At 41.2% G+C, this 71794-nt stretch overlaps 2 protein-coding genes across 2 annotated transcripts in view; one reads left to right on the forward strand and one right to left on the reverse strand.

Moving 5' to 3' along the window:
- Positions 1-13678: 13678 nt before the first annotated feature.
- SLC44A5 (solute carrier family 44 member 5) lies at positions 13679-53938 on the forward strand. Its single transcript, XM_054384139.1, has 22 exons — positions 13679-13715; positions 17092-17140; positions 22944-23017; positions 29174-29258; positions 30100-30184; positions 31131-31259; positions 32481-32541; positions 34115-34238; positions 35439-35522; positions 36935-37047; positions 37494-37625; positions 40190-40289; positions 43633-43725; positions 44658-44745; positions 45956-46218; positions 47252-47346; positions 47730-47833; positions 49070-49143; positions 50929-50999; positions 52325-52413; positions 52975-53059; positions 53826-53938. Exons 1-22 carry the CDS (start codon positions 13679-13681, stop codon positions 53936-53938), a joined length of 2148 nt encoding a protein of 715 aa, XP_054240114.1.
- An 11987-nt stretch (positions 53939-65925) lies between these two features.
- Positions 65926-71794, reverse strand: part of LHX8 (LIM homeobox 8) — a 9751-nt gene continuing 3882 nt past the window's right edge. The window contains exons 4-8 of the mRNA XM_054384368.1: positions 70724-70944; positions 70205-70308; positions 67905-68000; positions 66708-66891; positions 65926-66002 (exon numbers count right to left, since the gene is read on the reverse strand). Of these exons, the coding sequence (XP_054240343.1) occupies positions 65926-66002; positions 66708-66891; positions 67905-68000; positions 70205-70308; positions 70724-70944 (682 nt within the window). The remainder of the gene's footprint in view (positions 66003-66707; positions 66892-67904; positions 68001-70204; positions 70309-70723; positions 70945-71794) is intronic.

Genomic DNA, 71794 nt, shown 5'->3' on the forward strand with positions numbered 1-71794 from the left:
AATGCTTGAAACAGTAACCCTGCAGCTGGCACTCACCTTGTGGCTGCCACACAGTGCCTCCATGGAAGACACTGTCTGTGTTGGAGCTGTTCCATTGCTCTTGTTTGATGGATAACCATAAGGTTTTGATCCTTAAGTTTGCTTCATGACTTCTAAGAAGTGCTGGTTATGAAACTACAAGAAGTCGTGTAAGTATCTGAGTACAAAAATGTGTTTGTTTATATTATTTAGTCTTGGCAGCTGTGGTGATCCTAGCTAGAAGACTGCTGCACTTCAAGGAGTTAGCAATTCACATAGCAATTAACCTGCAAAGGCCCTGTGAGGTGCTGCAGGGAGAGCTTCGTCTGCAGCCTGTGATGTGCTGCACATATCCTTGGACTGCATGCAGGATAATCTCAGCTGGCTAATTAATTGTAATGAAGGGTCCTGCAGGCAGCTCCCACTTGGCACCAGTCATGGCCAACTTGACACTGCTGCATGGCCTTGGCTTTATCTTGAAGTGAAGAAGCATGTTCTCATGTGGATATACTTTTGTTTGACACCAGAAGTGATAGTAGAGTTGTTTCCTTAGGAGAAAATCCTGTAAGACCTCTCCTGACCAAAGTGCTGATGAACTTCTCCAGACATGCCAGCATGCCATGCTCTGACTGAGATCTGTGTCCAGCATCTGCAGGATTGTTGTACTGTCCTCTTCTTCCTTCTAGCACCAGTAAATGGTATTTTAATCAATACCACCAACATTGTAATTTTCTTGTTTGTTTATGACGCAGTAGAATGAGAATAAAAATGTGGTTAGGAAGAGAAGGGAGAAGAATTTGGGATTCAGGAGGGAGGATTACTTAAGGATATGTGGATTAGGAAAACAAGGATTGAAAAGGACATCATGGTATAGAAGGAAAAGGATTACAGGGTCTGAAACATTGAAGGTCATAGATTACTGGAATATAAATTATGAATTCTTGCATATGTTCTGCTTGTAGTTTAGCCAGAGGAATTCCATGGAGATTTGCCTATTACGAAGGCATTGCTGTCTTAACAGAACAGCCTCTTCTTCTGAACTAGGAAAGGAGTGTGTTGTCAGATAGAAGGTACAGGTGGCTGTTATCATGCAATAACACATGGAGCATGTCACCCTGGAGTATTAAAATCTTGCATTTCAGTGTCACAGTGAAGAAAATCCATCCAACTATGGTTTTAAGTCTATGTATGTGTGTATATTCATGGACACACACAGAAACAAAGCAAGTAGAATGCAATCGTTGCAAGACGGATGCTTCATTGCAATTTTTCTAGCTTCTCTGGAGATATAGAATATTTAGTGAATGCTGATAATTGATGCACATATTTCACATTTATATGTGGCATAGCACAGATAGGGTGTCTTCCTCTTCACTTTCCTTTTTTAAAGAAGTTAGTGGATGAACAGAAAGGTAAGGGAAAAGTGTAGGCTATAAACACAGCCTGTGAAATCTTCCCTTCACACGCTGACAGTTTAGTTTTACAATACCTTTTGTTCCTATCAACCAGAGGCTCATCAGAATGAGTGGTGTGGTGTGGTGGTTCACTGTAGAAGGCAAATTCAGACTGCAGACCATGAAATTTGTGTTGATATGCAATTCCCTCAAGGTCTTCAGAGGTTAGATTAATGTACTAGGGTAATGCATTCTGTAAGCTCCATTCCAATTTACACATGGTTTTAAAGGCCATGAAAAGAGTGCTGGGACCCACCCTGTCTGCAAGTGTGTTCTATCAGCATGCCATGGCAAAGTAGAGAGTAGAGTTCTTCCTGGCACTGGTAACAGTTGCTGGCCACAGAAATCAGTTTTGCTGCTGTAACCTTCAATGTAGCAAAGTGTGCTTTGCAGCATTTGCTAAGGGCCAAAGACAGAGTAGATTTCAGTGCATCTTTTTGGTATCTGTGTACTAGAAACTGACTTTGTAGGGGTCAGAGAAAAGTGTGAGTACCATGGTTGTTAACATTTATGTGCCACTTTAAATACAGGTTTTATTGGGACGGGAAGCACAATAATTTGTTAGTTATGGTTTATTACTATTATGATTATTTCTTGTCTAAACTTTCCAGCACCAGATACCCCTAACAGAAGAAAAGCATTGCGGTGGTTTCAGCAACAAAATCATAATGCTAAGGGCTCCATTTTCAGGATTTACTTCCCTTCTCATTTCTAGGGTTTCGCACTTTTCAAAGGATGATAAAACTTTGTCCCAGTAGGGTTTTGTAAAAGCAGGAGCTCTACTTTCCAGTTATAATCTACACAATTATTAATATTTACCAAGCATATGATACCAATTCATAGGAATACATTGGAGATTGAACTAGAGACCAGCTTTAGACATCTGAGCCTAATACTAAGTGTTTTGAGTTGAGAAAATAGCAGCAGAAGTTCTAGTCAGTGAGTTCTTACATCCTTTAAGATTTTCTTTCTTATTGTTCTTTAAAATGTTAAGGGGCATCTGAAGTGCATAAAGCTGAATCTGGGATGCAAAAAGCTCTTTTTTTTTCTGTGATTTTTGTACAGAGGTATGGCACGTTTCACTTCTGGGGCTGGAAAGGAATTTTCTGACCATTCAGCAGAGTAAAACGAATCCTTATTTTTATGGCTTTCATCTTTTTTTATGTTTTTGCTGCGATCTTAAACTTTACAGCGTGGCTGAGATTAATCTGTTCTGAAAATCTCCCCAAATCATATTTTACCTCCTACTTTGGTCATGTTTTTATTTATCTGTGAGATGTTTCTTTTACAGAAGTTACTTGTCACTGCAGTGAATATTCACGTGTTAAAAGTTCACGTTAAATATTCACATCTGCTGTGGGCTGTGATTTGATTTTGTTGTTTTTTTTTTTCCCTAGGAGCTGGGATATACTTTTTATGTAGTTTATGTATAAAGTGTGAGTAGTACTCTGGAGTTGCTACAAAACCTCTAAGAGTACCTCTTCTCTCTCAGAAAACAGTGGGGTTCTGAACCAGCACTCATTTGGCACGATGTCCAGCCTTTGGATCCTGAGCATTCTCTTAAGTTGCTACTAGGGCCCATGCTAACATTCCCATAATGGAAACAGCCATTGGGCTGGGCTAACATTGAGTAGCCTTTCTTGTGAACAGTGTGTTTGTGCAGACTGTAGGAAGCATTATAGAAATGATCCTGCAGGTTTTACCTTTTGTAATCACCTCTTCACTAATTCCACATTGGCTGATCCACATCTAGTGATTCTTAGATATGGGTTTTATTCCTATGATCATTTAGTCTAAACTGAGCATTGTATGATTCAGGGCTGTTAAATACGACATTTGTATTTCTGAATTTACATCCAGGACTACATTCTTCAGCTGGTTTGGTTCTAAACTGATATACTAACAGCAATACAAAATGTGTTCCTAATTGCCTCACAAACTGGGAAGTCTGCAAACCAGTTAGAATAAAATGAGCCTTGTGCAGTGAGCACATCATGTGTTTTGCCACTGAAATGGATGGGGGAGTCTGAGCCAGCTCTTTGTGCTTTGGATGGTCACTTGACACCTGCTTCTGTGTGAACAGGTTGTTTCTCGTCATGCACAGTGCTCTGTACAGAGGATTTGAGATGCATATCTGCAGAATATAATTTCAAGTTACTTTACACACAAGTTAAAGAGTCACCCTATACATTTTTTTCTAAATATCTATCTAATGGTAAGTTTTTCAGACTCAGTCCTCTTCCACTCAGAATCCTTCAAATGATTTTCAGATCACTGTTCAAATTGTATTTTTTTTTTCAGTTGTAACTCTGAATAATTAGATGTATGGAGACATTATTTTGTGTGTCAGTGTAACAAAATCTCATTGATTGTTTATGTTGGAAATGCTGACAAGTCCCTTTTTAGGAACGAAAACCTTTAACTCATGTTGGATTACTTCATTATTAACAATTTTATTAACTAAGAATAGAACCTGGCTCAATGGATGCAGACCAGTCTATAGAGACTGAAAATATCAATAGTCGCAGTCCCTGTCTTTTGCCTAAGAACAACACTTTTGGCTTTGTTTAAACTCAGGCTTTTGATAACAGAGGGTTGTTTTCTCTTTTATGAAGACAAAATAGAGAATATAGTGGACATTCGGTTTTTATTAATAAGTGGGGAAAAAAACTTGCAACAAAGGGTCACTTTTGACCATTTCTAAGCAACTCTAAGGGATTTGTTTGCTCAAAGAAATCCTTAAATTAAATCTACCCTTGTTATTGTTCTGTGAATATATTCACTGTTCCAGATATACAGAGCCATTGTTAACGCCGGTGAGACCACGGCGCACATCCTACAGTAAATAGCAGTAGTCTCAGAAAGGAAGACCAAATAAATGAAAATGTGGCTGCCTATTCAAATACTAGATCTAATTAACATAATCTTACAAACTGCACTTGTAACTGCATATCTAATGGTTCAAAAACAGCCATGGAGAGCTGGTTCTTTGTTCATTAGAACAGCCAGTGCACTGCACATGGACTGCTTTCACAAAGGCGTGCATTCATGACAATGCATCTTATGTACAGCGTTATAAATTTTAGCCTCTGTCAAAACAGCAATAGTCATGAGTCACCAAATCTTTATCTGAATAGTTTTCTTTATATCAATTTTTCTTTAAAAAAACCCCCCGAAAGACTACTCTACAAGGTGTGTTCATCTGTGCAGAGAATAGCCAGTGAATTAGCAAGTGTCTCATGAAAAGGCTTTCTAATGTTATCAGTGAGTCATTTATTTTCTTGTCAAATTTATCATTTGCCTAACATTGTAATCAGCTGAAACCAAGACAACCAGTTATTTTTGTATTCTAATATCATACCAGATACTAGCAACCATGTGCAAAAATTGGTCATGCAATCAGATGGTTTAGACTTCCATGCAGAACAGTGTGCATGGTTTAAAATACACCCTTTGTAAAGGGAAAATAAAACATTTTCTAGCTTTTGGAAATGCTTTAAACCATCAACATATTTGTGATATGTTAAATTGTCCAGACTAATGTGGTGTGATTTAGCAGATATTGCTCTGTATGCACTATCTATTGGTATTTCAGACATGTTTGAGTGAAACAACCCTTCAAATCATTGTGGAGGGTGTTCTTTCAAGAGAAAAGTTTTACTGATGTTAAATGTGCTTGAGTTTCTGATGTGTTGTTCTTTGAGAAGAATGAAATAGTCACTCTTCATGTACTGATGCTGCTGTTGGGACCTGGTTTGCCTTGGGGAGCCAGACAGCAAGCCCCATGACTTGGCTGGCAGGGCAGGACAGGGGTCTCATGGCTGGTGCCTGTTCCATGGCACCCAGGCAGATCCAGCAGGGATGGCCTGGGGATAAGGAATGAGCCCAGGCCTTCAGCCAGCTGGTGGGCAGGAGGCAAGGCTGGCATGGCCACTGGCATGGCTTGCTGGGACATCATTCAGGCAGCTGGGTGCCTGGCACAGGCATGGTTGTGGTGCAGCTCGCAGGGAGAGGCCTCTGCAGCACTGCATGAAGCCTCTCTCCAGAGCCAGGGAATGGAGGACAGTCCCCAGCTGTGCCATGCTGAGGCCAGGCAGGGTCATGGTGCTTGCACTGCTCTTGGTTATGTGTGGTCCAAACAGCGGTGCCTAAGGCATAGACCTGAATTAGGGCAGAAAACATCTTGTTTTGTTTCCAGTTTTTTTCAGTCTCTGTTCAAGAAAAAAATGGGTTTATTTTGAGTACAAAATGCAGGGTGGTAGGGGGAACCACAGAAAATGTGTTGCAGCAGGTTGCCAATAAAGATTACTGATGACATCCAAAGACCTGTTAAGGAGTCTGAGTAAAATCTTACTGATTCTCCAACCTGTGCAGGCAGATTTTCTGGATGTGTTTGTGTTTTCTCTTGTAAGCATAACTGACTGCAGTTGACAGGTCAGATTTCCATGGGCTGGAGGACTAAGACTCCAAAAGTCATGCATTAAAGTACTAGAGCAGTTTTTCCAGAGACTTTATGCTACATGTTAAGAAGCTACTTTATAGACGTGTCACCTTTTCTTGCAGAATAAAGGACTGTGGGGGTGAATGTTTGTATATTCTATTAAAAAAAGAAAAAAAAAAAAAAGAAAGGCAGTAGTTTGAGTGAATCAGGATGTCTGTCTTGCAATTTCTAGAAGTTACTGCAATTTCTTAATGTTACTTGAAGAAGCAGAACTTCATTGATATACTTCTGTCAGCAGATTACTCAAATGAATAGCTCCATGTAATTTCCGTGGCTTGGAACTTAAATACTTACTCTTCCCTTCCAATGGCTCCAGCACTCCATTTACATCTAAAAGAAATTTTGACTTTGCAAAATAAGTTTTAACTTGAAGGTACTGTGTAAACTATAATAGTTGTTTTCTACTAGGCACTGGTTAGTATAAAAAATTTAATAGACTATAAGAGCCAATTTAAAATTGCTATTTGATCTTAGTTCTTAAGGGAACATCTGTGAAAATCTATGAATTTTCTCAATTTGGAAGTAATTAATTGCATAGGACAGAGCTTCCAACTCACAGGAAAATTACAGTCATTATCAAAGGTCCACTAGAATGCTAAACGTTTAGTGGAATACATTGCTAGTCCTAAAAATGTATTGTAGAGGAGTATTAATAGTCCAATTTCTCCTCAACAATAAATTACATCTTGTTCTGGAGCTGAAGGTTATCTTGTTTAATTTATGCCTTCCTTTGGATTTCAGTATGAGGCTCATTTAGTCTGTAATAATAGTGGTGGGATTTTATTTGTTGTCGCCCAAACCCCTAGAAGATTATTTTCAAATTCCTATGCTCACCTACACAAATACATTTCCTCCTAGAAGTGAGGTCCTAGCTGTAAAAGTGAACTCACTGCTTGCCAGACGTGCACAGCAGGTATGTTGCCAGAGGGCTGCTGAGATGGAAGAGTAGCACATATCCTATGCCAGCATCAGGGCAGTACACACCAGAAACAGAGCGGGCAAGACATGAGGAGGCAAAAAAAGGAATTAAAACTGAAGTAGCTGTCTTTAAAATTTGGATGGCTGAAATGTTTTCAAGACACAAGTTGCATTTAAAATGTTGCATTTTATAAAAAAGAATAAAAGATATAACCTTATTTTACTGTCATGACTGAAAAAAATTAAACATTTTTCCATAATTCCATAAGTAAATAACCTAAGACACTTGAAAACTATGTGTGTTTTGTGTTGGTCATTTTAAAGCATGCTACATTAGAGTTTTTCATGTCTTAATTTTCACAGAGAACGTTAATTCACCAGATAAATTCAGCTAACCAAACCCAGGCAGCCACTGGCCATTCTGAAGTTTAAATCAGTAGCCATTAGAAAAAGGCTTGGTATACAGACGAGGACAGATTTCAAAGCTATGCATTGCTGTTAAAGCTCTTATTACAGCAGTTTCAGGATGGCTTTTGTGAATTAGACACTGGTTTATTCTAAAGGTTGTGGGTCTGACTGTCCCCTTGTTTGCAGAGTTATTGAATGCATGTGTACAAATAAAATAGTGGCAAATAACGATGTACACAAAGCCCAGAATAATCCAGTTTTTGTTTCCTCCACCTGAGAATTTTGTATCTGAAAAATGTGTGTAATTATTCTTCCTTTCCCAGTAGAAACAGTGCAATGGCTTAATAATTAATGGTAAATGCTGATAGATAATACCCTCCTTCTGAGGTCGTGAAAGTGTTATTTTAATGTTGTTATTTTAGAGGTTTATAGAAAAGATCTCAGCTGGCATGGTCTCTGCATGCACAATTTTACAGCATAAGATAAATTATAAAAGGTTGCAATGCTATGTAATGATATTTAGGACTAGAGACTCATCTAGGAGAAAAAAAGTCGTTGGCTAGTATCTGTCTTAGATCAACTGGAATAAAGCAGTATAGGCTTTACTGATACTGGTTTCTTCTGATCCTGGATGGGAAGCATGTGCTTATTTCAGAACATCACTTTTGTCCAGTTAAAGCATTATCAAAGACTATATTTTAGATGCTGTTTTTTTCCAAAAACATGATAGAATGTTTTAGGACCAAGCACCCTTCCTAGCTGGATTAATAAGTAAAAATGTTGGGAAAAGTAAGGATTTAACAAAACTGTTCCTCCAAACATAGCTGTATGATAGCATCTTGCTTTGTTCTAGAGTTTACCCTAGTCTTCTGGGCCAAACATAGAATCAGTCAGGGTTGGAAGGGACCACAAGGATCATCCAGTTCCAACCCCCCTGCCATGGGCAGGGACACCTCACACTACAGCAGGCTGGCCACAGCCTCATCCAGCCTGGCTGCAAACACCTCCAGGGGTGGGGCCTCAACCACTTCCCTGGACAACCCATTGCAGGCTCTCACCACTCTCATGGGGAACAACTTCTTCCTCACCTCCAGTCTGAATCTCCCCACTTCCAGCTTGATTCCATTCCCCCAAGTCCTGTCACTCCCTGATAGCCTAAAGAGTCCCTCCCCAACTTTCTTGGAGCCCCCTTCAGATCCTGGAAGGCCACAAGAAGGTCACCTCAGAGCCTTCTCTTCTCCAGACTGAACAGCCTCAACTCTCTGTCTGTCCTCATAGCAGAGCAGCTCCAGCCCTCTGCTCATCCTGGTGGCCCTTCTCTGGACACCTTGCAGCATCTCCAGATCCCTCTTGGAATAGAGGCTCCAGACCTGGATGCAGTACTCCAGGTGGGGTCTCAGCAAAGCTGAGCAGAGGGGGAGAATCACCTCCCTGGCCCTGCTGGCCACACTTCTCCTGATGCAGCCCAGGCTCTGGTTGGCTTTCTGGGCTGCAAGTGCACACTGACAGCTCCTGCTGAGCTTCTCATCCCCCAGCACTCCCAAGTCCCTCTCCTCAGGGCTGCTTTCCAGCCAGTCCCTGCCCAGCCTGCATTTGTGCTTGGGATTGCCTCCACCCAGCTGCAGGACCCTGCCCTTGGTCTTGTTGAACCTCCTGAGGTTGGCTTGTGCCCAGCTCTCCAGCCTGTCCAGGTCCCTCTGGATGGATCCCTTCCCTCCAGCCTGTCTGCTGCACCACACAGCTTGGTGTCATCAGCAAACTTGCTGAGGGTGCACTCAATGCCTCTGTCCATGGCACTGACAAAGATGTTGAACAAGCCTGGTCCCAGGACTGAGCCCTGAGGGACTCCACTTGTCGCTGGCCTCCACTGGGACATGGAACCGTTGACAGCCACTCTTTGGGTGCAGCCATCAAGCCAGTTCTTTATCCATCTTGTGGTCCACCCATCAAACCCATGTGTCACCAGTTTGGAGACCAGGATGTGGTGTGGGACAGTGTGGAAGGCTTTGCTCAGGTCCAGGTCAATGACATCAGTTGCTCTCCCCTCATCTATTAATGTTGTGACCTGTTCACTGAAGGCCACCAGGTTTGTCAGGCAGGATTTGCCCTTGGTGAAGCCATGCTGACTGTACCCAATCACCTCTTCACTATTCTTCTGTCTCAGTAGTTCCTCCAGGAGAATCTGCTCCATGATCTTACCAGGCACAGAGGTGAGACTGCCTGGCCTGTAGTTCCCTGGTTCTTCCTTCTTACCCTTTTTGAAAATGGGAGTAATGTTTCTCCTTTTGCAGTCTGTGGGGACTTCCCCAGACTGCCAGGACTTTTGGAATATGAGAGGGGTTTAGCAACCTCCTCTGCCAGTTCTCTCAGTACCTGTGGGTGTATCCTGTCGGGTCCCATGGACTTGAACACTGTCAGGTTCTTCAGGTGATCATAAACCTGATCTTCACTTATGATGGGCAGTTCTTCTGGTTCTTGCCATTAGCTCCCATGACTCCAGGAGTGTGGCTGGAGGCCTTTGCTGTGAAGACTGAGGTAAAAAAGTCATTGAGAACCTCAGCCTTTTCCATGTCACTTGTGACCATTTCACCTGTAATCTCTTTGCATGCTTTGCCTCATTTCAGAAGTGTCTTTGCTTGGAAATTCCACAGAACTTGTGGCTGCAACAGTCCCAGAGCAAGAGTAAGAACTGGAAGCTGTGAGACAAAGGAACAGACGTTATTTAATCTCTAAAGAATAATTTGGGGGAACAGCCAATACACACACTGAAACAGGAGCAGTGTAGTTATTCACTGTGTCTTGTGGCTGTGCCATGGAGGACATCATGCTTCTCCAGATATGTGACTAATTAGGAACAGGAAATGAAAAAAGCAACCTAAACCCCAGAGTCAGGAAAGTTTGGCTTATTTGGGATTTAAAAATGAAATGCAGGGTATGTTGTCTTTCTGGCTGAAACAGAACAAACAGAAAGGCTCTTACTGTCACAAAAATAATTCAAAGGCAGCTGCCATTTAATATGATTTATTACACAAGAGAGGAATAATAAGTGTGCTTTTATTGTAACTAAAATATAACTGTGTGTTGGTGTATGATCTCATAACAAAATTATATCTGAGTCTTTCAAAGAGGATAAAAGCCCTGTAAACTGGGTACAAGACTTACTGGCAGAGCTGTTTTTATACTGTTGTCAATCTCTTGACTTAATGGACTGCTTCTGCATGCTTGTGTCCTACAGTGATGTCTTATATTAGTAGGATCATGAGGCTGTTTCTGTATAAAGAACATTGCATGTGACTTACAATGCAGCTTAAGACTGACTAAAAAAGAATCATGTTTAAGTGAAATTCAGTTGACTGCTAATAAACAGCTCTACATTTCAAACATCCATATGGATTCTTTGCAAAAATAAACTGTGAAACTTACAAAGATTAGACTTTCATAAGTGTTCAAGAAGCTTCTGCTTCTGAAAGGGATTGTGCAAGAACTTTTGTTATTTTTGTGTTTTCCCACCCCTACCTAGAATGGCAGGGACTGGAGCACATGCCCTGTGAGGATAGGCTGAGAGACCTGGGGCTTTTTAGTCTGGAGAAGAGAAGACAGAGGGGATTTAATCAATATTTATAAATATCTGAGGGCTGGGTGTCAAGAGGGAGGGGACAGGCTCTGCTCAGTTGCACCCTGTGAAAGGACAAGGGGTAGTGGATATAAACTGCAGCACAGGAGGTTCCACCTCAACATGAGGAGGAACTTCTTCCCTATGAGGGTCACAGAGCACTGGAACAGGCTCCCCGGAGAGGTTGTGGAGTCTCCTTCTCTGGAGACTTTCAAGACCCATCTGGATGTGTTCCTGTGCTAGATTCTATGGTCGTGCTGTGACAGGGGGGTTGGACTTGATGATTTTCAGAGGTCCCTTCCAACCCCTAACATCCTGTGATTCATATGGTTTTTGTTAAAAACATCTATCGGGATGAACCTCCTTCAATTCTAATACACCCTGACCATTCATTATCAGCCTGCTTTGTTGGCTTAGAATCACAGAAGTGTTTAGGTGGGAAAAAAAGTCTAAGATCATTGAGTCCAACCATCTTGTGTGCTTGTATCTTTGAGCAGGGAATGAGAAGCTTGTATATACTTGTCCTGAAGGAGGCATTGCTGTTGCTGAGGCATATTATAGGAAGGCTTTGAATGTCTTGATCATACCTATTCATTCTAGTAGAGGGAAGCAACACACACATGTGCAGCTCCAACAACTTTCTAAAAAAAAATAAAACCACACACCTTTTCTAGCCACAGATACATGTAATTGCTGACCAGACACCAAGGAAGAGACCTGAATAAGCTAATAGTTATTAAAGTAGAAATGCCATTTGATTAGAGTCGGGTAGTGTGTTGCTGGCCAAATGCCATGCTAGCTGGGGTACATCTGTGTTCAGCAGTGTCTGTTCAGGGCCTTCTGTTACTGTGCTATATTGAGATTTACTGAGGCAGCCTTTGACAGAGCTGCAGACTCAAGTAGGAGCACAGTAGGATTACAGTCACTTGGCTTCTCTGCTTTTCCTTAGCATTTGCATAAGGACAGCAGGAAGTCTTGGGAGGCAGTTAAGTGTGAGAGTTCAGTCAATGGTTAATATTCTGCAATAAATCAGTCTACATCCTCATTTTATTATCTACTGGTTATACTGAGTAACTCTTTGGGTAAACATTGAACATTGCTGTGAAGTTCTGTAATAACAAAATGGGAAAATGGACTGTGACTTCAGAGCACAGCCATCATTTCACAGTATCACACAGTCTCACAGTATATCAGAGGTTGGAAGGGACCTCAAGAGTTCATCAGGTCCAACCCCCCCACCAGAGCAGGATCACATAGGATAGTCTGCACAGGAATGCATCCAAGTGGGTTTTGAAAGTCTCCAGAGAAGGAGACTCCACAACTCCCCTGGGCAGCCTGTTCCAGTGCTCTGTCACCCTCACTGGAAAGAAGTTTCTTCTCTTGTTGAGGTGAAATCTTCTATGTTCTAGTTTGAACCCAATGTTCCTTATCTTATCACTGTGAACCACCCACAAGAGCCTGGCCCCCTCCCCTTGACACCCACCCCTCAGCTATTGATAGCCATTGATCAGATCCCCTCTCAGTCTTCTCTTCTCCAGACTAAACAGCCCCAGGGATCTCAGTCTGTCTTCATATGGGAGATGCTCAAGTCCCCTAATCATTCTCCAGCAGGTCTCTGTCTCTCTTGAACTGGGGAGCCCAAAACTGGACACAGTATTCCAGGTGTGGTCTCAGCAGGGCTGAGTAGAGAGGGAGAAGAACTTCCCTCGACCTGCTGGACACACCTTTGTTGATACATCCCAGATTGTTCTTTGTCATTGTACTGCACTATGACAGGCCATTTTAAAATGTGATTTTTGTTGTTCCTGCATGGAGTTCAACCCTTGTAAGATTATCATAGGAATGCATATTCAAGTGTATGTGTTTCTCATTACAAAATTATTCAATTGTTGTTTTAGTGATTCCACGGAGAATGGATGTTTCATACTGCTCAGAATCACCATATGGGGATTGTTTCTTTGTGGCTAAAAGGAGAGATTGCTAGCTTGCTTCTTTTTTAAATGGCTTCAGGCTTTTGGGTCAATATAATGCCTTGTACTTCCTTACACCATAGAGTATCTACGTTAACAACACTAAGATTTTCTAGTGCGAACTCTTCTATTCCGCACTTCTGTGCAGTGCAGAAATACAAAGTGATTAAGAAAACAATTTAGTAAATGATGACCACTATAGATAAATGTTCCACTTGACAGGAATGAAAATGTCTTAGCAGACAGTGCGCATTTTGGACTTGAATGTGTCAGGATAAATCTTGGGGTTTGTGCTTGCATGACTTGCACATTGGGGAGCTAGTGATGAGTGTGGTTTGGCCAGCTGCGATATGTAAAGGCTTTCCTCTCACAGTAGCACAGACTGGAAAAGCACAATAATTACTGGCAGTGTGATACCTTATTCTCAGTTAGCAAATCATTGGCCATTTTTTTGGTTGCATTGACTTCCATGAGATCTAGTGACATTCATGTGCAGACGTTTCCATTTCTGCTTACCACCCACTAATGCAAGCTGATAAGAAGTGTTCGTGCTATCAGCCTCGGTTGCTGTAGGTGGCCAGGCACTGCTTGATAACTTCCCATGCACAGAAGCTGCCTGCTTTGTGAATTTCCATTTTCATTGGTGAAATCACTGACACTCAGCTGTATTTAAGAAAACCTATTTAAATAGTATTTTTGCATATCTGTGCTTGCTGGGGAAAGGTGCTAACAACACAGAGGCCCACAGTTAATACCTCACACAGGCAGCTTGCTGAAGTGATGCAGGTACAGTGACATGGACAGAGATGAAGAAAACTACTATGGAAAACATGGTAATTCACCTGCTTGTTTGCTTGGGAAAATTCTTAATAGCCTAATCAATATCTCATTTACTTGAACTGTGTTATTTCAGTGACTTTAATGGGCTTGGATCCAGCCCCAAATGTTTTTTTCTTCAGTTATTAGCAGTATCTTCTTTTTTTTCCAGCTTGACTTTTATGAGTTTATGTAAATTGAAGATCAAATGTAAACTTTGTATATGTATAAAATAAAATTTTATTTTATTTTAGATAAGTAATTTAGATTTGCTTTTAAAAATTATTACAGTGATAAAGTGCAACACTCAAATTTATGTGCTGTCTTGATTCAGAATTGGTAAATGAGATATCTTGTGAAATACTTCTTGTAATGATAATTCAACATTACAAAGTTGAAGTTTTCTGTTCTAAAGCAGCCTATGCAATAGATCCATCTCGTCTGCAAAGAGTGAATAGCTCAGTTTTTAGTCTTAGCATAAAAATGATAGTCTGTACCCTACACCATTGCTTTCTTCCTTCTGCATATCAAACTCCTAAAGCTTCCTTTCTAAATGTGTTTGGGCTATTTGAGGAAGTGGTTTACTTTTAGCAGGGGCTATGTAGATAGTAATAACATAAATAATTTGCATTTCACTTCCAAAACTTTGCGTTTCACTTCCAAAGAGTCTTAGTTTTTAAACAACAGTGGTAATTCAATAGAGAATTTGATAACTAATTTAAAAAAGTGAGACTGAGACAAACAGGATTTTTTTTTTGGTGGTGGTTGTTGTTCCATGAAACTATGATCACACTTGGTAGGGAATATTCCAGTGATGCTAAAGGCTACTTCTGTCAGTGATTTTTAACTTAGAATAGAGTTACCTTTTCCTAGATAAACTGCCATACTCTGTAATGGATTTATGTCTAGAGCAGAGTGAAGGTCTGAGCAGTCTGGCACCGCACAGCGCCACAGGAAGCAGCCTGAGGGCTGCCAGTGAGGAGCAGCACTTGGAAGAGGTTTGCAGGACTGCAATAATTTCACAGCTGTTAATGACTGTTACTATCTCACAGCATCCCTTCTCTGGCCTGATGGAGATGAAAGCCTCCATTTCAGTCAGCTTGTTTTCTGAAGTACTTTGGGTTTATTTCCTTGCCCTATTAGTTAGTGGATATTAGTCTTCATTGTAACAGAATTGTGGAGTTCACCTACTACACTTGAATGTGTTCACCTACTGCACTTTCATCATTTGGTGTGCATTTCCTTGGTTCTATTTCAGAAGTACACAGGTACAACATGAGTAACAAAACTTGAGCTATTTACTATGATTGACACACTGATAGCAATGATCACCTTATGGAAGGGACACTTCTGGAAGCCCATTACCTTCAGGAAGCTCAGGAGATTACCCATCCCAACAGGCTTTCTTAGTACAACATAGATGGACTGCAGAAACATCTGCAAGCAAATCAGAAGTCTGTGGCTCCCCTGCTGAAAATCTGCAATGTTTCTGAGAATCTTGCCATACCAAGGAGATCAGAAATCTCTCCTTTCTGTCTGGAAAGTAAACAGTGCCTAATGTGTAGGAAAAGACACTGGAACAGGTTGCCCAGGAAAGTTGTGGATGTCCCTTCCCTGGAGGTGTTCACAGCCAGGTTGGATGGGGCCTTGAGCAACCTGTTCTAGTGGGAGGTGTCCCTGCCCATAGCAGGGGGGTTTGGAACTGAATGATCTTTCAGTTCCCCTCCAACACAAATCATTCCATGAATCTCTGATTCTGTTTGTGGTGAATATTCTGTGCAGTTCTGTCCCTTCCTTTTCCAGTGATTGTTTTAGAAGCTTGGTGAGGTGGACCTGAAAACCTTGAATGAAGGGCAAATAAAGTTTTGTTATCTGCTGTGTTTATTTTACTGGGCTGTATGAATTTTGATAAAGCTTTTCTGATATAAACCAGGAACAACGTCTGTCATTTAATCAAGAAGTAAATTCTGCTTTTGAGAAGTTGCTGAATTGTTCTCTAATTGAAGGAAATAGGTCTTTTTTTCTGTGGGCAGGGCAAAGCCTAGGCTGGTGACACCCTTTAATGCAAGGGATATTCAGAAGACGAGAAAACACTCTAAACCAGTAATTTGTATTGGAACATTGACATGTGAATGAAGAAGTAATTTTTCCTTGCACAAAGTTTGGTTCAGTAAATCTCCATAATTACTGAGCTTAAAAAAAAAAACAAAACATAAAACTGAACAGCTAAGTGCAAAAGGAAAAATCAAAATCCCCATTTGCTGAATGAAGGACTACTTCCTGCTTTTCATACAGTGGCTTGAAACTTGAAAACTGAAATTCTACTGTAAATTTTTGTTACTTGTTTCCAAGTGAAATCACATTGTAATTCCTCTTACTCGACTCCAGGTTCGGAGCACAGCTTGGTGGGTTAGGTATTTGGAGGTTTCTTAATATAGTTTGCCTATGTGTAAAGTGAATCAATCAGAACTGTGCTAACCAGGGTAGCCATGTGGAAAAAATGTGTCGTGTTTTGACTCCTTCCATCTGCGCACTCTGGCCAGATGTTACTGCCTGTTTCTATGAGGGCCATGCCTTGACCTTCAAGGTGTTCTGAGATTCGTGTAAAGCTACAACCATATTCAAGGGTGTACGGATTACCAACTGCAACTTTAAAACCTGCTCTGTTTCTGACACTACAGTGAGTGGTGGGTGCATCCACTTGGGAGTTAGAGAAGGTTCTTCTGCCTGCTTTGTGGTGCTGTACCTCATCTCTGGCTTTGGAGAGCTAGTGCAACCCTGTGCAGGGTAGTGTTAGGACAAGGTCAGCACTGAATTTCTGCAGTCTCCAGCCATGTGTTGTCATCTGAAAAGCCTAATGCAAGAAGGGCAAACTTACAGCTCAATGCCTATAAAGTCCTTTAACCAAAGCAGTGGGAAGTACAAATTACTCTGCAAGGCTGTAAGTACAGTGTTAAGTACAGGCATGACTAAAGTGTCCTTGTAGAGACAAATCAGAAGGACTTAGCTCCAGAGAAGTGGGTCCACTGCTGCCAAACACACTTAGCACATGGGTGTCAGACACAATCCTTGTATCTCAGCAGCAGCTTTCTGCTGTGAACACTGTGCATAGGGGTAGTGGTAAGATGGACACTGCAGGTAATTTATCATGTAGTAAACACGAGGCACTCCCGAGTTTTTAAGCTAGAAGAAAACAGCTTTAATCTCTTCTACGAGAGCTAGGTAGTTGTATTGGTGAAATACTGATATTGCCTGCATAGAGTGATTCTAGCAGAACTGATTAAACAGGAATATATGGAAGATGTTCTTCAAAGACCACTGCTAGCACTCCCCTGTCTTTAGATTTTATTTTAAACAAGGACATATTTTTATACTGTTTTATTTTGAATGCAGGTGAACCAAGGAAATTTGACCCAAAGTTCAGAGGACCTATTCATAACAGGTAAATACCTTAACTTATTCTATTTAATTCGTTTGATTTTGCAGTGAACAGAAGATACAAAATTTTTTTAACAAATCTTGTGAATTTGATGCTGCAGTTCTTTGAAATCCAGAATCCAGTCCTTACCACTCAAGATGTATGATTACTGGGGAATATTTAGTTTTCTACTCTTAAGTGCTTTCAGTTTGAATGCCAGTTCTGTATGCCTCTTAGCCTAGTACCTGCTGTTGTACCTGGTACAAGGAGGACCATAGGGGGTGATGTTACATTCTGAGGTGCCATGGCCATGGGATGAAGTCTCTCTTGTTCCCATATAGCACAGGCCTGAAACCCTGGTGCCCTCTGTGCTTCAGTCTGTGGCTGGTTTCCTGCTCCCGTGGCCACCTCATCAAGGGACTGATTAGCTCTCTTCAGATCATGCCTGTGTGTGCACCATGCCATCTGTGGTGTGGCTGGATGTGCCTGCTGCTGGAGAGGCACTCCTGAAAGCCTCACTTGAGTGAACTGCTGTTGCCTGTTTGGAAAGTGTCTCTGGAGTGAGAGAGAAACCTGTGGTGCTGTGGGCTGTGGCTGTACCCTAAAAGAAGCCAATTTAATGGCCTGGAGAGTCTGCTGCTGTGCCTTTCCCTGGTGTGCATGAGGCCATCGTATGCTGGCAGAACTTCTCTTGATTTTACTGTTACTGTGTCATAGGATTGGTAGAAAGTGGTTTTGTACTGTGGATTGCTGTTCCATCTCTGTAGGTGCTGTGGCAGCTTCTGGAGCTCCAGGCATACACATGTGCTATTCTAGTTGTACAACCACAGGAGCTCCATAACCACACACACAGTGCATTCTGTAATGCTTGAGGGGTGTGGTGGTGTTGGGAACATGAGAAAAAAAAATCAGTTCCCTAAGCATTAAGGGCATGACTTCATTGTACAGAGCACTGATATCTGGAAAAGGTCACATCCTGTCAGCATGGCTGCTGAAGCTGATGTGGTATTGGAGGTGCTGTAGAGTAGAAATAACACTTTGAAATTGTTGAGCACCAAGCTATCCCTCAAACCACTAAGAACCTGGAAAAAAAAAACAACCCAGAAAAAGAGAAAGCCAGATCTTGATAGCAGTGTATTAATGCCTACTAGTGTGTGTAGTACACACACAGTGCTGGTACCAACATTCTCTAGGAGGTTGTGTGTGGAGTTTGGTGTACTTCATGCAAACATGTTTTTGTTAAAAGGTATTAAAATGCAGTTGCTGTGTTGATTGATTGACTCTGAGCCAACCAATTCTTGAAACCCCAAAATGATGTTATCATGATGATGTCTCTTATTGGTATCACTACATACTACATCCTTGCAGGTTTTTTTTCTGTTCTCATTTTACACCATTCAGGACTGTCTGCCTCTCTTCTCCATAGAAACATTAGTGCACAGTACAAATGTACAGAGTAGAAGTGGGTTGTATGTAACCTAAAAGTAGTTCTGAAACACATTTCTTTGTTACAAACCCTCCTGCCAGAACAACCTACCTCGACTGCACTGTCAGTCAGTGCTGCAGATGAAAGCATGTCTGTTACCACTTAGAAAGTTCAGAGGCTTACAAGCAGAGTGGAATTGCTCAGAAAGCATCTAACAAACCAGGGGCCATTTGTCAGTGTTTTTCCAGATGTAAGTGTAACATAGAGAGTAAGTTCGAAGTAACCATAATGAGAAAAAGAAATTAAAGAATCCTAAGTTATCAGTTTTGTCTTTCTCAGCATAACATTTATGACTGCAGCCTTGTGGTACTCTCACTTGAACACACATACTGTTCTCATCTATGCAGGATGTATTTCTTCTTTTCCTTTCTGAAAGCTAGTAATTTTAGAAAGAAATGGAAATATTTCTTTAGGGAGCTAATCCTAATATTAGAAGTATCTTTACTGCCAGTGAGACTGTGTGCACTCTCTATAGAAATTCATTGAAGTGATACTTTGGGATGTTATTGTTTATCTATGTACATTACTACCAGAAAATACTTGTGAGGTTTTCTATATTGTATTCACCATGTGAATAAGCTTACCAGGTTAAAGTATGTATAAAGGGTTGTATAGTGATGTATAAAGAGTTTTGGTAGACAGCAGAAGATCTTGCTTCTTGATTAAGCCTCAGTGAGGAAAGGGTTCTTCAGAGCTGTTCATGGCATGGTATGGCATAGTATAACATCACCCTGACACAACATGACTTAGGGAAGGCTCAGAACACAAGCTGTTAGTCAGGCAGGGAGGAGGAACTCAGAAGGACAGTAGTGGTCATGTTAATGTGTCAGCAAAATTGAAAGTAGTAACCTGAAAGTCAGACGGTGAAGGTCTTGAGCCTTGCTTTGCCCTGTGGTTGCACAGAGCCCTGCTGAAGCCTCTTTGTGGGTGCTGATGTAGTGCTGTGTAGCTAACACACATTGTAGCTTCTTGCTAGGGCAGCATCTTGAGCAAAATTGCATTTGTAGCAGATTGGGCATGAAGCTGCCAAACAGAGAGGTCCAGTCATTCATTAACAATTAAGTGCATGAACTGTCAGTGACTAAATAGCTTTTATGCACTAATACTCTGTGCAGATGATTTTATCTTTGCATTCATTTGCCAGGATGCCATTACCCATGCAAAAAGTATTGTTTGCATGCACCGCCATGTGGAACACAGCAGGAGAAGCCAAGAAGCCACTGTGTTCCAGAGAGGTGGTGAAAAGCAAATCAGGCTTCATAAATTCAGCTAAATGGAAGCAGCAAGCAGTAAAATGTGATGTGGGAGCCAGAACTGTGCACTTAACCAAATGAAGGTCTTTTGTTACGTCGCCTGAAAGTGATGAATCTGTTTTATCAGCAGTTTATCTCTATGGAAACTGCTGTGTTCAAATACTCCAGACTGTTTTGGTTTGGGTTATGGAACTTGGTTATCTTAAAAGTACCAAAACACATCAAAATTTCCAATACTGGCTATTAGCAAAAACATTTTGAATGTTTGTATCATCTATGCTGTAAGAAATATAAAATGACTTTTCTCCTTAACCTTGAATGGTCAGACAAGATTATTATACATAGGTATGATAGCCCTATCTGTAAGAAAGCCTACAGAGCCCTGTGATAAGCAATGTTCTCACCTCCTATTCTTATCTTTTTTTTTTTGTCATTAATCCTTCCTTAAGGTTCCATTTAACAATTCAGAGTCCTGAGTTGATTCTGCTCTGCCTCATTATCCTGAAACAAACTGAAAAAGCAGATTTGCCTTAGCAGAACTCCTTCTTAGTCTGAAAAAATGTCATTTCAAACCTATTTTCAATCAAAGCATGGCTGGATAATTTCTGATTTGGTTTCAGGAATAAGCATGGGCTCCCAAGAAGCAGTTTGCAGCATTCTAGTCCCTGCAACTTTGGAAATGTCCAGAATCTTCATAGTATAACCTTGTACCTTTGCAGAGTTATTTCAGTGTATTAATTTAAGATGTTTTACATTTTCCCCTCTCCTGTGGAGCCTGGTATTTATGAGGTAATAAGGTCTCTCTCAAAATGAGCTTACTCGAGCTGTTAAATGGAGCCAGGGTTTCACCTGGAGTACCTTGTAAGACAAGCATTTATTTTGTATGAACAACAATTAGTGTGCATCAACTCTTTCCAAATTCTCTGAAGTGACACAAAAGAGGATTTATGTACTTCTTACCTATTTTTTACATATTTATACTTTTACAGCAATATTTGGCAAGAGTGAGTTTTACTAGGTACTGTAGAGAAGGAAGATTGTGTATTACAAGGAACAGAAACCCCTGCATTCTGGTAAAGTATTTGTGGGTACTTGTCCATGGTGGCTCTGCAAAACTTTACAAGGAAGCTTTGGCACAAATGAGTGTAACCTTTAATTGCATTTAGGGTATCATAATATGAGACCTGTGAGAATTGGACTGCAAGAGGTTTTTGAGACTCTAGGAGTTGTAATTAAAGTATTTATGGTGCTGCATTTCTCCTGAGACATTTTGAATTAAATATTCTGCCTCTTAAAAATGACTCTGATGTGGCGAGAGCCAAGCTTGAGCAGTTTCAGAACTTCTGAATGGAGGCTGAGAAAATGAGCAGCATTGTTGCTTTTCCTTTGAGCAGTTGTCCTTCCTTAGATTACTGTCATATTGACTTCATGTTCTGTACCACCCTAGTCTCACTGAAAATTGACTTCAGTGAGATATTAAAACTGTGTCTCTCTAAAGAAGGATTTTTCATTCCTTTTCCACACTGGGAAACACACTGCAAGTTCTTCATCTGTTTCTGTTTAAGAGATCTGTCATCTTTATGTTCTTTATGGTAAAGAGCAGTGGTTCTCTGTAAGAGGAAACACAGACTGGCAAAGGGAAAGAATGGCAGATGCTCAAAGTGACTGTGTGCCAGCTGGAGTTGGGTTCTAAGATTGCTTTAATTGGGGACATTCAGTTTACATCCACTTGGCTTCTTGCATGGACTTGAAAGCACAGGTTAATGTAGCTCATTTGATGTGAAGGGGTCCTTTCACTGGGAGCATGCCTTTGGCTGTCCCATGATGATGATTGCTCACTCATATGTCACAGAAAAGTGGGACAGGATCAGGTCAGAATAGCAGCAGCTTGTTAATACAGTTGTTGGGACAGCCCAGAGCAATGCTGCCAGGCTGTGTAGGCATGAACCCTGCCCAGTTGCAGTTCATGCACCTTTAGGTTGTACAACCCCATTCTTCAACAAAATGGTGTCAGATAAGTAGGGCACGGTAAATAACAGCAGGGATTGAAATTCCTCAAATCAGGAGGTGCTAGGCAGCACACCCTTTTATCAGTAATTCACTCCTTTGTTAATTAGATTCTCAGGTTAGACCATTAGCTGCAACAGTTTCTTTACTTGTGAGGCCTCCAAAGGCCAGTGAGGGGGTAACTGTTTCACTTCCATGCATCTTTAGAAATGAGGGCTTGGGGAGCTGGCTTGTGAGAGAACTACTCACCCCAGCTAGAGCCGTTGGAGCGGATGGCCTCCACAAGTGTGTACTGACCTTCTCCTGCTCGTGTGGGAATGTCATACTTCATGTTAATTACACTCCTGGAACTGCTCTCATCAAGGTCAGACACTGGAGAAAAATTAGTCCAGTGTTCCACATCAGTCCTCTGCCTGCATGAACTTAATATGCAGTAGAAGACTAATTTAATTGAACATTCAGTTAATCTGCTGGCTCAGTTTTCTGGCTGGGGAGTGCCATTTGATTGCTTGTCTGTGAAAGGTATGGCTCACCACAGCATGTTGGGGTTTTTATCCTCTCTGTAGAGTATATTTTGGTTGCATTAAATGAGGTCAAGCAGCTGAGGGAGAATGTTGTGCAGAGGTCGAGGGAGCTGCATGAAGGCTTTTTCATTTCACACTGTTATTTCTCCATTCATTAGCTATTTATAACGCAGGTTAAGTTGTGCTGAATCTGTCTTTCATCACATTGTTTGCAATATTTGATACCAGCTTTAGGGACATGCTGAGGCAGATGTCCTATAGTAGCTTACACCATAAGTGATCTCATGGATTCATTCTTGTAAGGAATGTCTTGTTCTATGAATATTTAAACGTGGTTTTGTTGCTGTCAGCAATGCAAAAGGCATGCACGTTTGTTTGGTGGTCTTGCTGCAAAAGCCAGGACCTTAACACCTCTAACATGATTTTGTGAGCAAGATTTTTCCTAAGTGCAGATGCAGACCTCTTACTCAGATGTTAGAATACCCTATTGCTGCTCGGTGTTTTCAATGGGTCGTATTAGACACCTTATTTTTTAAAGTGTTTCTTTTTGTTCCTAGGCACTGTACAGATGTTGTTTGCTGTGTGATCTTCATAGTCGTCATCCTGGGCTACATCGCATTGGGAATCGTGGGTGAGTAGAGGCAGGAGTGGGGGTGCTTTGTGGTACACAATAGTGCAACTCTTTTTAACAGGGATGTCCTTTTTGCTTACATCTATGTAAAGCCTTCTAGTCAATAGTCAATGCCTTGCCTGGAAGCAAATGAGTTAATGGCTGTGTAATTAGGGAGAAGTTCAAAACCACGAATTTTATGATGACAAACTCAAAACTGTGTCCAAGTGAAAATGACACACTATGTTTTTGTTTGTTTGTTTTTTTAAATAATTTTGCTATCCTAGATTTACTATGGAGGAAAAATTCACTTTGATTTGTCTGACAGCAAAAGTTAGAGATAGGAACTTTGGTTTGAAGAGGCTTTTTGTTCTGCAAAATATTACTGAAAGAACCCATATGAGCAGTAAGGAGATTTAAGAGAAATTACTCCATTTATTGTGGGATTGTTCACACATCAGGATCTTCATCAGTAAGAGCCACTTTATTTTATTTGTGTGAGAGAATTGTTTGAATGCCTGTGTGTGGAAGAACAAATGATGCTGTAAAAGTGTCTGTCTGAGCTTTTTCAGTTTGTTTGTAAAAGATTGGTTTTGCCCTGCCTTACACAGGAGAAAAGCTGTTAGTTTTCTTTGTAATTCTCTGATGCTGTGCTCTGTTCTGGAAAGAGAAAAGGTTGTGCAACCTCCACCCTCAAGGTTATTCAAAAGCTGTCTGGACATGGTCCTGGTCAGCCTGTTCTAGGTGACCCTGCCTGGGCAGGGATTTTTGAACAAGGTGACCTCCAGAGGTCACTTCCAACCCCACCATTATTTCATTCTGTATAAACTTGCTGTCTGTAGCATGAACAGATGACTTTTAAGCAAGACTTGATCTGACCTCGGTGATTCCAGTCACTGTCTGAGAGAACACTCCATCTTCCCACTAAATGGTGGAGTAAATGGTATGGTAGCATAATGCCCTCCAAGCCACAAAGCTGGACTCATATAAGAGGAACATTTGTGGTTTTCTTGAGTATACAAATGCTCTGGTGACTGGTGACCTGTGCAGACAAGCAGTGTTCTGAAGTGCTGCTACCTGGACAAAGTGAAAGCTATTCACAGTTTCTAGCTGTGCAGTGATCTTGTGCTGCCAGATCTTGGCTGTCTTTCCAGCACTATGTAAATGTCCTTAATTTTTGGCTAGAACTTTATGTTGACTTTGTATGTGCAGTTTCCAAAGAACCCCATATGTTAGAAGCTGCAGAAGTAAATGGCAGCAGAAGAAGACTGGCCAATTCCTCACTTCTTCATGCCTGTAATCTCAGACATGTAGTTGCTGTGATGTGAGACAGTGAACTGGTCATGTTCCCTGCTCTGTACATGCAGCGGTTTCCTATTGGGCACAAATGGTCTGAACCCTTTTTCAAACCTTATGAAATATTGGTTAGAACTAGAGCCTGTTCCTGGAACCAGATACCAAACTTGTAGCTGGTGACTTTTTCTGCCCTTGAATTTTCAATCTGGAAACGTTAGTTCGGCTCCAAATCCGGATCCTTGTGGACCCTGCTTTTCATCATTCCTTGCACTGTGCTTCAGCTATTCTTTTTACTCTAATTTATTTGTAAGTGCAAGATGAGATCAGCTTTGGTACAGTTCCAGGGGCCAGCCCTGTACAAAATATGTGAGAGTCAAAGAAGTTCACGCTAAGAGAAAATAAATTATAAATCAGTTTATAGCTGAGAATTCTGCATTATTGTAGAAAAAGTAAAGTGGATTTCTGCTGTTTCTTCAATATGTGTGAATACAGTTTTAGATCTCTGTTTAATTTGGCTGGAGAAGTAATCAGTAAACACAGGTTCATCACAGAACTTCTATGATTGAAAATCTGAGTCAAATTTTGTCCCCAGTATTGTATGAATAGCTCACATAGGCTTCAGCTATATGAGTGTGTGTGTGTGTGTGTGTAACAATAGGGTAGAAATGTGAGTAAAAGGTAATCAGTTCTTGAAAGATGAAGCCAAATGCTTTTTGATACTAGCCTTTCTTTGTTCTGCTTCAGTAATAGCTTCTGTTGACTGACTGTACTGAAAAGAAATAGTTAATCTCTGATTTACTTTCTTATCATTCTTTTAACTTTATAGATGATAATAGTGATAATTTAACATTGTGTGTAGCTTTCCTTCCTATTCAGACTGACTTAACTCTGCATGCTGATTTCAGATACACTGGGCTCCTCTGGGTGATACTTCACCAATGTTTAGCCTCTTTGTTTAAGATAATTTTAATTTATAGAAGTGCATGTGAAAAACAGCAGATAAGTTATCTTGGCAAAGAGTCTCACATTCCAAGGACAGGTTAATTCCAAGTAGTAACTCTTGCTGTATTGTACCAAGGGAGGCATACACAATACCAGTGTCACCATCATGGAGTTATAAAATTTTGTGTCATGTGTTTGATTTCCTGTTTCAATACGTCAGTAAATTGCTCGTGTTAAAAAGCCATAGGAACAATTTGTCAGATCAGTTTTTCTAGACATTAATACTTAAAAAATACACCTTTAAGGGAAGCTAAATGATGATATGAAAGACTTCCCTTTCAGTAATACACAGTAAAGGGAAGGAGGCAGATAGTACAAACAGATTTGCAGTTCTTTTTTAAGCATCACAGGACGACATTGTTCTCATCACATTTTCTCCTTGACAGGGAGCATTCCAGCCTTTACAACCACTGGTACAGCCCATAGACCACAGAAAAAAAAAAGAGTGCATATGATAGACATTTAGTGGCAGATGTTAGCTATTTTTGATACTGTCCATGTGTGTTGGATCCACATCAGTAAAAGGACTGACAGACGTAACTGCAGGCCTCCTGAAAATGCTGTACTGGTGTCATAGGATGTCACATTGCTGCTCTGAGGACTGAGTCACCTGTGTGATGATATGGTTCAGCTGTCCTTTACTTTTCTTTTTTAGTCCAATTATTTGTGCCACCATTCAGACTGTAGCCTTGTGAGCATCAGGGTATGCTGGACTAAATATTTTGTGTGACTAGATTTCTTTTAATGTAGTGCTTGATAAAATGAGTTGCCAGTAGTGCAGCACAACATGCAAAACTTGGTGCTGCCCTGTCAGGCTAGTTCTTGCCAACAACCTTCTTCACTCAGTTGAATTAGGTACTTACTCTTCACTAGCCAGTCCAGAAAAACTCTGTATTTACCACACGGATTCTTTCACTGTCATTGCTCTTACATTTGCAAAGAAGGTGACAGGGGATTAAGTTTATTTGGTTAGTCCTGGTACAGGCAACAAAAGAAGCTGCATATTTCATATTTTCTGTTGATAATTTCTTTTATTTTTTTTTTCATTTGCTGCAGGGTTAATTAAATGTGTATGTTGTAAATCAAACCCAATTATTTCTTGTTTCAGTTTGGAATTTAGCTGAGAGACTTCTTCCTCCATCCACCTAGCAGCTGATCCCATTGATGGAATTTCAGTCTGCTCAATCTATTTTTTTTTTAAAGCAGATTTCTTTTTTTTTTTCAAATACTGTTTTGTTAAAAATGTGAGTGAAGCCTTAGGTACACAGGACAGCTGCTGCCAAGCAGGAGTGGTTTTAGACAATTCAACTGTGGCAAAGCAGGTGCAGTCTGAACAGACATTCTGATTGGAAGGGAGCAGTGTTCCATTGCCTGTACTCTGCTGCTTTCTACTAATTGAGAAACTCACTGCAAAAGATGAGTGATTCAATTTGATGCCAAGGATTGATACAAACCCAGCAAAACCAAGGGAGCTTTTTGAAATATTTCAGCACACTCTGCATTAGAACTGAAAAGAATGTGAGGACAACACACTGCTCTGCCCATTTGATGAGCTGAATTTTATTCTTGCTGGCTGTTTTTAGTCCACCTAAACAGGCTGAAGGATGTCAGCTTCCATCACACGGGCCTTTCTTGAGGAAAGATCCATAATAGCTCTGAGATAGCAAAAAAACCCCCCACAAAAACCCAAAAACAAACCCAAAAACAACCCAACCCAGATTATGTTTATCTCCTTTCACCCAAATTTGTCTGAGGAATGAAAAATAATTCCAGGCTTCATGTGCTACTTAGCAAAGGGATGTTGTTGGCAGTGGCGACTACTTCCAAATTATCAGTAGGAAGAAGATAAGTTCTTGTCAGTACTTTGAATCTGGCATGGTGGGGCTTATCTCTATGGCTTCCTGTTTTGCTGTGTTAAAGGAAAATACAGTCAAATGTAAAAAATGAAAATGCACTCCAATAATGTGCCAAAGTAAATCAAAAAACCCTCATTTGGGGACTGAGCAGACTGAAGTGTTAAAACCATCTAATATCATACAAGACCTGAAAGGTCTTTCAGGGCTGTAAAGGAGCTCAGTCATTTGGGACCAGGCTTTTACCTGTATGAAAAGCAAAGTCATACTGAAATAGAAAGAAAAACTCTCTCTTGCCGGAGTGAAGATAGCAGAAAGTGTAGGTGGCATAAGCTACAGACTCATCAAGATCACCAGAGAGCTGTCTGCTTCCTGATGTCATGTACACATAGGAGTTAACACTGACTGTAGCCATTCCTAAGAAAGCTGGTGCCTCCTAAATGTCCCAGTTAAGTAATGCTACTGGAGTAAGTCAGTGAGGGCTGACAAATGAAAAGCTGAGGTTTAACACTGTTGAAGCACTTTAGCTTTCTCTGAGCATCAGAATACTGCAGTTACTCAGAGATGCAGTTACTTCGAACATTCTGAATGTACTGATACCAAGCAGCATGTTGATTTACAAACACTAGAGGAAAACTAACATAAATTAAAAAGAACTAGCAGATTCATTTTGGTAATCTAAGACCATTCCAGGTGAAAGGTAGCATTACAGAGTCTCTGCACCTGTTTGCAAGTCATGGAAGATCTGTTGTGCTTCTGTCCCAAACATTTCAGTAATTTTGCTACTCTGAGATCTTGCCTGGGCTCTGTTGCTACTGCATGTATCCTTAGTGTTCAGTGTTGTTATTCTTGCCAGAGTGACCTTGAGGAAAATGACAGTTTCACAGATCACTAAATACAATGTCACAAAGTTGAGAGAAAGTGGGATAATTATAGAGAAGGAAGTTCTAAGTGGGTTACATAGATCAAAGCCTAAAGTGTATGCTAAGTGGGCTCCTGCCAGGCAATGAGTTCATAGTGCAAGAGGGGGGAAGGTTTGGACTAGAATCTTTGTAATACTTGTGATTTGTTCCACATAATAAAAGCACAAGGAAATGTATGGGAGATCATTGGTCTTTTCTGCAGTTCTCAGGCAATCTAATTTTAAGGGGCCAGCTCAGGGTAGTGATACAGAATTATATTGTAGCCTTATATCTTCCTTCCAGGTGATACTTAAATGTGAATGAAAGCTTGATTCTTTAGGGTCAGCTAAGCAGTTAGTAGTGACAAGAGTTCAAAAGCTGTTCACTGACTAGTTGTGAAGGAAGCATTGTCAAGTCTGCACACTGTGGCTTAGACAGTGGTACTAGTGGTGATAGCTGATTTGTACTTGATTCTCAAAGGGAAATAATGGTGCAGGTGAAAAATGACATGCAGAAGAAATCCTTCTTCCAAGTGGAGAAAAGAAGTCCAAAAGTTAAATATAAATCTCTTTTCCCATTCATTAGTGTGGCTCATGCTAGCATCTAATACATGAGATGCCAGATGCAGACCTAATAACTGAAAAATGGGACAACTGCCAAGTGAGGGGTCAGGAAATGTTTTCATTTACAAAGTGGGTTTGTTTCTATTCTTACTGCAAATGGAATCCATTAGATCAGTCACACCCTGTGTATTTCTGTCACACACTACCCATTAATTTCAGTGCATTGTGCTCGGATTTCTCTGCGTAGTTAGCTTCTCTTCTTGCCCCTTTTAATCACTGTTATTTTTAAGTCCATTACATCATGATTTGGATGCAATCCAGATACATGTGCCCTGAAGGTAAAAAAATGAACTGGTTTGCTTTCTTACTGATCCATCCATATCTTAGTTCCATTTAGTTTAGCTTATATTTCCTTTTTCTATTAGGACATGCACAAATCAGTGGTGATCAACACAGATTGCAGTAGTACATGAGAAGTGATAACATTTTCACAGTACTTGATTTCAACTATGAACTGTGTGCACTAGACTGAAATGTTAAAAGTTCTGTGTTTGTTTGCAGCTTGGGTGCACGGTGACCCCAGAAAAGTGATTTATCCAACTGACAGCTATGGGCAGTTCTGTGGTCAGAAAGATACCCCCAATGAGTGAGTACTAAATCCATTCACACACCTGTGAATAAGATGTGAGGTTTCAAGTCCCTGTCTGCTTGGGGTTCTTGTGGGAGGTTGAGGAGATATCAACCTTGAAAGCAAAGCCATGTTCAGCATTTGGTGGGAGCTGTTTGCTGGGGGTGCAATGGAGGGGTGTGGGAACGGGAGTGTCAAGTCCCTAGGCAGAGGAGAAGCTGCATTGTTTGCTCAAGCATGCTTCATGGTTACTGCTGCCATCCAGCTCCCGAGGTCCCAAGCTCCAGAAGCTGTCAAGTGTGGGATTCTGGAGCGCAAACCTCTCTCATTGTCCCTTACTGATATCAAAGGAGGTTTATCAGCCTTACTAGCAAGTGCTGTTACCATGCAGTTTTCCGGCCAGCTGCTCTCAGGTTCCAAACGTGAAGAGCATTTGGTTGATTCTGGTGCCACCTTCTGGTCCACAGAACGCGAGCAGCTGTCACCGTGTGGCATTGGCTGATGATCACTGCGTGCAGCACGGCACACAGTGTGTCCAGAACCACAGTGTGTTTGCAGCAGGGGTTGTAGATATCAATTCTCAGAGGCAGGGCTGTTTCAGCTTAAAACCGTGCAGTGGAAAATACTTTTCAAAATTTAACATTCTTTAGAACAAATATATCTGGTTGCAGAGATTTTTTGGTATGGGACATTCAGGGTCTGCTTGAAATTTGGGTTTTTTTTTTTTTTCTGTTTTATGTTTGTGGTATGACCATTCATAACAATAGAATTTTGAATACCAATGTATGCTATAAATTTTTGAATGGTAGGATATATAAGCACCTATATTTATAACATTGTCTAATATCTACTTTCATAGGAACAAGACCATTTTATTTTACTTTAACATTCTGAAATGTGCCAGCCCCATTGTGTTAATAAACCTACAGTGCCCTACAACACAGGTGAGTGAAATACAGAGATATTTTACCTGCCTCTTAGTCATGGTGTTTAAGAACTAGATATACATTTGTTTGGATTTAAATACTGCTTCTCATATCCTTGAAAATATAGTATGATTGTTTGTTGGATGAGGTGTAGCACATAGTCTCTATAGCTTTTGATGGTCAGAGGAAATAAACAGAAAGGCCCAAGATGGTGTAATTTGGAAATGAGCTGACAAAAAGGAGCCTGTTTAGTTGAATACTGATCCTGCTTTGGCAGGACTGTCGGACTCAATGATCTCTGGAGGTCCCTTCCAACTCCTAACATTCTGTGATTCTGTTACTGCAGCTGTCCAGCAGTAATCAGTGCATGCAGAAAATAATTTTGGTTGACATCCAGGCTTTTCCAAACTAGCCACATTCAAGATAATATACACATCCCCAGTAACAGGAGTAGCTGGGTGTGGTTAGAATCTATGCCACTTTCAAAAATGAACATCCTGAAGGCCTGTTCTTGTCTTATGGCACAATTTGTACTCCCTTAGCTGTGAAGCTGTGAAATAAACCCACTCACTGAACTTCTCTGGGTTAAAATTATCCTCCTTATCTTTTTTTTTTTTTTTTCCATGAGACTGAAGGCTCTGCTTATCTACTGGAAGGTGTAGAACCTAAGAAGAAACAGAGGGTCGCTTGATGTTCCAGATATGAGGAGAGACTTTGAAAGTGTATTCTAGCAAAGAATTAAAAAATATTCATCTAGGGAATCAGAAGGAAAACCTATGTCCCTTTCTAAAGACTGCAGTAAACAGTACTGAAGATAATTCCAGAGGATAGTACACCTCTCTAGGTGGCCTTTTTCTTGGTTTTTAATTGCATTGATTTTCCTTAACCTTCTCTAACCCCAGTATATTTTTACTCTTTTTTTTGTTTTGTTTTGGTTTGTTTTTGTTTTTTTTTTTTCTTGCAGCTTTGTGTCTCAAAGTGCCCAGACAGGTTTGCAACCTACATTGATGTTCAAGCTTCCTACAGATACAAACCAGATCAGTGGAATTACTTCAAGCAGTTCTGCAAACCTGGTTTTAATAATCCTCGCAAGGTGTGTTTGTATCAGTAGCTGATGGAATACAATTTTTTTCTTCAAGCCATAGATAATATGCATAATTTTACTGAGCTACATCAAAGCTTTGAATTATTCTGATTTTACCATGTAAGGAGTTGTCCCACATGTATGCTTTGGCAGTGGTTTAATCAGGGGCAGAGGTCTTGTATGCCCATCGACTCCCCTACTCTTTAAATGATTACTCTTTTCTTAGAAGAATTTTTGCAGCTGGCCATGTAGTTGTAGTGCTGTGGCAAGCAGCATCCTTTAGTGCTTAGGTACTCCACAGCAGTAGAGCTGAAATGATCAGGGACTTGGAACACCTCTGCTATGAAGACAGGCTGAGGGAGCTGGACTTTTTCAGCTTGGAGAAGAGAGGCTCTGGGGAGACCTAATAATGACCTTCCAGTACCTGAAGGGGGCCTACAAGAGAGATGGAGAGAGACTGTTTACAAAGGCCTATAGTGATAGGACAAGGGGCAATGGCTTCAAATGAGAGAAGAGTAGATTTAGATTAGATGTTAGGAACAATTTCTTTACTGTGATGGTGGTGGAACGCTGGAACAGGTTGCCCAGGGAGGTGGTTGAGGATGGAGATGTTCAAGGTGAGGCTCAATAGGACTTGGGGCGACATGATCTAGTTGAGGATGTCTGCTCTTACTGCAGAGGGGCTTGGTCTAGATGACCTTTGGAGGTCCCTTCCAAACCAGATCATTCTGATTCTGTGATCTCAAATCTCAGTTCTTAAGGTTCCTAAGTCATCTATAGCTACTTAGTAATTTAGCTGGGAAAATTAAACTGTCCTTCACGTAACTGATTTTGCACCCAAATGTACTGTGCTATTTCTCCCATCTTTACAAGTCCTTGCAATTCAGCTATATTAATTGTGTTAAATTCTTACTTTTCTATAAGAGAAAAAGTGAAGAGGAGGAGGCAAGGAACAGTTGCCCAGTCACTTCTGGCTTAGAACTGAACCAAAGTGAACAGGTCTTTTCTTTTTTTGTCACTAGAAAAGGAAAGAAGAATAGTCTTTTCCCAAATCACAATGACAGTTTGGATTCTCACTTACATCATGAATGTATCTTGCAGCTCCACCAGTCAAGTTTGGGGAGGAGGCTACAAAGCCCAGTTTGGGGCCTTTTCTCAGACTGGGTAAGAAACGAAACCCACGTAATTATTCTTGCCTGTATTCAGCATTCCTGTTTTTCCCCTTTTTAGTCTGTTGCTCAAGTCCTACGTGATGAAGATTGTCCTTCGATGATCATTCCAAGCAGGCCTTGTGAGTGGTTCTACTTCTTACACACCTCTTAGCAGATTATAAACATTCCCAGTAAATCACAACTCCAGTTTGAAAAGTGTTTTGCAGCCAGGCCACTGGGAGCTGTACTGACAATGATGTCCATTCAATTTTAAACATCTTGAAAGCATAAAGATTTATTACTATTTTTTCTAACTGCCATCCATAAACATTCAGTGTGTGATCAGGTCAAGCTGAGCTCTTTCTTGTGCTTGAATCACTGATAACAAAAGTTTGCAGGTCAAATTGTGCCTTCCAAAACATGTGAGCGAGCAGTCCCATTGACAGCAAGAAAATGCCACAGATGTGAGAAGGATCATATGGCCAGCTGTTGGAAGTTCAGATGCAGCTTGCTTTTCATTTGCAGTGCTAGCTGTGCAGGGCATACAGAAGAATTAAGGGGCCAGAAAGTGTTTTTTGTCACTATGATCACCAGATATTTCTGAGTGGATAAACACAGGTCTCAGTGCTCATCTCAGCTGCAGAAATGTAGTACCAGGGGTATCTGTCACTGACCCAGAAGCTCATGCAAATAAGAAACTGCTGTTTATTTTCCCATGATCTAAAACAGACATCATCTAAACCAGGGACAGGTTATTAAAACAGAAAATATGGATTTAATTTTTGGCAAATACTAAAAATCTGTATGAAAACTTATATGCTGACTGAAATGACAGGAAGTAATTTGCAAAGAAGCTATTCTCTTCTTATAGACTACAAGGGGCAAAGGTTACAGAGGGAGGAAAAGAGACATGTAACTGGATTGTTTCCTCAGAGTAATTGGTAGGGTAGATATTCTAGACTGAATATTGAACACTGGCATCAGTGTTTATTGGAACCTGAAGGAAGATAGAGAATTGTTACACAAAGCTGAAGTACAGCTGTGTAGGAGGACTGACCTGCTCTGCCCTTTGAAATGAAAGTCAGGACTTCCTGGAGCAAAGAGCAGGGCAACATAAATGAGTATGTAAACATCTCTACATTTTTGCTCTTTCCTAATCTACTCCTCCTTCTGTCTAACCAGTAGTTTCAGTCTTTTTTTCCATTACTTCCACTCCAAGAATACCTAGCTGTAGTGGCTTCTACTGGAGCTCATCTGGCAAGTGAGGAACTGACACTTGCTGTCGTTATGTATGGGTTTGGATGCTAATACCATTTGTGACCAGTCAGGTTGAGCTGGTCTGATGATTACCATGAAATTACAGTTTTTGTAAGCTGCCTAGTTACTGACAAAGAGTAGGTTTCACATATACTACAGACTGCTACAGATACAGCTGCTGTCCTTTGGTAGCATCAAGAACCTACAGCTGAGAACTATGATCCCATCATGCCTGAGCTTGAGCAAAAAGCCCTGGAGGAAAAAAAGCCCCAAACATTATCTTGAATATAATGGCTCTTCCAAGATTTGTTTAAGTCAACATACCATCAGATAACCAGTTGAAAAACAATTGAATGTGAATCTGAAATGATTTAAGTGTGTTTCAAAAGACAAGCTGTAACAGTGGAGCCTGACATGCAATGTAATGTGTGTGCTTTGTTTTGATATTTTGAATAGTTCTTAAGAGATGCTTCCCAGACTTCTCCACGAAGAATGGTGTCCTAACTGTGGCAAATCAGACCACTTTCAAAGATGGAAGAGGGAAAACAAGGAATGTAACTGATCTCAGGGAAGCTGCGAAGTAGGTTTTACACTTCTTAAGTGCTCAGTTGTTGGATTCTGAGATCATGCAATGATGTAGGGATTGAAAATATAATCAGAATCTGTTATAGCAAATGGCTGAGGGTACTCAGGAAAGACTTGACAATAAAGAGTCTGTGCCTGGGCATTTTGCAGAGTTCAAGTAAGGAAATCCAGTGCTGTGGTATGCAGAAAGAAGCAAGGAGCCAAAAGTTTTAGCTTGATTGTTTCAGAGTGACTATCAGTTTTTAAATAATTCTTGGTTTTTTTCTAGCTAAAAACTAACGGAGGTTTAAAATTAAATCCTCAGGCTGCAGGACTTGGGCCAGCCAGTAACAGCCTTGGCTGCTCCTTCCTGTGATGGCCTTTCCACTGACATAGACCCTCCTAGTACTTGGGGCATCTCAGCTCAGCAGAGTGCCTCTGTTTTCAGTGCATATCTAAAGGACAAGAAAAAGCAATGCACTGGGATCTGTTGTATGTCAACACCTCCCTTGTGGATGGGAAGTAAGCATCTCCAGTCCTGGGCATCAGCCAGGATGAGAGAAAACTGCTGCAATGGCCTTACTTTTCCAGCTGCTGTAAAGTACTCAGCCTGTCTGAGGGTTACTTTTTCTTGCCTCTGTATCCAAGGCTACCACATTTTAGTACTGTAACAATACTGATAACACCTGCACCTTATTAAGTTCCCTTCTTTTACCATCTACAATTACATTATCTCTTCTTTGATAATAAAATGCTCCCTTTCTTCTTAGATGAATATTCAAATGGGCAAGAACTTTGCTGGATAGGAAAACAATTCCATAAAGTCAACCTTTTGCTTTACTGAGCTCTTCCCTGCTTCTCTGCTATTAGCATTTCTGAGGTCACAATTGTTTGGCTCTGGGGACATTGCAGATATAATAATATGCAATTTTTCTTTTTTTGTGTGACATAAAAAGCAATTATATCTGGTGACAGTCCTCATAAAGCTTTTTAAATAAAACTTTATCAGGAGCTGTACACACATATTTACATAGATTATTTTTCTTCTGCATAACCAATTGATGTTGCTTGGTTACAGAACTGGAGCTGGAGCATAGTAATATATTCTTATCACTAGCAAATACATTTTAAATTCTTTCACTGAGCCTGTTCAAATGAATTTTGCTTTTCTACCTAAAGTAATTTTTTTTTTATTTGTTTGTTTGTCTTTTCTCAGTGGCATCAATAATGTCCTGGATGCAAGATCAGTTGGAATGAAAATTTTTGAAGACTATGCCATTTCTTGGTATTGGATTTTAATGTAAGATTTTAATGTTGTGTTTTTGTTTTAATTTTTCAAACTCCCTTTGGAGCTTGCAGGGAATTAAAAATAGGTCTTGTATGTTTGTTACTAATCCTACTTTTAAACTTAAGGGGCAGCTGTAATTTTCTTACAATGCTTGATGATAATCTTGTTAGGGTTCTGCACAACACATGTACATAGAGTGGCAGCTGATCTGCAGTAGCTTTTTCATATCCTACCAGGCAGAAGAGCAGGAGGTACTCTCTTCTGTTGCAGAATCCATCTCTATGGCAATTCCAAGGCTGAAAAATCTTAATTAAGAGACTTTCAAACCACTTGCAGTTGCTAAGTGTTACGTGTGTGTGTGTGTGTGTGTGTATCTATACATATACACACCACATGATTTTTAAATTCACAGATCCCAGAATGCCAGGTTGGAAGGGACCCCAAGGATCATTTGGTCCAACATTTCTAGATGATAGTGCAGTTGAAATGAAATGGCCCAGAACCCTGAGTCTTAAAACAGCCCAATTTAATGGAATCTACCACTTCTCTTGGGAGATGATTCCAATGTCTGACTTGTTCTCATGGGGAAACATTTTCCTCTGAAGTCCAATTGGAAGTCTGATATACTACCTAGTAAAAGTTCTGAGAAATTAAATGTTCTGTGAAACATCTGAGCTAGATGTTTGTTGCATGGGATTATTAATTCTCATTTTTTAGTTCACTTTGCTTTACAAGGCCTCAGTCAGTATAAAGGCCTTTTGCAGTATGTTTGTTTTTCCCTTCTGACTTGCTTTCTGGCAGTGAAGTGAAAAGAAGTATTTCCTTGCCACAGACTTGATAAAGAGAAGACACTATAGATATCTTTCCTAGGGGCCCCATTAGCAGTTTCTTTCTATGCATCACAGTGTCCTGGTCATTTCCTCTTTTGATGGGTAGAAAGATTTACTGGTTTTCCTCCTATTTATTTATTTCTTTACTTTTCCCCTAGGAAAGCTCCTGTAATGTTACTTTACTAACACAGTGTCTTTACAAGTAGGGATTTTTAATGAAGGGCATAAACCAGCAGTCTCCCCGCATTCAGGTATTCCTCCAATTTAACTTTCTGTGTAACAGACAAGACCATGTCCTGAAAAAGGCAGGGAGTTAGTTGTTCAGCTGGTATAACTAGTCCTATTCAGCCAGCTCGAAATCCTAATGTGCACAAAGATTTCTGTTTCTGGCCTGTGAGATCAGCATACATAAACTATTTGTGTCTAATAGCAGATAATAGCTGTGAGGATGTATTTCATAAAGAAGATTTTGAAATATGTTTTTACTGATTATTCTCTTATATGTGATGAAGTGGCCCTCATTGCAACAGGCATGCAAGAAGGAGAAGATTCCCACACTTGTTTTCCCTGTGTTTCTATTTCTTATCTTTCTAGTGGGCTGTTCATTGCAATGATTGTGAGTCTGCTCTTCCTTGTCTTACTGAGGTTCACAGCTGGGGTTCTCTTCTGGATTTTCATCTTTGGTGTAATTGGAATTATAGGCTATGGTATGTATAATCTTCTAGCCTCTGAGGCTTTTTTTCCCTTATTCCCTAAGTGTGAGCAAGGAAAATTAGTAATTATATCAATTAAGTGGTACAGTTGGGAGAATTAGTGCATAAGTTTAGCCACAGCTAAGTGGGAAAGGTGTAAATGGCAGTGAAATTCAGTAAGAATCCGACTGTGCTGATACTTAGCACCAGATGTAGGCACCTGAATGATCTCCCCACGGCATGCTTAGTCTGTATTCACCTGGACTGGTATTTCTGTTCTATGTATAGGATGTTGTAATTGACTGGTCTCACAGTAGTGCATTTTGGGATTTTCCTTACCTGACATGATGAGAATAGAGCACTTGGCTTGTGAAAGATTTTCGTATTTTATCTTTTTTTAAACAACAACTTGGTTTTGCACTCTTCTGAAACACTCATTTTATATTGATTATTTTTAAAAGGTATCTGGCATTGTTACTGGGAATATGATCATCTGAAAGGGAAACCTGGATCTGACCTCACTGTTTATGACATTGGATTCCAGACAGACTTCAGAGTGTACCTGCAACTGAGGCAAACATGGTTAGCATTTAGTAAGTGCCCTTTAAACTTGGTATCTGATTCAGGAAGATCAATAACTGTCTCAATACAGTTTCTGCCTTGCTAAATCTCCTCCTTTACATATGTCATTCAGAGTAGTAAGCAGAATTCTCTTTATTTGTGTTTTGCAAAAATCTACTTTTTTTTTTTGCAAGGAGACCAGTGTATTTGGAAGGGGAGAGAATGCAATCACACTAGTGATGGGAATGAAAAATGCTTCTGTTTTTAGCATTCCTCTTTCTGCATGTTCAGTCTTCATAATGCAGAAGTAGAAGACAGTAACTAAGTTTGTCCTGATGAAGTTGCCTAAGGAGGAACATTTCTTTCTCCCAATCTGTTTATTCTTCCTGTGAGCACCCTAGAAATTAGATGAAGAACTATACACATCTTTGTAGAACCTTTTACATTCAGATCACAAATTTCTTGAAGGCTGATCTCCAAGTGTGGAATGAACCACTGAAAATTGCATCACCTTTTGGTTTCAAAAAGACTTCATTGTCTTCTCTGTAAGGGCAGTGCATTTAAAATAAAATCCTGCTGGAACTAGGCAGCCTGCAGCATACACATCCCACCCCAGGGAAGGAGGGGGCAAATACCTCTCCAATATTATTTGCACTGCTGTTGCTGCTTTATTAGAAGGCACACAGACATGAACTGATCATGAATGGGTCATAACCTAAAGCACTGTCTTTCACTATTGGTAGCTAAATTAACAGAGCAGCAGTTTACTGCTTAAATTTCCTTTTTCTGTTTTGTGTCTTTGTTTAACTCTACGTTGAATCCTTGAGTTCATGAGGTATCTTTTACATATTGTTGAGGCAGAGATTTTTAGTATGCTGTCCCTAGAGAATATTAGGACTTAATTCTGGTTTTCCTTGTAACTCTCCAAGCTCTTCCCTTTCCTGGTTTTCAACAGCCTATGTATAATTTATCTAGAGAACAGTGTCACTTTCAGATGAGTAAGCTGAGGTACTCAGGATTAAATTACTTCTCTGAAGTCACCCAGCAAAGCAGTTAAATATCCTGGGATCAAACACAGGTCCTCCTGGTCCTGATCTAGAACTTGCCACATACTGACATTGCTTTCTGTGTTCACACTGTTTGGAATAAGCTACATTAATGGAGCTGAACTGGAATGAAACCAGATTTAAAGGAACCTGATTCATGCCAAACTATATCCAAAACAGGTGCTGAAATGCATGTAACAAAAATTTTGTTCTGAGCAAAGTCTGTGGCTCTCAGCACCACAGCACTCCCTTGCCATCTGCAGCTCTCTTGGCTGGGGTACTGCTGATGCTTGGGATCACAACTTAACAGCAGCTGTGAATACCTGGGTCTGGATTCTGAGACTGTGTCTAAGCTGTGGCACCTGATGGCAATTTCCATGTCCCTTTGCAAACCTCCAGACAAGCCAAGGCTTAGGGATACTATCCCTTCTGTCTTTCTCACCCTCCATAAAACTTGGTTTCAGCTGGAGGAGACAGGTCCTGCTGTGTGCAACCATCAACAACTGCTGGGCTGGTTTAAATGTTGTCTAACCATGTGAAGCAGCCAGAATTGATGGCTATGTCTCATAGTCAGAAGAATTGTCCTTCAGGCGTTAAAGACTCTCTTCTCTAAATGAAGTCCAGAGATATTTTTTTTTTTTACTTTCTACTGCAGAAGTAGGTTTTAAACTGACATAAATAGAAAACAGACAGAAGCAGACTCTTTAAACCAAATCTGGCTTATGATTCAAGCACTGCTCTTAACTCAGAGAGGAAATGTTCTGGGACATGGTGCTCTCTGACCTCAGAGCAAGTTGGTATGATTCCAACAGCACAACTGGAAAGTGAAAATAACTTATCCAAAACTCTCCTATCTTAACCTCTTCTGATTTTTTTCCTCAGTCAGGTGGGTAACTCATGTCAGGTTAATACTCAGACAAACCTATTGATTTAAGTACCTGTAAATAGTAGAATAATATGTATCACAAAAATGCACTCTTCATGAGAAAGTTAACTCTTCATTTCTTTATTTATTGTATGTAAATATCACAAATTAGCAGCATTAAAGTATAAACATGCAGCATTCTTGTTTATGATAAAGTTAACTCTTCATCTCTTTATTTATTGTATCTAAATACCACAAATTAGCAGCATTAGAATGTAAACATGCAAAATTCTTGTTTATGAGAAGCAGAATTTAAGTATGAATTGTATTTAAAGGCCAAATACGACTTAACTTTACATTTAAATAAATTGTTATCGTTGTCTGAGAATGTTACATTCCATTTTTCTTCTAAAATTACAAATGCTAATGGCAGGGTCCTACACATTCTGACTAACTCTGTAACTCCCTGCATGTAGAATTTCCCTACATTGGAACTTACAAAACTGTGAAGTGGTGTTGAAGATTGACAGGTGCAGTGGGAGAAAGCGAGAACTGCTCTAGCAGAGACTTTGGTGGAGTTCATGAATAATAGTGTAAAATACAAAATAAAAAAAAAAGACATTTTACAGAGGCAGCATATTGGTTCAATTCTTGATAAAGCTAATTTTTGCTTGTTTGTTTACAGTGATAACACTTTGTGTGGTTGAGGTCATAATCATACTGATGCTGATCTTCCTAAGGAATCGGATCCGAATTGCAATTGCACTGTTGAAGGAAGGTAGTAGGTAAGTTTGTCTAACTTTAGTACATTTTGAATGCTATTAGATGATCTCTAGACTACATTCTTGAGCTTCATCTTGCACTACCAGGCACAAAAAAGTTGGGGGTTAAAGTACAGCACTGGATTTGTTGAACTGAACTGGTGGTATAAGGAATGCCCGTTCTCTGTTAATGAGGTTGTGTTTATGAGAGCTTTCTCTTTCGCAGTAGGACATTTCTTATCTCTCAGCTCCGTGCCTTAAGAGCATGTCCACTGTTAGTGGGACTGTGTGTCCTCAGAGCAAGAAGGTGTATCAGCAGAAATGCCAAGCATGGTACATGTTAATAAGAGCCTGGGGCTTGTAGCTGCCAACTTTGCTCTGTCAGTGGATTGTCTCCAGAGTGACATACCAGTGCTGGAGGATTTGTGGTGTTTTGACTGTGGCTTTTATTTAGGAAAGACTGGGTTCTTCTGGCTGCAGTCAAACTTTTGCATGGACTTGCATAAATCTGTAGAGAGCAAGGACACTTCTATGACCAGACATTGTTACGTGGTACAGTCCAAGGAACTGAGTAAAGCAGAGCAGAAGATGAGATTTGAAGGTCTAGGAGACCTCTTCCTTCCCCTGAAATCTGCACAGACTTTGTTCATACTTGTTGCTGTTTTACAGTGCCAACACTTAGTTCTTTTTTCTTATATTTTCTTTTTTTTTTTCTTTTTTACTGTAGTTGGAATATAGCAAAAGAAAAATGGACTTAAAACATCAGGCCCTTGAAGTTCATTGCAAATAGGCTAAGGTCTAATAGGCCCTGGAAGAAGAGCTCTCTTGTTAAAGCAAGCAGAATTAGCTCTGAGTTTATCTGTGTGCACTCCCTTGTAGTTTTCTGCCATCTCTATTGACATGGTAGTTCTCAGGAATCAGGAGTTGGGATTTTTGTAATGGGATAAAGAAATACTGCAAGTTCTGCATTCAGCCAGGTACCTGTGCAGTTAGAGCATCGCAATTAATTCTGGCAGCACTAAATTATACTCTTTGATTCCTGTTCATTAAAATCCAGGAGCACTTTTAACACTCTGCAGTGCTTTGGTCTACAACCCTGACAGTCAGAAAGTTCACAAGCTTCTTGCTGAGACACAAAAACATTTCTGTAGTTTTTCAGCTGTGTGGAAAGGTCGCTTGAGGGTGCTGTTGTCACTCATCCACGATGCATGAGGTGAAACCCTGTGTGCAATTACTGCAAAACCTAAAAGATCATGCCCAGTGTTCAGGAAGATGAAAAATAAACTGCTCATGACTGGAAATGAAATTACATTTTTGAGTATCTTCCAACTACTCTTTCAAAAAAAAGCAGCTCTGTGGAAAAGGACCTGGAAATGCTGGTGGACAACAGGATGACCATGAGCCTGCAATGTGGCCTTGTGGCCAAGAAGGCCAATGGCATGGTGGGGTGTATCAAGAAGAGTGTGGCCAGTAGGTCAAGGGAGGTTCTCCTCTGCCCTAGTGAGGCCACATCTGGAGTATCGTGTCCAGTTCTGGGTTCCCTGGTTCGAGAAGGACAGGAACTTGAGGGTACAGCAAAGAGCTACAAAGATGCTGAGGGGACTGAAACATCTTTCTTATGAGGAAAGACAGAGAGATTTGGGGGCTTTTTAGTCTGGAAAAGAGAAGACTGATGGAGGATCTCATAAATTCTTACAAATACTTCAAGGGTGGGTGTCAGGAGGACAGGACCAGTCTTTTTTCAGTGGTGCCCAGTGAGAGGACAAGGGGTAATGAACACAAACTTGAACATAAGAAGTTCCATCTAAACATGAGGAGGAACTTCTTTAATTTAAGGTTGACAGAGCCTTAGAGCAGGCTGCCCAGAGAGGTGGTGGAGTCTCCATCTCTGGAGACATTCAAAACCTGCCTGGATGTGTTCCTGTGTGACCTTCTCTAGGTGAACCTGTCTTGGCAGGGGAGTTAGATTTGATGATCTCCAGAGGTCCTTTCCAACCCCTGCCATTCTGTGATTCTGTGAAAAATACTACAATCATAATGGGCTTGAAATCTGTAGTTAGAAACAATTAGCAGTTGTTGGTTTGTTGGAGAAACTGTCCATGGCCTTAGTGGTGACTAAGAGGCCTACCATTAACCACTAATGTAGTGATTATACTCAGGCAGAAATTGAGGTACTGCTCTTAACCTCCTGATTGCACATGGCAGTTCCCTTGCATCCCCCCCCCCAGCATTCACTGGTTGGGTAGCAGGAACTGAGTAAATTTTTGTCCCCTTTTCTGTTCTGGAAGCTGCCTTCTATAAAACAAATAGCATTAGAAGTACCATGACTCAAGGAGAAATACTACAGGAAATAATAAGAGGTGAAAAGGCTTGTGATAAGCTTTACAGGGTCACTGGAAAGAGAATTTAGAGTAATGGGAAGAGGCAGCTGACAGGAGTGTGAAGACAATCAACCTTCAGGCTTCAGTGAACAAAACACATGCTCTTTGAAATCACATCCAGAGGGATACCCAGGTGCAGGTGTCCACCTCTGAGACAGCTGCAGCCAGTTTAATCCAGAGGGTCTGCATCAGCTCACACATGCAGAGGAGCCATCCCTCAAAAGCAGGAACTGGCATGCTCAAGTTACTGCTCACTAGTTGCACTCTAGCCACAAGAAGTGTCAATAGAATGTCAGCCTCTCAGGCATCAGCCTTGATGTTAAAAGGAGCTCTCCAAGCTGTCAGCAGTGAAAAGCCATTCTTCTGCCTGCCAACAGCCAGAAGCAAACACCACTCATTTATGGCACATGCAAGGGAAGTCACATAGTCCAGGAAATATAAGCTTGTCCTGGCATTACAAAGACATATTGAATGTCCCTGCCCCACAATAGTTAGTACTTAAGGCAGGAAAGTGACTGGAAAGAGAGTCCTCAAATACAAAGCAGCAACAAATGCATTTCTGGTGCTTAAGAGCTGAAGGAAGAGCATAGAAGCTGAGCAGAGAGGGACAAGGAAATAAAGGGTGATGTCTGCAGCAGTCAACAAGGAGGTGTGATTGAAATGGGTTTGTGACCTGGAAAGAGCTGGATCTGTGAAGCAGTAATGGAGAGGGAGAAAGTAGATGACATTTCTACTATAGAAAGTAGAAGACATTGAAAAGGAGAAAGCAAATTGATAAAGTTGACTGTAGTGCTGCTAATGAAAGTGGAGTGGTAGAAATGGGAGAGTGAAGATGTGAAGACATTTGAAGAAAGAACCAGCAGTATTCCGAGGTCCTAGCACTATCAATAGATAGCTCAGAGTAAAGAGGGTGGTGGTAGGAGAGGACTAATAAAAAGCTTGTCTCTTACACTGTAGCTTACTGATGCATTTCATTTCTTTCCTAGGGCTATTGGCTATATAATGTCTACATTGTTCTACCCCATCGTCACCTTCATCCTCATTGCAATTTGTATTTCCTACTGGGCTGTGACAGCTGTGTATCCTTCTGTCTGTGTACCTTCCTAGAGCAACAATCTTCTGGTCTACAAGACAAGATCACTCTTTTCTATTTCACCTCAACCAAACCAGCTTTAAAAGGGCTGTTTGGTCACTTAGCATTTTGCTGCACTGATGCACTCTTCCTCACTGCACATTTGCATGTGGTGTACAAAGCAGACATTGAATTTTAATTTCATTAAAAAGAATGGGACTAAAATTCAAGAAGGGGGGTCATGCAAGGCCTTGTGTGATAAGTTTGACTTTTAAGGGGTGAAAAAGGGCCCCTGACAAAGGCTGAATTTGACGTTTAATGTGCTGCTTGCTCTTACGGGCCTGATGTTAGTAGTATCTTAGCCAGAGTGGGGTGGGCTCCAGCTGTGTTTGGCTGAGAAAGGTGTAGGAAAGGAGTGTGAGCACATACAGAGTACTGATCCTCTCCAAATTACAAGAGTAACCACTGTCTGGTTCTGGAACAGCAAGGAATTGACAAGGTATCAAAAAGGGGAAGATTGCCTTTCGAACACAAACTGTTATTTCACATGTAAAGAGGGTCAATTGCTGTTCAGGACAGTGTTAATTTGTTCTTAGCCTCTGCATCTACTTCCATCAGAATATGAACTGTCAAAGAAGTTCTGTGTAATCTGCCTTGTCAGAGGTAGATGTACAGGAGACACTGAGTCACCTTGCAAAGTTGTTTCCCTTGCCTTGGTCGGGGGTTACTAAGCTCTGGGATGGAGTTTGCCTTAGTTCTCTAAGTAATGAGAATATTCCTTTTTTTGTCCATCAACCCTCCATATACATCTCTGCATAGCAAGAGCAGTTCCTTCCACTATCTGCACAAGTTCTTTAGAGCTAGTGGTTACCCAGTGTGAAGTTCTAAATTGCTCCAAGCCTACAGTTCTGTGATTCCTCCTTAAAATACTTTGTTCAGTTTTCTGGCTACATCAGGAGAACCTGTGTATAAAGTAATGGCTAACCAAACACTGTGCAAGTATGCAAACCTGACTTGTGACCCAGAGGTAAGTGTACCAAATATTCACCTATAATGAGAGCTATGCTAATTGCATTTCTTAGTAACTGTTAACTGCAATGCTGGTAGAAAGTGTGCATCTTTTATATAATGATTCCTCATATTAAATCTGAAGAAGTGCTTAGTATTCAGATAATGCTTCTTTGTTCAAAGAAATTTACATACATAACATAAACTGTTTGGGTTTTTTCCTTCTGCTAAATTGTCCTCTGAGGCAAGCAGATAGTAACCATTCTAATTTACAGGGTGAGAAAAGGAGACACAGAAATACATGTCTGTTTGGAAAGATGTTCTCAAATTTATAAGAAATCTGTTTTGTGGTCCTGAAAATTTTGAAGTCTGTGCCTTCAAGCTATATTTTGAAGCAGAGGCTTAGCTTCTTTTGGCACAGTGATGACCTTTGTGAAGCTCCAAAAAAATAATATTTTTCTTATTTATTTATTTAGTCTTCAGTCAAATGTTTTGACTTGACTGTGGGTTTTGTTGTAGTTTTTTTTTTGGGGGGGGGTGATTGTTTGATTGTTTGTTTTTTAATTAACTAGGAATATGTATCAAATGCTATATTAGGGTTATTCTCAAGTCTTTAAACATCAATGTATTGCTGTGATTATGTACATCCCAAACAATTCCCCACTCTGCTGGATATCTGAACACTAAAATAGACAGGGATTAGAAATTGACTGAGTTTATTTCATGTCCAAACTGAGCAAATACATGAAATGAGCAATAGAAACACAGAAGAGTAATTCAATGTAAAGACTACTCCTGTTTTGGTACTCTGAGTTAGGCAAGGGAAGTTGTGACCACATCTACAACATATATAAAATAGCATAGGTTTCAGTTCAGCTGTGGTAATTTACCAGTTTTTTTTTTTTCAATTGTGAGTGGTTTTTTTTAATGAAGCTGAAGCATTTATATATCTTAAAAGCAGATTTCTGAAACTCAGATTCCATTTATGCAGGTTTCAGGTATATGGTGAACAGCTCTGTTTGCTAATCCCATAAATTAAGCACTTGTGTAAAACGTTCATATGAATCCTTAAATGTGTAAACAGGTTCCATAGTATTGGAGTGTAGTGTTGAGTGAAGTAATGAACCATCCAGCAGCATGCTGTTGTTTGTATCAAGCTGCTAAGCTTCAGAGACTAGATACAGAACTCATTGCTTATCATTGTGGTGTTTATTTCTCTTTCTGTGCAGACTTTTAACACAACAAATGTGACTAAATTGTGTCCAGGTGCTCAGTGTACTTTTGCTTTTTATGGAGGAGAAAGCCTGTACCACAAGTACATCTTCATCTTCCAGTTAGCCAATGCCTTTGTCTTTCTGTGGCTGGTGAACTTTGCAATTGCACTGGGTCAGTGTACCCTTGCTGGTGCCTTTGCCTCTTACTACTGGGCCTCTCGAAAGCCAGCTGATATCCCACTGTGGCCACTCTTCTCCTCCTTTGGACGAGCAATACGGTAAGGCTGGAGCTGGGTGTCAGCCTTGGCATCTGTCCAGCAAGTGCTCCTTTTCTATCTGGGGAAGCCAGACTTAGATGATCAAATGAAAGTTATTAATCAGAGTTGTGGTTCTATCTCAGCAGGCAGCCAAGCCTCACCCAACTGCTCTCTCACCCCTGTGATGGGGTGGGGGGGAGAGAATCAGGAGGGTGAAAGTGCAAAAACATGTGGGCTGAGATTACAAAGACAGTTTAACAGGGAAAGCAAAGCAGGACAAGGAATTCCCTCTTCCCATCAGTAGGCAGGTGTTCAGTCATGCTCAGGGCATCAGGGCTCCATCATGTGATGTGGTGACTTGGGAAGAGAACACCATAACCCCAAGGGTCCTGCTCTTCCTCCTCCTTCCCCCAGCTGTTATTGCTGAGCATGACATCCTATGGTTGGGGATATCCCTTTGGTCAGTTGGGGTCAGCTGTCCAAGCTGTGTCCCCCCATAGTTTCTTGTGTACCTTCAGCCTGCTTGCTGGAAGAGCAGACCAGCCCTTGATGCTGCTCAGCAGTAGCTAAAGCATCCCTGTGTTAACACTGTTGTAATTACAAATCCATAACACAGCATTGTACAAGCTATTATGAAGAAAACTATTCCATCCCAAACCAGTACAACCAGGAACGTTCAGTTATTAGCGGGAGGGAGGCTGAATCCTGTAGCCTGATAGCAGCAAGGCTGCTGCCACTCTATGCCACAAGGTTCCAAGCAATGGCAAGGCTGAGCAGGTCCTCCTTGTAAGCACAGACACCTCAATAGCTGTATACAGCACATACATAGGCAGCTGGCCACAAGCTGATACACATGGCTCTCGCACCAGCACCAATGGCTTCATCCTGTTCCTCTCTCTGGCGGATCAGGATGAAGGTCTATTGGTATTTGTGATTCCCACTAATGGATTTTCCTCCAGTTACCATTTTCTTTATACACACACACACACATATACATGTTTAGTTGTAACACACACACATGTGCACAGCATAACAATCCTCTGTTTTGTTTTAGATACCATACAGGTTCGCTGGCATTTGGAGCCTTAATTCTTGCAATTGTCCAGCTTATTAGAGTAATACTGGAGTACTTGGATCACAAACTGAAAGGTGAGATTTCTGAATCTGTTCCAGGTTGTTAAGACCTCCACAATGTTTTTTCAGCAATGAAAAGAGATTAATTCCACACTGGTTTTAGCCATTTTAGTTCCATTTGAAGCCAGTGCATTTGTGGTGGTTTACTCAAATTACATTTTTACCCTTGGGATCTATGAGTTCATAAAGGATGTGGATCTGATCTAGCTGAAAACAGTGAGCTAAACTTGGTTGAGAAAGTGAGTCCACACTGAGAAGAAAAGAAATAATGTTCCTGCTTTTGTCAGAATCTAAAATTTTCTTCTGAATAGCATTTTGTGTTCTGAAGACTGTTCATGAGCTCTGCCCATGATGTACTCTCTCTCTTTTTTTTTTTCTTCTTTTTTTTTTTTTTCCAGGTACACAGAACTCCTTCACTAGATTTCTACTCTGCTGCCTCAAATGCTGTTTCTGGTGTTTGGAAAAATTCTTAAAATTTATAAACAGAAATGCCTACATCATGGTATGTGCTGTCTCTGCATGTGGTCTCCCTTATCTGTGACACTAAAATACCCTAGTCACTAACTAGTTGGTCAACAGCCAGCATGACTAGAATCTGCTGAAAAAAAGGATGGGATTTATAGGAGTTTTCTGAGAATGCATGTGGTCCTACCATGAAAAAGCAGTATTTTTTTTTCCTTTCATCTAAACTCATTTTCATGCCTGTCCTTGCCCATCCCCTTCACCTTCCAAATTGGGAAGGGATGACATAACTGGTTAACTTCCCCTCTCATCAGCAATTGAAATCCTGCTTTCAGCAGGAATATTGCCTTGTTTCACCTTGCATGTCGATGGCATTTCTGTTTCAGTAAGGAGGATAGAAGGTATGTGGTACCTGTGTTTCTTTGTGGAAGTTAAAAATCACAAATTCTACTATCTGCAGTTAGTAATATTTCTCTAAAATAACCCTTCTGAGTTCCCAAAGAGAAATTCTAGGTTTTCACCCAAGTAAACACAGATTTCAACCTAGGATGTTCTCACTTGAAGCAGTTTCGGATATTGGTACAGTCACAGACTTGTCCCAGAGGAGCTGGCTGTATTAGGTTCATTATAAGCCATGTTCATGCAGATGATGTTTCAAATTAATGCCCTCTTGAAGGGGAAGTCTTCTTTTTTACTATCTTGGTTACAGTTGGCAAACTGACTGCACTAAGACCAGTTGTAGCATATGTTACCCTTGTAGACAGTATTCCAGGAAGAAGTAATTTTGTTCCTGAATAACTTCAGCAGCTTTACTTTATGCTAGGTAACTCCACTGACTTTGATACTGGTACTGCTGGTTTCTTGTTAAGTGAGAGCAGCATCAAGTCCAAGGAAATGCCTATGGGGGGTCAGTTCACTTCTGCTCTACACTGTTCCTTTCCATTGACTAGAAATCTAGTGTAGGTAACTAGCAAGATGAGAATCCCTCAGCAAGTACCTTATTTGTTCTACTTGGCAAGCTAAGTACTGAGTCCACTACTTTCAAGATCCCAAGGGGGTGGCATGCTCCTCAGCTGACAGTTTGAAGGGGAAAGATGGACAGCATTCTATCACCACCAAGGGGGAAGCATTGAGAAGTAGCAGGTGACTGGGAACATGCTTTAGATTTATCTGTGTTTCAAGGCCATGTATTAGAAAGAGCTGTACAGTAGGATGCTAGCATGCAGGGAGGTACCCTAATTATTTAAAATACTTAACAGCTACTCTTATTTTGCAGATTGCCATATATGGTAAAAACTTCTGCACCTCTGCAAAGGAAGCGTTCTTTTTGCTCATGCGGAATGTGGTGAGGTAAGGGCCATCTCCCAGTCCTTGGAAATGTCAGGATTTCCTTTCACTGCACTCTCAAGACACAATTCTTCTCCCATGTCTCTTCCAAATACTATCATTAAGCTGCTTCTCTCCTCAGAAGTGGCCCTCAGCAGGCTGTCCAGCACACTGACCTATGCAGAGCTGACACAATCTGCAGTTCTGTTGTGATTGTTCTTTTAAATTCATAAGCACCCAGTAGATTGTAATAGGGCCTCCAAGGAACCAACTGAGTTCCTGAGAGGAGATCTATGGACATAAAGGAATGGGGTGTTCACCATCTACCATGTGTCTGTTTCTTGAGCTTTGGTCCACTCACTGTCTGTGGAAAGGAAAGCAGAAGGCCCTGGTCTTCAGATTCATCTAGAAAGCTTATTGAGTGGTAGATAGTGGCACTAAAGAGGAGAGAGTACTTTTCTTCCAAAGCCAGTGTCTTTAATATAACCAGATCTCCCCTGGTGCTGGGAACTCCCCTGGCCCTTTTCCCCACTACTAAGACTTCTGCCAAACTTCCTGTTCTCATCAGTACTTTTCTTCATTGCTCCTGGCTCTTCCTGTACTACTGTGAGATCAAAAAATAATGGGAGAATAATTGAGCAGACCTTGTTGATACAATAGCAGGCATCTAATTACTAACAGGAGACACAGCAAAACCGGTTTGGTGCTTTAAATTATTGAGTGAAGGACTGAGAGGAAGAGAGGAATGGAGGGGGAGGCTGAAAGAATAAAATGAAAACGATGCTTAAGAAAGAAGAGGAAAATATTTGAGGTGGGAGAATGGAGTGTATCCACTGTTACCCTGTGCTCCTGCCAGTGCAGTGGTGTCCAGTCCTGCGGGGCTTGTGCAGCAGGAAAGAGAAGCTGTCTTAGTTTCCTTGCAGAACATCACTCCCCTTTTTTAGAAGGAGCAATAGCTAAAATCAGGCACGTAATTTTATTGTTTCGAATGGAGGGATTTTTAATCTTATGTATTTTGCTAATTGCAAATTCTGACAGGTTAATGATGATTTGTTCTCTATAATATTTCTTAACATTTATCTGTCAGGGTAGTCAGTGCTGTCTGTTATCATCTCCATAGCCTTCAGAGCTGTCAAGAGGCTGATGATGCAAAGCTGGTTTTCCAAGCTATTGTTTACTTGCAGTTTCTGATCAGACAGGCTGGCAGGATTTCCAGCAGAAACTCCCTGCTGCTGCTTTCAATGAGGGCTGCAGATTTCATTCATTCACCTGTGATTGTCTCCCTGCTTTGAGGTCCCCGCTTTCAGTGTTGTACCACGATGTCTTACAAGAGCAGATTTGGCTCGTTATGGGCGTGTGAAACATGGCCAGATAGAGTGAAGTGAGAACAGGACCTTCTGGCAATCTACACAAACATTGTTTTCTGTTTTGGTATGCCTCTTCTGGGCTGGCCTATCTGTGACCCCAGAAGAAAGGCTGAAATACAAATATTTTTATGTTTTGGTTTGTGTGGGGGGTTTGTGTTTGGTTTTTGTTTGTTTGTTTTAACCAGCAATGGCAATAAAGTCTCCAAGTGCTGTAGCAACATTGCTGTGTGAAGGCCTAACCCAACAAGAGACTAGGTGCTTTTCTGCTTGGTGAGGTTGGGCTGTAACAAAGCCCATCTCAGGGTTCTGTTTCTGCCTTGCTATATTGTAAGCCTAAGACAGCTTCTTGGTCATGTTTTGTCAATTATCCATAGATTTAAGGAGAAGGAATGCAAATGTCTGGTGTGTGATGATTATGTTTCCTTTGTCCTTTGCTGAACAGAGTGGCAGTTCTGGACAAAGTTACAGACTTTCTTTTATTCCTTGGGAAGATCCTGGTTGCTGGTGGTGTAGGTAAGCTTTCATCTATTTTCATTATCATTCAGTATGTTCTGTTTTCTGGTACCCATAGGTATGCCTGCCACACTCTTATGTGCTTAGTTGATAGCTGGAGGGTCTTGCTGGTCTGATTGTTTGGGATTGCTGTTCCTGTGTTTCTAGGATATGCAAGATTGAAACCCCACTGTGTGTTGTTGACAGCATCTTTTCCATAATTGTTTTTACTGCTCTTGTGTGTGTTGCTGGTGCAAGAACTCCTGCAGCCAAAGTATCATAGCTGGATCAAAACAAATCCACAGCCAACAAGTCAGCTGCAATCAGTTCTCCTTTCATAAGAACTGAACAGAATTCCAGCTGGGAGTAGACAGCATGAGGAGGTGGTACAGGTCTGCAAGAGAGGGGCCTGAGGCTCCACTGTATCCAAGCCCCTTATAGCTATAATAAAAGAAATAAAATATTTCCTAAATCCTCATAGGATTTTCTTAATTATTAGTAAATACCAAAATGTACTATTCATGATTTTCTGTGACAGAAAAGTGATTTTTAAAACTATTTTTAAATGAAGCATTTTCAGAAATTCAAGTTGTCAGTATTCCTTCATGGTTTTTATAAATTGTTACAGCAGTTTCAAAACATTAGTCTACAAATATCTGTATTTTGTATTCTGCAGTCTTTAAAAAAGTTTACTAATGAATGGTATTTTTATCAAATGTTTAAAATTAGTGCCAAGAACAGAACTAAAATGTTTTGTAATTACATTAGAATGACTTTCAAACTAGGGTAGCAAATTTGTTTTGAAACATACTCTCTGAAATGTAAGCCATGAAATACTGGAATTAATTCATGTCTTTGTCCTCTTTGAGAATAAATCATTGGGTGGTTTCTGTTATAGATGTTCTAAAGTCATTGCTGTGCTTATCACTAGCATTGCCCTTTCTCCTTTTAAGGTGAAATAGTGAAGTATTTCTTCAAGCAATGAAAGAGAGAGAAGCAGAATTTTTCTCACTTTTTTATTTTGGAAAAGATCCACCCAGCAGTCTTTGTTATCCCATGGCATTGTCTTGTTTATCATTATTTGTCAATTTTGCTGTTAAATCCAGTAGAATGATGAAACAAAATTTATAGAAGTCTTTCTGGGCCCATTCTTTTTGACAATTGATTCATTTAAAGATCCAGAATGTGGATCCAGCAGATAATTAGTGGTGAGGAATTTGTTGTTTGCAAACTCTTGGTTAAACCAAACTTGGATCTATTGTCTGTTTGGTTTGTCTCATCCATTCTTTAGATGCTAGGAAGTCAGAGTTACCATAGGAATCACTCACCTGCTGTGCTTCTTGCAGGTGTCCTGGCATTCTTTTTCTTCACACAGAGGATACCAATCTTTGCACAGGAAGCACCAGCATTAAATTACTACTGGGTACCATTGTTGGTAAGGCAACCATCTGATCCTCTGAACACTGAGGGCAGCTTGAGGTGCTCAGGGCATGGTCTCTTGCTGTCATCCTCTCAGTGGCAAACTATCCACTGAAGTGAGGACTGATCTGCTACCCCCTAGTCCTCTGGATCCTTCAGGCAGAAGTGCCTTCAGATAAATTAGGGTTCATGTCTGCTTCACTCAGGTTTCCCGGACAGTGAAGGCAGATGGCGAGGCACCAGTGACAGTGTTTTTTTAAAGGAAGGGGCCTGTGATGCATCTCTTTCCCTTTTTGTATCCCCTCTCGACTCCAGAACATCTCCAGAATGAGTGGTTCTTTAGAATAACCTCTAAAGAGTTCAGAATATTGTTGACACATATTCTGTTTGGGGGTTGAAGTAGATAGGGTGTTAGGACACAGGGTCCTGAACCTGTGATCCCTTTCCACGACTGGAGTAACCTTTGGTAGAACTCCAGAGCAGCCTTGAAGTCCTCCCAGATTTTGCTTAGCAAAGGAGGCTGCTGCATTGGTGCCAAACTGAATTTGGGGTCTTGCTGTGTTTGGGTTTTTTGCAGACAGTCATTATTGGCTCCTATCTGGTTGCACACGGGTTCTTCAGCGTCTATGCAATGTGTGTTGACACACTCTTCCTCTGCTTCTGTAAGTACTGCCTGTTCTCTCACCAATCCCTGCAAGCCACAGCAGGAGGAGCAGAAAGCCACCTTCTGCCTTCCTTAAGGAGTTCTGACGTGCCAGCAGGCTGTGTGAAAAGCAAGCTGCTTCTGCTTTTCATACTGGCTTTTTGATGCATGCTTTAGTGCAGAAGTGTTTCAGTGTTCAGATTGAATTCATTTAAGTAATGGAAGTTAGGTGTATGGCTCAAGGGGGGGTATCTGGCTTTTGTTTTCAGATGCTCCTTCGCTTTTGTTAACACTTAGCTTCTGGGTGCTTTGTAAAGAGCCCTGTATAGTAATGATTCACTCAAAACTTCTTAATAACAAAGTTAGCCTTTGGTATTTAGAGAGTGCTTTGTTTTAAGCCTGATAGCCCTTGACAAAGTATTTTTCTGAATTACCTTGAAGTTTGTGGAAAATAAGCCCCTTGGACCCCTGAATGGCAAGCAGTCATGGGCACTCTCCAATGACTGCTGTTCAGTGTGTGCAGTCAGAGAACACTAAAATCAAAAAAGAAATCTGTTGGTCTCAGATTAGGAAATGATTATAAGAAGAGGATGTACTTGTTACAAAAATATGTTCTATTTGCTAGGTTTAGAAAAAAATAGATTTTATAATGCCCTTCGTCAACTTTAGCAACATAGCTAAATCACCTTAAGACTTCGTTTTTAATGTTGGGTCTTTTGCTCTCTCCTTTCTTCAAATTTCTGTCTCTCTGTGTGTGGGGGGCTGCTTTTGCTGTGTAAATTCAGGTGAAGACCTGGAAAGAAATGATGGATCTACAGCAAAGCCCTACTTCATGTCAGCTAGCCTTCACCGAATTCTAGGGAAGAAGGAGTTAAGCCCTAAGAAGGCAGTGGGATAACATACAGTAGACCTCACCATCAAAACAGTGTCACTTTTAAGCAAAACATGTATAAAGTAGGAAAAAGTAAAAACTGTAAATGATGCTTCTGATTAATGGGTGATTCTTTTTTCCTTTTGCTTATATCTAAACAAACAAACAAAAAAGAGCAACATTGGTAACGTTTAACTAGTTGAAATGCTTAAGCTAACAGCTGTGAAAACAAGGCCACGTTTTAGTTTGAGTGCCTATGAAAAGGAAAATGTAAATTTGAAGCTTTTTTAAGTCTATAATGATGTTTTAATAACTTTTGTAACACAAGTTGCTGCCTTAGAAGACAGCAGTTTTGATAATGTTTCTTTTTATAAGTGTATATTTGTAAAAGAAATTCAGGCAATTTTTTGAAAGCACTAACATATAACCTAACTAGCCATAAAAAAGATAGTTCAAGACTCTCTGGTTAACCAGGAGATGGTACTAAATTTGTAAATATGGTGCTATGATTGTATTTTTTTGTACAAGCTGGTTCACAGCTATTTAAACTGTGATTATACATGCATTAATGATTCCCCACACTGAAAAATGTAGTGATATTTTAATCACGTCCACAACTGCGTCTTTTAAGAGGTGGTGGTACCCTACAGGTCCCGAAGAAGGTAGTCAGAGAAGACTACAGTTGCTACTGCTTAAAGTGGAGTGTTCTGTGAGCTTAAAAGATGATGTAACTGAGAGAAAGTCCCACTGCACTTGAAGCAATTTGTGGTTCACACAAATGAGGTTTCATCTGGTACAAGATGGTGAATGTATTGTTTTTAGCTGATGTCTAAGAGAGATGCACTTGTGCTGATATCCCCCCTATCTAATGAGCCCAGTTGTGCTCTACATCATGAGGAAGTTGAGCTTCACTGAAAGGAAAACCAAATGCAGTCTTTCTTCCCTTGGAAGGAAGTCTTGGCTGCAAATGTGCACAAGGAATTCCATTGCCTCTGCCTGGCTCAGAAGGGCTTTGTAATGAGACCTTGCAGTGACCGTGTGGGTGCTGAGGGGCAGGAGTGCTCCTTCAGCAGCTCTCTAAGCTCTCAGTGACTCACACAGTAAGGCGTTAACTCAAGTCTTCTCATGATACAGGATGAATTATTTAGCTATTAAATGATGCTCCAAAAGATTGAGTTTGCTTTTTCATTACTGAATTTGCCTGGCCATTAGTGCAATGTGTTGGTACAAAGCATGTTAATATTCTGTTCCATTTTAAGACCTTCCCATTAGTAGAACTGTCACTGAGGTTAGTAACAGCTCTGCTCATGGAAGAAGTCTTGCACTGGACTGCTCCCAAAGTCTGTTGCTGCCATGGTCCAAGCATACTGGGCCTGCCCTGAGTTTCCCTGGGTTCCACCATGCTGAGTAAGCTATCCCGTTACTGTGCACTTTCCAGGAGTGGCATGTGCCATATCCCTGCCAGAGCTATTACAGAAGTTCAACACCTAGAAATTACTTTCTATAGCCCCAGGAGCCTATCGGTGTCACAAGAGAAAGATAAATTCTTTTTCACATGATTTGAATGCAAATTTCGGGGGAACATTTACTGACGATCACTTCCCAAAGCAATTTTGCTCTAACTCATGGCTCCAGTTTGTGGTGATCAGTTCTGGAGTTTTTTTGTTGTACAAGTGGTTACCACCCACGTGCTCGCAGTCATGGACATGGTAGGGTGTTGGAATCTGTGAGCTCATCTGCCAGTGGCAGGATACTTGTACATGTTCTCTGTGACCCAGTGGGCATGGCAGCCCCTTCCCCTGGGGCAGAGGGATTCAGTTTAGGACTCAAAAGGATGTAAAGACCTACAGTAACTACTGATTGTGAGCACCTTCAGTTTCTGATAACCCTTCTTGAGATTCCCTAGAGTAAACCTGACTTTCAGAAAGGGCTGAGAAACCTACCTTCAGAAACAAACAGACTCTTGACTGATGAAGTTTTTCATCATCATCATCGCTCCTTTCTCATCATTTGCATGGAGTTGAATATACAACCTCCCCATCATTCTAAAAGCTTTTCTGAGAAGGAAGTCAGTAACTTTTTTGGGGTATGTGTCACCATTCTGTGATTTAAAAAGCTGCTGATTTGGTTACAGTTCATGTGCTAAAGCTTCTTAATTTCTTTTAAATTATTCTTATTATTTAGTACTACTGTGTGATTAGTTTGCAGCTAAAGCAACTGCATTAAGTAACCTATATTTCTACTGGACTTGAGTGTCTTACTGGGAGCTCAACAGAAAAAGTGTATTTCTGAACACAGCCTGCTTTTTTTATCATATGAATGTAACCATAGAGTTTACTAGGGATAGAACATAATAGAAGTAATATACAGTTGTTTGAGTAGAAGACTTTTGTAACAGACCTATGCATTTACTAAAGGAATTTCTAAAAGTGAAAGTTTAAAATGGCATTATTATTTATATACAGTAAAAGACAAAAAAATATATGTATAAATTTGCTCCACTCACTGTTTTGTGAAATTATTTAGAATGTAAGTGATCATCATTTCTGGGGGAGAAATTTTAAAGCCATTTTCTTAATGATATGGTGAGAACTGTGAAAATACAAAGCAATACCATGCAGATTTTGTAATCACTGAATTGGATAAACAAATCACAATGGTGTAATATTAAAATTGGCTTAAGAAACATAAACTATTATGAATGAATTCAGTAGAAATTAATGCAAGTATTTACTTGGGAATGAATCACTTAAAATATCTTAAGGCTAACTTCTTATAATGACTTCTAATTAATCTTGTGGAGTAGAGTCTGCAGGCTTAGACCACAGAGAAGGCACTAGCAGTGGTGCTGAGGGGTTTGGATGTTCACCTTGCTGCTTGAGTTAGGATAAGATTTAAAACCCCATCCTCCAGAGTGGGACATGTAGCTGGCTGTGACCTGGTCAAATATCTCATACATGCTTTGCTCCCAAGCCCAGGGGTATCAGTGTCAAGAGGCCCCCCACATTCCACAAGGCATCGGCCTGCCCTGTGACACAGGTGTCAGGAGGCTGGAGGTTGTCCTGTGCCTACAGTGTGGTGGAGGATTGGTTGTCAGAAATAATTTCTTCACTATGAGGGTGGTGGAACACTGGAACAGGTTGCCCAGGGAGGTGGTTGAGGCCCAGCCCTGGAGATATTTAAAGCGAGACTTGACGAGGCCCTGGGCAGCCTGATCTAGTTGGGGACGTCCCTGCTGACTGCAGCGATGCTGGACTAGATGACCTTTAGAGGTTCCTTCGAGCCTGGACCATTCTATGATTCTATGATTTTTGCACTGGCAACCTGTTGGGAGCCTGTTGTGGTCCTGCCCAGCCTGCAGCTAGATGCCACCTCTCTGGGGAGAAGGTTTGGAAAGGCAGGAGCACTCTGCAGAAGGACCCTTGTACATGAAGAGAGAGAGCCTTGGAAAGCTCCACCAGAAAGAGTAAAGAACCAGGAGACAATAGAGAATGCCCACTATCATGTCCATACAATCACATTTGGTTAAGTTCTGGCTGAACTCTTTGTGTCTCCCTATGACCTATTAATGGATGGCTTTCATTTATATGTTTTATACCAAAGTTTTAATGTGAAGCCTTCAAATTTTGGGGGGAAAAAAAAAAAGGGGGGGGGGGGGGGGGGGAGGGAATAGACCCAAGAAACAAAACAAACAAACGAGAAAGATGGGATCATTTCTTATGCTGAGGGTTTTTTCCCCGGGTAACACTCAGCAGCTCATTGGGTGTTGCAGGGATGCTGAACAGGCTTTTACTCGTTAGCATTTAGAAGTATGAAATGGTTCACTGCTGTATGGTCTGCTCTAGAGCAGGGAAAAGATCTTGGCAGAAGCAATGTCAAGGTGATTCTGGGGCAGTCAGTAAGTGTTCTTCTTGCAATGGGCTGTCGGAAGTGATGACGAAGAACAGCAGTCTGACTGTGTCAGAAGTGTAGAATGTCTCCCTTCGAGCAGTGGCTCAGCCTGGAGAGCCGTGTCCTCTCTGACCAAGTGCCTTACTGGCTGTTGTTTTACCTGGCTCTCGTTTGGAGATTACCCGTGCCACGTGGAGTACAAGACAGAAACGGATAGACAGGACAAGCAGTACTCTGTTTATTTCAAGTTAACTGATAGAAAATGAAGTGTAGAAGAGAAGTCAGATGCATTTGAACTGCGTGGTGCAGCACACAGCATCTCCCTGTTGCTTTTGTCAGATCATGAAGGTGGACTGTGTGGTCTGGGAGGAAGCACATGACAATTGTGGTGTTGCAAATAATGAAAACAATGCAAGACTGTTCCATTTTTAGTAGTAATTTTTTTTTTTATATATATATATATATATATATCTTTAATTTATGGCATTGTGAAGTTCTGAGTAGGGCCTTGTCTGCTTTTGGTTACTGTGCCTGTCAGTGGTGCAGCTGTAACTGGGGAGAACTGGGCTCCTGCTCTGGAACCAGAAGGGAAGGAGCTGGCACATCCTGAGCATGTTGCTGTGGTACGTCCCTATGCCTGTTCAAGGGCATCAAGTTCATTCTCCATTTCATGACTGATAATTTGCTATCCTGAGGTGTTTTATAAATGGTTCTACGGTTTTTTTTAAACTTTTTTGATACAGGTGATAATTTTTGAGGTACTATGTAATTTGTACTGCGCTGTAATCAAGTTAGAAGGATAATGATTTCTTCATGTTTAAGTAACACTAGTGCTACTAATATTAAAATTGTCTGTTACTCTATGCTACAAAAAGTCCACATGTATTTGTCCCAAATAATGAGTTGTAAAATCTCACCAAAAAAAAAAAGAAAAAAAAGAAAAAAAAAAAAAAGGTCTCTTTTAAGCTTTGAAGGATGGAAAGGAGAGGTTACTTGTTTCATTAATGTGGTTATTAAGGTTATAATTATTACATTGCCAAAACCAAATTAACACGAGCACGACAGTTTGAGCTCTAAACCTTGTTTGCTTCTGCTATGCAGAAATAGGAACGTATTGTTTCAATATCTTTGATAACGAAAGCGTTTAATATTTAATTTTGTTGTTACTTCACTGTTTTGCAGCTCTTGGGGATTGTTCTAATAAAGATTTAGATACGGAACGGCTGTGGCTGTCTGTGCTGTGGGGGGCTCTGGGGATGGGGAGTGGGGAGCAGGCTGGGCGAGGGCCTGTGAGAGGCTGTGTGTGGGCTGGGGGTGGCTTGGGGCCGAGCGTGGGATGTGGGCCTGATTCTGCCAGGGGTCATGGCTGCGAGTGTGTGGAGCCCCAGGGACACCAGCCCAAGGGACACCTTGCTGATTGGGACCAGTCCAAATCCTGCTTCATGAGGCACAGAAGTTCCTGGTGTCCTTTGCAAAGCCTTGAGGTTTATGTGTGTTACAGCTTTATGTGTTTTGAAGCACTGATGCTAACCTAGGGGGCTTTGGGTGAGCCTACTTTGAAATCTCCTCAGCAGAGGTGCCAAATCCATTCCTGTTGTTCACTGAATACCCAGCCCCCTGAGCTGGAAGGTAAGGATGGGGAGCAGAATGAAGTGCCCACAGCCCAACAGGAGGTGCTCAGTAACCTGCTGCACCTCTTACGCTCATGTAAGTCTGTGGGGCCAAGTGGCTAACATCTGAGGGTGCTGAAGGAGCTGCTGGAAGTGTTCACCAAGCCACTTTCCATCATTTGCCAGCAGTCCTGGCTAAGTGGGGAGATCACAGCTGACTGGAGATTGGCAAGTGTGATGCCCATCTACAAGAAGGGCCAAAAGGAGGTCCCAGGGAGCTACAGACCTATTAGTCTGTACCAGGGAAGGTCATGGTGCAGGGCATCTTGAGAGCCATTATGCAGCACCTGCAGAGCAACCAGCTGATCAGACCCAGTCAGGATGGGTTCATGAAGGACAGGTCTTCCTTGACAAACCCAATCTCTTTCTGTGACAAGGTGACCCACTCAGTGGATGATGGAAAAGCTATGGATGTTGTTTATCTGGACTTTGACACCACTTTCCACAGCATCCTCCTGGAGAAACTGGCTGCCCATGGCTTGAATGGGTGGACACTTTGCTGGGTAAAGAACTGGCTGATGGCACTGGTGAGGCCTCACCTCAAATCCTGAGTTTAGTTTTGGGCCCCTTACTCCAAGAAATACACTTGTCCAGAGAAGGGCAATGAAGATGGTGAAGGGTCTGGAGAACAGATCTGGTGAAGAGCAGCTGATGGACCTCGGGCTCTTCATCCTGGAGAAAAGGAGGCTGAGGGAAGACCTTCTGGCTCTCTACAACTCCCAGAAAAGAAGTTGGAGTGAGATGGGTGTTGGTCTCTTCTCCCTAGTATCAGGTGATAGAATGAGAGGAAATGGCCTGAAATTGTTCCAGGGGATGTTCAGTTTGGAGATTAGTAACAGTTTCATTCCTGCAGGAGTGGTCAGGCATTGGAACAGGCTACCCAGGGAAGTGGTGGAGCCACTGTCCTGGGACATGTTCAAGAAATGTATGGATATGACAGTTGGGGACATGGTTTAATGGCCATGGTGGTGTTGGGTTGATGGTTGGACTCAATCTTTGAAGCCTTTTCCAACCCAAGCAATTCTATGACTCTATTAGGAATCTTTATGGTTTTGTTTTGGTTTTAATTTTTAAATGTTTAATCAGAGGCAAATTTGGCAAACAAAGCCTGTGTGCTTTGTGTTCTGTGGAGCATCTCCCCAGAACTCAGTTCTGACCATGGCCATAAACACTACCAGTAGAGCACTGTGTGTCTGTTAAAGCACAATGGCATTGTTGAGATTCAGGTGGCCATGTACAGCCCTGCAGACTCTATCTGCTGTGCCCAGCTGCTGGAAGACACTCTTGTAATATAAAAGCTATCATAATAAGGGGGCTTTGGAGCTTAGAGGACCTTTACTATGTGTCTCATATATGCACAGTTATTTTAATTAAAATTGGATTATTTGTTTTCAAAACCACCTCAGTATCTCCTGTTAACACACATGGTCTGTTGGACCCGACTACAGCTATAAGTGCTCTTGTTGTCCTTCAGAAAATGTCAGGCTTGCTAACAAAATTGCTTTCTTGCCTCCTCTTACATGTGCTTTCAGACCAATGTGTTTTATATCTCACATGGCTTTCTTGTCGTTCCTATTACATTTAAATCTGGTGCTGGCTGCATGCCACAGAAACTTTAATCCCCCTCCAGATGCATTCAGACCCTTGCCTGAGGGTTCCTACCAGCAGTTTGAGCTCCAGCCTTTTCTGGGGTCCTGTTTCTTTTGCAAGGTTGCCTCACTCTGGTTCCCAAGGGGTCTGTCGCACTTTGGGCATGTCCCTGCAGCCTGGGGTGGTGAGTGGGGATGCTGTCACCACTCAAGGATACAGTATGGCTACTTGTTTCCAGTGGACAGATCTGTTTGGGAACTGTCTGGTTGCTGTGCCCCTGGCTCCAGGAAGGCTCCTCACCATGGCCAGCAACCACTGCACAGGGCAGGGGCAGAAGCAGCCACCTTGCCCTCTGCTCTGGCACCATCAGCTATACTTGTGCTGTAGTTATGCTGGGACAGAGCAGTGGTCATGGTGTGGTCTAGCTGAAGTTTCTGCTGAGGAAGGAAATGATTTTTTTTTAACTGATCTGTTCTAATGAAGCAGACCCTGGTCATAAACATGGGGTGAGAATGGTTCTGCTCTTGTCTTGGCCTGTGCTAGGTGCTGGTCTGTTCTGATGCTGTGATCAATGTGCATCACCTGTGGTGCTGCTGTGGTTTGATTCTGCAGATGAACATTGCTGGTGGTGCATGTTCTTCTAAGAACTGGCATGCTACTTGAGAAATACACATCTGCAGATGGCTGCAAGAGGGAAAGGAAGGGATTGTTTTATCCAGAGCTTCCTAATGCAGTTTCTGGTTGCCATCATTCCCAATACATCTGACCAACTCAATTTCCTGTCTTGAATCACCTTTCATCAACTCCCAAGTTCTCATTTCTGTTGCTTTGGCTGGGCTCTGTGAGTGAGCTGTTTTAATTTCAGAGCCCAAGTGTGGAAAAGAATCAAAGCAGTCTCAAGAGAAGGTTGTGGGCTTAGTTTGCTCCAAATTATATGTCAAAAGTGGGTTTGGGGTTATTTTGTTGTATTGGGTTTTTGTGTGTATGTTTTGTGTTTGTTTACTTGTGTGTTTGGTTTGGGGTTTGTTTGGTTGTTTCTTCCCCCAATTTTTATGTATTTGTTATTTGGTGTATGCAGTTCTGTTTTCTCACAGAAATGCTAAGCACTGAAGTAGCATCATCATATGGGCACAATTAAGCACACAAAGGGGTTATTTTGTGAGAACACTAATGAAGGTCCAAACCAGTGTAATAAATCAGTACAATATTCAGCTGTAGTGGTTCAGGGTCACTGGAGCTTAAAACAGCAGATCTCATATTTGTGTGTTTGATTTTAGTGGCTCTTAGTGCTGAGTGGTGACATCTCTTTCTGAACTGACATCATGACAAGTATGACATAAAGATGTGAAGACTTTGTCCTTATTCCACTGGATGCTTCAAAAGTATGTTATCAGGGGTTGCTTTTTGGCACACACATCAACCAAAACCTTCTGCAGAGCTCCATTAATATGAGAGAGAAGCTGAACAGGATGAGGTGAAAGTGCCTCTGTATAGCTCAGTGGCCAAGTTAGATTTAATGTGATTTTTAATTTTTGGCTCTTTTTCTTGCTGTATTTTTTCCTTATGGGGTTTGTTCTGAGCCACTTTATCAAAATGTACTCTCCAAAGGCTCTCTGAACAGGTTTGTTTGCTGAGTTCAAGCCTTTCAGAAAGGCAGACCAGAAAATTCACTGACATAGTCCAGGGGAAGAGCTCAGCCAGCTGGGGATAATGATGGATGCCAGGAGAGAGAATGAATGCAGATAAGAATTAGGATTTATTTTTCTCTTGGAGACTGCTCATGATGTGCAATTTGTTCAAAACAGAATGCAGAAAATATTTGATAAGGGGTTGTTTTAGTGTAGATGGAAGAACTAAGAACGACTCAAGTGAGTCCTTCAGTTCACACAGCACATCAGCTCACAACAGTCCCCTTCCCCATGGGAGAGCAAATACACATCTATATAGGAGTTATTGCTAGCAGAGTTCCTGCAAAAAGCCTGTAAACAACTTGAAAGTGGTGTCTTTACAGCAAATGAAGACCTCTGGAGCTTGGGGCTGTGTTGTTCTGATCGACACAATCACAACCATCACTACTTTTGGAAATGAAAGGGGTTGATGAAAGCACACGGTGTTTGTTTTACCCTCCAGAGAGGCTGCTTAACCCTCACCTTGCTCAGAAATATTCTGAACTTGGCCTTTGTAACCAGGTGAGCATTATTTCAAACCTTCCCTCTACCTGCAAAAACATCCTCTCATGACCCAAAGGAACAACTTTTCTGCCTGAAACCAGGAAAGCTACACAAGACCACAGCATGCCAGCCTCCAGTTAACATTAGAATTGTGTTCCACTGCTGGGAGTTAAAGGCAAGGGAAAAAGACACAGCAGATGTCCACTGCAGCACATTGTTCTCTTGTGTTCTGCCCAAGAACACATGAAAGACAGAGCTAGCAGATGGTAACTGTTCATTTTATTTTAAAAGGAAGCAAGAGGGTTAAAATGTACAAATATACACATCAGTACAAATCAATTTATTACCAACTTGGAGGCAGCTTCTGCTTCGTTATTCATCTTGTACTATCTTTCTCTGTCCCTAGATGTCACCATTCTGGAGGCTCATAGCCGCCACCAAGCTATAGCATTCAGAAATTAACTAAGCCAGTCAGGCTTCTTTCCTCTTCTTCATTTAAACTAATGACAAATCGTTTTCATTTGTTCAGAAAGCTTGGTAAGTGATTTGTATGACCATTACACATAGAATGTGCAGGAGTTCAAAGTCAAAAAAGCAACAACAGTAATACAAAGAATTGAAGTGGCAGAAGTAGCTGGGAAGCAGGAATGTTTATGGGGAAATAGGAAAACTGTTCCCCCTTTCCTTTAATCCTGCACTGACTTTAGAACTGAGGTGGTGGTGGTGTTTCAGAAATAAGCTTAGGCTTACTTTGTTTCAGGCAACCCAAAGCTGGCTAGTTCTTCAAATAAGTACATACTTTTCTTTAAAGGGATGTGATGTAAGTCAAGTTACATTTTAAAATAAGAAAATAGACCAGTATTTTAAATTGCCAAGTCTTGCTAAGGTCTAAATTAGCATTATTTAGCATTTAACTTGTAACACTGCAGCAGTAAGGATGTCCTGCTCACATATCAGACCCAACACATGAGCAAAACCCAGTTTGTCTCCTGTCCCCCATGCAGGTTTCTATCTCACAGTTAGATGGAGCTACCTTGGGTAGTGAAAACGAGCTGCTGAGTTCCACACTCCACCCTGGCTGTTTCACTAAGAAGTTAGGTGTGATGGAATAAAATGTCAAGTCATTCAAGTCCCACAGTAGCCCCTGTCTTCAGAGTGCTCTGTGAAAAAGAACATGGCAGCCCAGAGAAACCACTGCAGCAGAGCCAACTGAATGCTCTTGCTGCTCAGCTTAGCCCTGACAATGTGAGTAGCACTTGAAACAGTGCCAACATTGAATTAATGAACCTGAATAATCCAGAGCTTGACAGTGAAGTTACAGTCTCGAAAGCCACCATCTTCCCCGTGGTGGCAAGGAGAATACTGCCTCAGTGAACTGGTTAGACCAGGACAGTTAAGGAAATCAGAGACACTTAGTCAAGAGGTTAACAAAACCCCCAGCAAACCAAGAGGACACAGACACAAACATCCCTTAAGAAGATTTCCTTCTGATGCAAGTGAAGTTCAGGCATGCAGATAGGATCTAGCCATCTTAAATCTGTGAAGGAAACCAGTCTGTGAAGACAAAAGTCAGTTGAACTGACAGCAATGCACTAGTTTTTGTCCATCAAATTGGAGTATCAAAACATGCCTTGCAATTAAGTCTCAGCATATTGAGTTTAAAACAGAGTAGGTTTTTGTGCATTTGACTGAGTTCCAGTCTCTCTTCCCATGCTGTTTAGTGCAGGACAGTTAAAATACTGAACCAGATTTCACCTCAGAAACAGAGACTCTAAGCATTGCATATTAGTTACCATGTTGCTTAGCAAAAATCACAAGCTAGAACCCCCTAAGAAAGCAGAAGTTGAAGTAGTAAATAAGCAGAACTGCTAAAGCAGATGTGAATTCAGGTTCTCCAATTGCTGACTTGAATCAGAGTTTATAAAAATTAAGATCTATACATCTACTCCTTCCCCAGCTGTGCAGCCTCTGGAGTAGCACTGTTTTATATATGCTTACTTTGAAGAAGTGTTTATTTGGGGCATTTCAGTGAGACAGGTAAGAACAGTCCTGAAAGTCTGGTGTGGGGCACCCAGGTATGCCAGGAACCTCCTCCTCTTCACCTTGAAGACTCAAGTTAAGCACTTGACAAAATGATCACAGTTCAAACAGCAGTGTTTTTGCTTGGCATGCTACAGCACAAACTTTATTCAGTTCATTTTGAAAATATCTGCAACCAAAACTTTTTTTTTTTGGTAAACTCACAGAAATAAGCTTTAACATAGAGGCTGTATACAACTCAAATACAGGGAATACTTCCAGCAATAACTTACAGATACAAACTAATGATAAACTACAATTTCACAAGGAATTGTAAACATTTTGCACAATTGTCAGTCCTTTCTTTTAGGCAAAGTGCTCTTTTGATGACAAATAAATTAACACACATATCTAGAGTGGACTACTTCCAGACAATACAAAAAAAAAAAAAAAGTGTTTAGTAAGGCTTGTAAACAACAGAATTGTTATTTATGTAGAATCCATAAAAGTGTCTTGCAGGCTAAATATACTTACATACCTGGGCAGCAAAAATGAGCTTGAAACTGCTTTGGATGTTAAATAAAAAGTTAACACCTTTCCAATGATAGTTTTAATACACAATAAATGACTTAAGGTTACATCCTTAATAGCTTATATCCCTGACAGAAAGGAATTAGGTGTGACTTAGTGGCAGTTGTGTCACTGAATGGGGTAGCAAAGGCTGGAGTCCAAGAGCTGTAGGTGAATGAGCTACAAAACCAGAAATATTTAGTGGTCAGCTTCATCAGAGACAGAAAGAGATTGTAAGCTATAAAATCCCCCGAGTAGTAACAACTGCCTGTGGTGCCAGCTGCCACAGCACACTGCCCACCCCAGACCAGCAGCCCTGCTCCCACCCACAGCCCAGCTCACACCACTGCTTGGGAGAAAGAAGTTACTCAGGCCACACATGTCCCAGCACCTACTTCTGACAAAACCTTCCCAGTCCCTCCCAGTCACAGACATGGACCAGAGCTGCTGCTTACTGGGTCAGAGACACACAATGACTACTGAACCATACTTCTGACCACCAGGCTCTTCCCCTCAGGGGTATACTGGGAGGAAGCTGAAGTTCTCAGTGGAGTTGCTGCACTGGGTACACCTACAGTTGCTTGGGTAAGAGCCAGGGAGGGGGTGGTAAACAGCTTTCATGAAAATTGCATGTTATTAAAAAATGGTTTCTCATTACTAGTATTGATTGTCTGGAAAAAGCACAAAAAGTGCTCTTGAACCCAGATCTTCAGCTCTGCTGTTACAGCAAAGGGCTACTCCTTAAAGAGGCACACTTACTGAGGGGGGGAAAGCAAGCACATGATTCAGACATTCTATAAAGATCTCTAGAAATTAAAAAGTGTGTTAAGCTTCTGTAACAGGTGCTAACAATGTTACTAGGCTGTGCAAAGTAACTCTACCTACCATCCATGTAGCTGTGCAGAGCAGTCAGCATAGTCCCATCCTGGGGTACATATGCAGAGTATGCCATTTCTTCTAGCATGGGTGGAGACAGCCTGGAGGGTTGAACTGCTGTGACAGGAGCAGTAGAGGAGTGATTAGGACTAACATGTTTCTTATGGCGTGCTCTGCAGTTTTGAAACCACACCTGGAAAGAGGGAAACGTTTACATCTTGTTGACAGGCTGCATTCTGCTTCAACATTAGCATAATAAACCCCCTCAGAACTCCTTCAGCTGCATGCAGTCAGTTAATTGAGCCATTAACATGACCCTGACAGTCCAAATGAAGAAATGCCCACTCTAAGCCTGCATGGTGCCTCACACCAGGCCAGGAAAGCTCCTGCAGTGCCCAGCAGCCCACAAAGGCCAGGCATGGTGAGGGGCTGACCAGCTCCAGGGCCAGGCTGAGCTGCAGTGCCTGCAGCAATGACACAGCTCACGGCCAGCTCTGTGCCTGAACAATGCTGACAGTGACTCAGGCTTCTCAGAGGATGCTCACCTTGAACACTGAAATCTGCCAGCTGCCTTTTTTTTTTTTTTTAAAGTAGGTTGATCACAGATACCTTGTTTCTATAGACACATTCTATCAATCATCCAGGCTACAATGAGCCAAGGGAATGACAAGCTTTATGAAATTTTATATTATATAAGCATAGATATATAATTTAGATATTTTATGTATATAATGTTTGCAGAGAGGCATCTTCAAGCAAAGATTCCAAGTTTTTGTTTCAGATCTGGATGGCACAGGGTTGTGTTAAGTCTGCCCTCTAGAACAGATCACAAGATACTCATTGTGCTCCCAATGTGTCCTATCACAAGCCCTTTTCCAAGGCTGCAGGTCTCAGTAACAAACTACCAAACACAGTTTTCTGACTCCAGAAGAGCTTAGTGCCTGTTACTCTTTAGGATAAGAAGGAGAAGCTTCTTCCTGGAACATCATTCATCCTCCACATAAAGCACAAAAGGAGCACAGCGAGTTTTCCAACTAAACGTGTTTGTTCTAGACTTATTCCTGACTGAGGATGTTGTCTGAGGTTGTATTAAAACTGTCAGATTAGATCTTTTTCCATCTCAGAATAACAAGATGGAGGAGCTGTCATTAGGCATTTCCAAAGGATGACTACCAGACTCTCAGCCAAGTGACTGAGCACTGGTACCTGTATAACACGCCTGCTCAGGCCCGTCCTTTCTGCCAGCTTCTGAAGCGTTTGTGCATCTGGATTGTTGTCCTGAGCAAACTGTGCTTGCATAACCTGCAAAGGCAAGAGAAGTGATTGCAGGTGTTGTGTGTGCAGTCCTGAGAGCAGCATCCAAGAGCGTTAGAGACTCCTCTTGGACTGACCCTGACACTTGCCTGTTTTTAGGAAATAACTGGAATCACCAGTCCCCAGGCAGTCCCCAGTACATGAAGAAAATTAAATCCCCCCAAACCAAAACACAACCCTCTTTTATTATGCTTAACTCAACTGAGACTTTTTCCCAGAAATGAAAGAAATGAAATCTGCTCGGCTGTAGTAAACACAGAGGTGTTCTACGACAGTTGTCTTATAAGGGCTGTGGGAGAAAATTCACTGCAGAGCAATTCAAAGATGCTTGATAAAGAAAGTGTCTATAGCAGCAGACCACAGCACAGCATAAGGAAGGAATAGGTTCTGAGCCACCTCTGAACTTGTCAGCTGCCATATGCACCTTATATAAGTTGCTCCATTTATATGGAGCAACTGAACCCTGTTCAGCTGTGTGGAGAATACGGGCAGCTGGGCATCCTTTGTGCTTCATTTACCTTTAACCAACCCAAGGACACAGAGGCTTCACCCTGGCTGATGTGCACCGTGTAACTGTTTGGGAACACTCACCTTTCTACAGAAAATTGGAGTAAACACTTGTCATTAGGATATGAATTATTCCTTTTTAAAGAAGTAGGTGTCAACTTAGCCTGCATCCCAAACAGTTCTAGAGCCTGTAGGAGTTTATCTTGTTTAAGGAAGTAACAACCCATGCATTTCTGCAAGGTTCCTTCCACACACTTCGTAAACTGCAGTTTCTCATTTCTGGATTTTGACCCTTGACGGTCTGCAAATTTTGCCTGGCTTGATCTTCATGTTCAGAAACACTGAAGCTATTTACCTTCCTGTTGTTTCATACAAAGACATGCAAAAGCATGGACATCCTTTTGTACAAGTCCTTCATGAGGTGTGTTATTACATGCTGCCACTCAGTCACCTTTTCCCTTCTCCCTTGCTGGAAGAAATGTCTCCCAGCCTCAAGGACAGATAGAGACAGATGTGTTGAGCAGACAGCAAGTGTCATTAAATAACAAGAGGCCCTAAGATCTCAAAAATACCTACTGAAGTAGGCTATAATCTATTTAAAACATGAAGAGAGGGGGGCATGGAACTTTCAATGACAAAACACTAAGCAGTCCTGAATAGAGCCCCCACCCTCCTGGCTGGGCCTATCTCCCAGTTTTGTTGCAGAAGTTCAGGCTTGATATCCAGAGTCCCTGCCCCTCTTTCTAGTGTCAGATGTTGCTAATGTGCTTGTTTTGCATTAACAACATCGTCTCTAGTCGTGGCAGAGATAGCAAACCAAGCTTTAACATACACACACCATGTTAGGCAGCACTGCTTCAACGCCTCACATATTGCACCTCAACTTGAGGTTCTCAACTGCCCTCACCACAAATGAGCACAGGCCAACAGACCAGAACTCAAGGCTGAGACAGTAGAACACTAATGGTGCAGAGGCCATGTGTGACCAGAAATTCAAAGACATTTTATGAACTGAAAGCAGGGATGTGTAGCTAGGATTCAACCCACTACAGGTTGAAACCTCTAGATCCAGTCTCACCACTACCCTTTCATGGGGAGCTGGCCCTAGGCACAGTGTTTTTCCCCAAACAGCTAATTTAAGCAAAGTGGTGATGCAGAGGGCGGAATAACTCACATTTAAGGCAGTCCAGAGCTAACTCTTGCCAAGGCAACAAGACAAGAAGCCTTGAAAGCAGAGCAGATGCAGGCATTGCAATGAAATTCTGATTTACATCCTGTTAACGTGCTGAAGTCACAGACAGTACCATGTACGTGGTACCCATCTCCAGTGCAACCCTTCACATTACACAATCCTAGAAATATTCTGTCTTTAACACGTATAGCGATGTAAATGCCTGATTAAACAAATTTCATCGAGCAATCAAAACAGAACCACCTTTTTGTTTCCACTCTGCAGAACTACTGGCTGCCCCCAGGGAAGTAAAAAGCTTCAAGAGTAACTATTTCATGTTGAATTGCTGAAGCTAACAAACAATTCACAAAACATGCTGTGTCTTGATAGTTTATGAAATACTTCAGAGCACGCAAGCTTACTCTTTCCCCCCATATGCATCAGATTTCCTCCCAGTTCAGCACCTCTGTCCTTCACAAACCTGAACCATGCAAGCTTTTAGCACAGCCTCTACCTGGAGTTGGTCTGCTGTGAAGCTGGTCCGAGCTCTTTTTGCTGGTTTTGGATGATTAACATCTTGCTCTGTTAACAACGCTCCTTCCACGCTAATCCCATTACCTGCGGTGTTAAAAAGAAAACAACTGTCTGCTAGACATTCACAAAGATGTTATTGGCAAGCCAGGCTGTTCTGCAACAACCACCAACAGCACTTGACCAGCTGCATTTCAACTGTACAAATATGCCATAGAGTGTCAAAGTTAAATCAGTCTGGTACCATCACCTTTGACACTCCAAATTACTCCTGTTCAAGTGAGGAATGCTCTTGTTTTCTTTTCCTTAGGACAGAAAACAACTAATACAAACTTTAAAAAAAAATTAAAACATCAAATAATTTGCACATTTTAATTCAAGAACCAGTGCTTCTAGCCTTAGTGAAGTTGAGTAATTACCTCTTAATAAGGAAGACGAAGTAAACCCCAACAATTTAATTAAAAGCAATCCATAAATGGAGCTCTTAAAATGAGTGCGTTACCATTTTCAACCTCTCTCTTCAGATTGTCCAACATGCAGTCATAGTGTACTCTGCAGAGGACTTTCTCTTCAACCAAGGCAAACTCCTCTCCAGTGGAAAGCTGCCTTTTGCAGGAGAAGCATGCAAAACATGCCAAGTGGTAGACGTTTCCCTTTGCCCTCCGGACCCAGTCAGTGGAGTGGATATGCCTCCCGCAGCGGGCACAGCGGGTGCCGTACCGCCTGCAACAAGACCAAGAGCAGGGTGAGGGCACCAGCCAGCTTCTGGGCAAGTGGGGACTCTGGGAGGATGAGGCCACTGGGATGTGGCAGTGCAGTGCAGACCCACAGCAAGAGCACAAAGGATGAGGGGACAGCATAACTGGGTTTTTATTGAAGAAAATAAATTATCAAGTTTATGTCTGAGAGCTCAAGGCAAGACAAATACTAAAACTACAAAAGTTAGTATTTTTCATAAGGCAAACAGTAAAATTGAAGCATCTTAATCGCTACATGAATTCACAATTCTGCATCTTTCTTTTATAAGGATTATTACCCTTTAAAAAGCTCTGAGTGGGTGATGGAGCCAGCTGACTTGGCATTCAGAGGTCTCACAGTTATTCAAGCATATTTCACATTGCTCCAGCAGCAGTATGAATTCTCGTATTTAGCTACATCATCTTTCACTAATCATTCAGTCTCCTTCAGCAGAAGGGGGAAAAACCTGTATCTTCATAATTATTTCCTTAATTACCACTGCATTATGAGTTTAAAAGAAATTCAAGTATCTGCAAGTAATTAAATTACTACAACAAAATATTTCTCTTTGAAGAGTAAACTAGCCATCAAGATCTGCTGATTATTTAGATAAGAATTTGTCCTGAAAAATCTTTTTTTTTTTGCAGGCTCTTAAGATTTTTTTTTTTTAAAGTGCCACAAAACTTTATTTTTCTAAAAGTCCACAGTACTCAGCCCGCCCCCTCTCTCCCTTTCAGTGTCAAAACAAGCCAGGTGAACATAATCCATTTGCTACATGGGTAAAAATAATTCCTATCAATAGTTTGGTCCGGGGAAGGAGGAATAGTTGCATCAA

This window comes from Indicator indicator, chromosome 10, assembly GCF_027791375.1.
Source record: "Indicator indicator isolate 239-I01 chromosome 10, UM_Iind_1.1, whole genome shotgun sequence".
In the NCBI taxonomy this organism is placed as follows: Eukaryota; Metazoa; Chordata; class Aves; order Piciformes; family Indicatoridae; genus Indicator; species Indicator indicator.

Excerpts from the sequence above, each read along its gene's own strand:
- SLC44A5 (XM_054384139.1), top strand. The coding sequence starts at position 13,679 with ATGGACAGAGATGAAGAAAACTACTATGGAAAACATG. Across the intron at positions 32,542-34,114 it reads GATCATTCCAAGCAGGCCTT|TTCTTAAGAGATGCTTCCCA; the intron begins GTGAGTGGTTCT and ends TATTTTGAATAG. Across the intron at positions 37,048-37,493 it reads AATTGGAATTATAGGCTATG|GTATCTGGCATTGTTACTGG; the intron begins GTATGTATAATC and ends TATTTTTAAAAG.